The sequence below is a fragment of the Arachis ipaensis genome, chromosome B6 (assembly GCF_059453495.1).
Source record: "Arachis ipaensis isolate K30076 ecotype BB chromosome B6, ASM5945349v1, whole genome shotgun sequence".
Lineage (NCBI taxonomy): Eukaryota > Viridiplantae > Streptophyta > Magnoliopsida > Fabales > Fabaceae > Arachis > Arachis ipaensis.
The window spans coordinates 4,347,879-4,402,521 of record NC_142441.1 but is presented as its reverse complement, the minus strand read 5'-3'; the positions used below and the strand labels follow the sequence as shown (position 1 = coordinate 4,402,521).

Here is a 54,643-nt window from a genome sequence, read left to right as displayed (position 1 = left end):
TAATAAAAAACAAATAATACATAACATGTTATATTTTTATTAATCAAATTATTATAATTTAAATTAATCTTAACAAAATAATTTAAAATTATCATTTTAATCTTATCACGTACATGGCACGGGTTAATACACTTGAAAATTACTGCACGATGAATGTGGTATATAGAGAAGTTTTTGAGAGCCTATAATAAAAAGGTAATAACAAAAAATTTATTACTATCACTAAAAAAAATTTAGAAATTCTAGGAACTAATAATAGATGAATTCTTATTGTACATTAATAGTTTGAGAATATTAAAATTATCATAAAAATTCGTATAATTTTATTCTCTTGACAAACAATTTTATAATTACGTTAATCATATAATTTTATATACAAATATTGATACAATGTTATTTCATGTATATATTTTTTAGGTATCAAATGATAGTATTGAATTGTTATTCAGTAGGTTTAAATTATTTATTGTTTATTACAAAACTTTCTGCTTTAGGATTCTCTATCAATTTGTTCTTCATTTTGAGCTAATTTTGATATTTTTTTACTTCATAGTATACCAATATATAAAACTTTGTTGGTAGATTTAAGTATTACTAGATTATTTATGGTCATATTGAGTATATATGCCTGATTTATTGAAAAAAGTAGATTAAATAACTATTTTATAGTTAATACAATTAATACTATATTAAGAAAAGAAAAACAACGCATACAAGTTATTTTTTTATTAATTAAATTATTATAATTAAAATAAAATTTAACATAACAACTTAAAATTATAATTTCAATCTTATCACGTGCATGGCACGGGTGATTAAACTTGTTAATTAATATAAGCAATTGTAACCATGGATTGAGCAGTATTAAAACAGATACAAATAAATACAAGAGACAATAATAAAGTTTTGGATTTAGCTCAAATGTGTTCTAATGATACAAATTAAAGTTATTAATTAAAAAATTTACTATAAGAAATTGTATAATAAAAATTATAATTAAAATTAGTGTATAAAAAATTGAGAATTTTATATTTAAAAAACTGAGAAAAAACTGATGAAGGGACTAATTTAGTGCACGATATTCAATTTCAGGAACTAAAATGAGTCATTTGATGCAAAGTAAGGGACCAATTTGGTGCATATGTAATGATAACATAGTGGACGACACGTGGACAAATAATATTCGGACATGTGACATAATTTGACACGTGACAAAATAGCATTGTGATACGTGGAATAACCATTCATGTCGCTAACCGACACATCATCATATCGTTACATGTGGCCAAATCATGAGGTGACACGTGTCACAAAAAATCTACGTCATCAATCCATGTCAGCACGTCGTTAAGGAAAACGGGTCAGAGATTAATATGGTAGAATTTTTTCAATCTCAAGGACGTAATTGGAATTTTAGTGCACGACGTGAATCTCAGATACTACTTTGGGGATCTAGTCAAAGGCTCACATATAGTTATTTTTATATAAAATTGATAATTAAAAATTATTAAATAGTAATTTAGTCAAATATATCAAATTATTTAACCATTTTTAACTAACATTTTACATAAAAAATAGTTGTATGTGATATTGTACCATTAATTTATCTTTAAAAATAAGATATTTTAAATTAATTTTTTATCAATTAAATAATGACACATAATATAATTATTTTATGATATATTATTATTTAATTAATAAAAAATCAATTTAATTTTTTCAAAACCAAAGTAATAAACACATGATCTTTTATAAATTATTTTGACTATTAACCAAATATATTTTTTTTATTGTGATAAGAACAAATGTGTGGATGTCCATTTATGACTTAGGCGGTTAATTGAAGGAATTATCTTTCCAAAGATAAATTCATATTAATTAAGAGTTGAAAATAAAGTCCCCTTATGTGTATAAATAGGAGGTTAAGCCTCCGTGAATAATACATCAATAACAAATACTATTATGTCTCTCTTTATATATAACAATAATACTCTTTCTATACATTACTAATATTTCTTCCTCTCTTTTACGTTGCTACATATATTTAAATATATGAATTACCTTTATTATATTGAGTAATTATATTGGTTGATATAATATTAATACTAAGGCTATCTATTTATGTTTCTTTATTTTATATCTATTTCCTCTTCTTTATTTATTTATTCTACAACACGTTATCAGTATGAGACTCTAACAAAATTTTAGAAGACTCCAAGTAACAAATTTTTATTATGTCGAAGTTCTCTCATCTTGAATTTAATGCTCTTGATATATCTGGAAACAATTATTTATCATGGATACTTGATACTAAAATCCATCTTGATTCAATAGATCTTGGAGATACCATTAAAGCTGAAAATAATGTATCCCAGAAGGATAAAGCCAAAGTCATGATTTTCCTTCGGCGTCATCTTGACGTATGATTGAAAAATGAATATCTCACATTAAAAGATCTTGTAGATATGTGGAAAGACCTTGAAGAAATGTACAATCATCAAAAGACGGTGATACTTCCTCAAGCCCAATATGTTAGAGAAAACTTTTTCGACCTTCCATGACTCGAATGTGCTCCTGCAGCAGCAGTATCGAGAAAAAGGATTTAAAAAATATTCTAGGTTAATTTCTTGCCTTCTTGTTGCGGAACGCAACAATGAATTACTTCTAAGGAATCATGAAGCGCGCCCAGCTGGCGCCGTCCCATTTTCTGAAGTAAATGTAGCAAGTTATTACCCCAAAAGAGGTAAATGGTAAGATTTTGGTAATAAGAAAAATTATGGAAGGAAGAATAATTATATTCATAAGAAAGGATCTCATCAGAAGTGGGATAAAGAAAGAAACAATAGGCAAAGTAAATCAATTGAGGATAAAATACTTCCGTTGTGGTGGAAAGGGCCATTGGTCACGTACTCATTATGATGTATCTAATTTCTTTGAGAATGTTGAAGGAAATATTGGCTATTTGATCAATGATAAAATAGTTTAATATGTGTGTTTGTTAAGTATACATATGAATAATTTTACTGTGCATGTACTTTTTCTCATTTTATTATTATTATTATTTATCTTTGAAGAAAATGGTAAGGATATATGAAGATGTATGCCTTGCTGATAGTGCAAGTTCACACACTATTCTCAAAAGTAATATATATTTTACCCATATTGTGCCAAAAGAAGAATATGTTAGTACTATTATTGGCTCGGGTAATGTGATAGAAGGCTCCGGAAGAGCTATAATTGTGTTTTTCGGAGGAACAAAATTCATAATAAATAATGCACTATTGTCTACAAAGTCTCTAAGAAACTTGTTGAGCTTTAAAGATATTCGCCAAAAAGATATCATATTGAGACTATGAATGAGGGACGTCATGAGTACTTATGTATCACAACTCATGATTCAAATAAAAATGTTATATTAGAAAAGTTGCCCTCACTTTCATCTGGGTTATATTATACAAAAATTAGTGCAATTGAATCACATGCCACTGTAAACCAGAAATTTACTAGCCCAAATAAATTCATAACTTGGCACGACCGATTGGGTCATCCGGGAACAACCATGATGAGGAGAATTATTGAAAACTCCCATGGGCATTCACTAAAGAACTAGAAGATTCTTAAATCTAGTGAATTTTGTTGTGCTACATGTTCTTAAGGGAAGTTAATTTTAAGGTCATTATCAGTAAAGATTGGATTTGAGTCCCCTGAATTCCTAGAAAGGATTCAAGGCGATATATGTAGACCTATTCATCCACCATGTGGATCTTTTAGATATTTTATAGTCCTAATGGACGCATCTTTGAGATGGTCACATGTGTGTTTATTATCTTCTCGCAACTTGGCGTTTGCGAGATTACTTGCTCAAATTATTCGATTAAAGGCACAGTTTTCAGAAAATCCAATCAAAGCAATTCATCTTGATAATGCTGGTGAATTTACTTTCCAAGCTTTTGATGCTTATTGTATGGCTAATGGAATAAGTGTTGAACATCTAGTAGCTTATGTTCACATACAAAATGGGTTAGCAGAATCACTTATTAAACGCCTCCAATTAATTGCTAGACCCTTACTTATGAGAACAAATCTCCCAACCTTAGTTTGGAGGCATGCTATTTTACATGCCGTAGCACTTATTCGTTTGAGGCCAACGAGTTACCATCAGTTCTCTCCTATGCAATTAGCTTTTGGCCATCAGCCAAATGTTTCCCATTTAAGAATATTTGGGTATGCCATATATGTTTTCATTGTACCACCTTCTCGCATCAAAATGGGACCCAACAAAATTGGAGATATATGTTGGATATGATTCTCCCTCTATAGTGACATATCTCAAGATACAAACTGGAGATGTATTTAAAGCCTGGTTTGCGGATTGTCATTTTGATGAATCAAAATTTCAAACATTAGGGGGAGTGAATAAACTTCCTGAAAAGGAAATTAATTGGAAAGCATTATTTTTGATGCATTTAGATCCTCGATCATGGCAATGTGAACTAGAAGTTCAAAAGATTATACATTTGCAAAGAATAGCAAATGAATTGCCTGATGCATTTTCTGATACAAAGAGGATAATCAAATCTTATATACCAGTGAAAAATGTCCCAATTCGAATTGATATCCCAGTAGGACAAGTAGCCACTGAAGCAAATTCACGCCAAAAGCGTGATAAGCCTGTCGGTTCCAAAGATAAAAATCCTCAAAAAAGAAAAGAGGTAAATACTATTCCTGTTGAAAAAGACATAGTAAAGACACCTGCAGTTGTCCAAAATTCTGATATAGTTTTAACGCCAGAAGACGTTCAGGTACCTGAAAGTTGTGAAAATGATGAGATCTCAATAAATTATGTTTTTACAGGAGAGAAATGGGACCGAAATAAGACAATTGTCAATGAAATATTTGCATATAATGTGACATTAAATGTCATGCATGAAGGTAAAGGTCTTGAGCCAAGATCAGTCGAAGAATGTCGACAAATAAATGATTGGCCAAAATGGAAAGAAGTCATGAAGGCTGAGTTAGACTCACTTGCAAAACGTGAAGTCTTTGGACCTGTAGTCCGTACACCAGAAGATGTAAAACTTGTTCGATACCGATGGATATTTGTGAGAAAACAAAATGAGAAAAATGAAGTTGTGCACTACAAAGCTCAGCTTGTGGCACAAGGTTTTTCACAAAGGTCCGGTATAGATTATGAAGAAACGTATTCCCCTATAGTGGATGTGATAACATTGCGTTATTTGGTCGGTTTATCTACATATCATAAACTGCATATGCATTTAATGGATGTGGTAACAGCCTATTTATACGGCTCATTAGATCGGGATATCTATATGAAAGTCCCTAAAGGACTAAAGATATCTAAACCATCAAATGAATATTCGCAAGGGTTATACTCAGTCAAATTGCAAAGATCTTTATATGGTCTAAAACAATCTGGACGAACGTGGTATAATTGTCTTACTGAGTATCTGACCAAAAACGGATTTAAGAATGATGATATCTGTCCATATGTTTTCATAAAGAAATCTGCATCTGGATTCATTACAATTGCTGTGTACGTTGATGATTTAAATATCAATGGAACTCCTGAAGAGATTCCAACAATTATTAAAACTCTAAAAGAAGAGTTTGAGATGAAAAATTTTGGAAAGACTAAATTTTGTCTCGACCTGCAGATCGAGCATATAAAAATGGGATCTTTATTCATCAAACAACATACACAGAAAAGATCTTGAAAAGATTTTATATGGATAAGTCACATCCATTAAGTACCCCAATGATTGTAAGATCTTTGGATGTGAAAAATGATCAATTCCGTCCTAAAGAAGAGAATGAAGATATCCTTGGTCTTGAAGTATCATATCTTAGTACCATTGGAGTGCTAATGTATCTTGCTAATAATACACGTCCCGATATATCATTTGCTGTAAATTTACTAGCAAGGTATAATTCTTCTCCAATCAGAAGACATTGGAATGGAATTAAACAAATCTTTCGATATTTTCGAGGAACGGTTGATATGGGATTGTATTATCCATATGAATCCAAGTCACAATTAGTTGACTATGCAGATACTGGATACTTGTCTGATCCACATAAAGAGAGATCTCAAACATGATATCTATTCACATATGATGGTACAACTATATCATGGAGGTCCATGAAACAGAAGATAGCAGCAACATCCTCTAATCATGCCGAAATACTAGCGATTCATGAAACAAGTCGTGGGTGTTTTTGGTTCAAGAGTTTGATCTAATATATTTTGTCATCATGTGGACTAATTGATCATAAGATAGCTCCAACTGTCCTATTTGAAGATAATACAACATGCATTGCTCAATTTAAAGGCGGATACCTCAAAGGTGATAGAATAAAGCATATTTCTCCCAAATTCTTCTTCACTCATGATCTTCAAAATCAAGGGACAATTGATGTCCAACAGATTTGCTCAAGTGATAATCTGGCAGATTTATTTACAAAGTCACTCCCAAAATTCTCTTTTGAAAGATTAGTATATGAGATTGGGATGAGCCGATTTCGAGACATTAAATGATGTCGACAAGAGGAGGAGACTGTACTCTTTTTTCCTTAGTAAGGTTTTTTCTCATTAGATTTTTCTTGACAAGGTTTTTAACGAGGCAGGTCCCATCACAAAGGATAATGTACTCTTTTTCCTTCACTAAAGTTTTTTCCCATTGGGTTTTTCTTTAGTAAGATTTTAACGAGGCATAATCCTAAATGGTCATCCAATGAGAGTGTTGTGATAAGAACAAATGTGTGGATGTCCATTTATGACTTAGGCGGTTAATTGAAGGAATCATCTTTTCAAAGATGAATTCATATTAATTGAGAATTGAAAACGAAGTCCCCTTATGTGTATAAATAGGAGGTTAAGCCTCTGTGAATAATACATCAATAACAAATACTATTCTATCTCTCTTTATATACAACAAAAATACTCTTTCTATACATTATTAATATTTCTTCCTCTCTTTTATATTGCTACATATATTTAAATATATGAATTATCTTTATTATATTGAATAATTATATTGATAGATACAATATTAATACTAAAACTATCTATTTATATTTTTTTATTTTATATCTATTTTCTCTTCCTTATTTATTTATTCTACAACATTTTTGAAGTTGAATGAATAGTGGCATCACTAGTCATTGTTGGTTAGCTATAAACTTCCTATCTAACTTCAATTAGTATTCACTTGATTGCTCCCTTTAACTTGAAACTATACTTCTTTATTGCAATAATACGATAATGCTATCATATATTATAAATATTAATTAAATGGTTTTTTTAAACCAAGCAAATTGAGAGGGAATGCTAAAGGAGATTTGGTGCAATATATAAAATTTAATCAAAGTATGATTGAAAGCACTTTAAATTAAAATATGAAAATAGAATGGTAAGAGAATAATAAAATATTATTTTTTCGTTAATAAAATTATTCATTTTTGTATCTCCAACATGAGAAGAATAAAAAAAAATCAAAGATGTATATAATTAAAATAACTTTTAACCAAAGTGTCTTTTCTTATTCTATTAATTATTGAAACAAAAAAAGTAGGTGAGATATATGTTTTTATTTAATCCTTTTTAGTATATTATTTAATTTAATAATATTTCTTATATCTATTAATTCCACCGACTACCTCTCACTCTCTCGCTCAAAAAAGGAAAAAAAATCCATTTACTCATAAAATAGCATATACACTACACAGACATTTTAGATATACATTTAATCATATTGCTTATAAAATAATCCATCATTAATAATAATCTATCTATATTACATTTATGGCATAGATATTGTCCAAGTTATTAGCACCAATGAAATTTGATGAATGCAACAAGTCAAGATCTATATGCGGTGGACGAGTTGGTAACATCAGATGCTGTCTGCTAAGATTAACATTGACATGGGTCCCTCTCTTTGGGGGACTCGTGTTTTTTTAATGCTGTCATGATTAGATTCCTTTAAACATGGATCAGCTGTTAAATACTTAAATAATTACAATGTTAAGCGAATATTTTTAGGATTTAGTTAATACATGTGCTTAGAATATATAATAAATTTATTATTAGTAAAAAATTTTAAAATTTTTTATAAATATAAAAAAATACATTGTTTTATTTTTTAATAAAAAAATTTTAGTTTATAATTTTAACATGTATTTTTAAGATATAAAAATACAAAATAGATAAACTTATATTTATATGGCTCAATCATCAACCACTCCCATTTCTGTTTATTTATGTACGAATTCGTAACTACAGATGAAAGAAAACACCCTACAAGGGTCATTGTCATTGCTTTATTAATTATTATATCACTAATAAAAGCCTGTTAAATTTTAATTAAATAATGGACGTGGTACGCGATATTATTTTGGTTTTATCCACCTACTTGTGGACACATATATTAAACCCCTGATAAATTAATTAGTTATTTTTATAAAATATATTAAATATAAGATTTTAATGAATTTGTTATGTATGCATTAACAATTTTTTTTTTGTTAATAATAATTTTAACGATTAATAATAATAATAATAATAATAATAATAATAATAATAAGACTGACATATCATGACATGGTGGACTGATTTTTGGAAGAACTTTTTCCTCTAATTTTTTCAAAACAGTGTTTTTTTAATTAGAAAATGTAATTTTGTATTTCAATAAACAATAAAAAATATTTTGAATATTTAATTTACTAAAAATTTCTTAGATTTTGTCTGTTAAGGAAAAAACAACATATCAATAGATGTTACGGATTAGGCTTGGTTTCTTCCTAGGGCTGTGTGTCTTTCTCTCTTGACATATTTTGTAGTTTTCTTTGAACATTATCACCATTCTATTAAAAAAAGGTTTAGAAAAAAAAAAAGAAAAAAGATAAACTAAGCACTTCAAGCCAAAAAGTTTAGAATTTAACACATGAATCACTGCTGTGTAACAACCAACAATAGTCTAATTTGGTAATAAGAAATAGCAAATTTTCTGAAACTCCAAGTGGAAATAATTGCATGATGAATTATCTCCTAAAAATAAAAGGCATAAAGTCCATGTTTGACAAATAAAAAGATCAGATATATATGCAACCTGAGGTGGAAGCACAAACAATGAAAAAGAGCCACTAAGCATAGAACATAGAACCTTATATGGAAAATGCAATAAGAATATGTAGTGCCGCCGACAGGTATATATAATACGGTGATTTTTAGTTAATACTTTCATAAAAAAAAATTATAATTTAATATTTATTAAAAGAATTCAATTATACCATCATGATTAATATTAATTATTTATTCAATTTTAATTTTAAAAATTAAATTATTCAATCATGATAAATAAATTAAAAGAGATTTAAATAAGTCTCAATTATCAGATTTTACTATTTTTTTAACCCGCTGGATTTATTAATTAATTCTAGCCACAAATATTAGATTAAGTGTTTAAGATGAACATCATTCAGTTCGTGTTATTCACGGAAAAAATTATTGTGTAGTGTTGTGATACATGACAAAAAAAAACGATTACATGTTATTTGAATTTGGTGGAGAGATTTTCTAGTTCTACTTCATTAGAATGAGGAATAAGTTATAATTAAATTTTTGATAAATTATATTTATTTTCTTGTTCTGTGTTTTACTTTTGAATTTTTCCTTTGATATGTTTATTTTAGAATTTTTTTTTTGAAACTTATCGATAAATTGGGTGGTTTCAGAAGGAAAAAAAATGGCAAATTAGAGCTTATATGAAAACTCTTGTAATTTGCAAAAATGATTTTATCATAATTAAATGATTTAGTTTTCAAGACTCAAGTTAAATAAATAGTTTTTTTTTTTTCAAAGATAATAGATTATATTTTATTAATTATTAAAAAATGAAATACAAAGATGTCCAAAAGCAGGACATCATAATAAAAGGTGGGGATTTCCCAAAAACACTACACTGAAGGTATTCATCCAACGGTGCGTGGTCGAAAAATGAAGAAAAATCTTAAAGAAGAAAGAATGATAAATCCAATTGAATGCAACTAAGAGCTTGCCTCATGGAGATGACGACCTAAACTGGGAGTTCTTTTGATTTCACAGAGCAACTTGACAGAGCTTGCTAGAATGGCAGACGGCATAGAAGTAGAACCTTCAAAAATCAACTGGTTGCGAGCTTTCCAGCAGTTCCAGCAAATGATGGCAAGTAATTGAGGATTACGGTCAGCATTCTTCAACGGGTTAAGTATCTCTGTTGATGCAGTCCACCATGTCCAAAAGTCGTTAGAACTCTGAGGGGGAAGACAATCACGAAGATAACTCTGAGACCATACGTCTTTAATTCTAGAGCAATCGATCAAACAATGAGTGACTGTTTCCGTTGCTTCATGACAGCAGGGGCATATTGGTGATATAGATGGGATGCGGTGATGAATCTGAGCAAGCACTAGAAGTCAGCCATGGAGAGCTTTCCAGATAAATAGCTTAATTTTGTGAGGCAAGTTCAACTTCCATAGATCAATCCACGGCTTTTTCTGCTACATATAATTAGGGCAAAGCTCCAGAGGCGGATGGTAAAATAAATAGCCAATTCTGTAACCTGAAACTGTATCATATTACTTGGATTTGTTCAATTCCCATTGCAATTTGTCCCTACTTTGCTGAATTTTAACTGACAAAATCCTGTTTGCAACGTCTTGGGGAAATAATTCTTGAATGAGATTCTGATTCCAATTCCTATCTTCAGTAATTAGATCTTTAACTCTTGGAACCAACTCAGAAATAGCCTGTCTATTTGGCATGTCAGAAATCATTAAAGGATACGGAGGAGGCAGCCAAGGATCCTCAAAGGTTCGGATATTCTCACCAGTACCCACAGCCCAATTAAGACCTTTTTTAACAATCTTTCGGCCTTCCAGTATGCTCCTCCATCCCCAAGAAGGTAAGACTCCAATTTCTGCCGTTATAGCATTACCATTGCTAAAGTATTTACCTCTTAGGATTTTGGATAATAAGGAAGTAGGCTGTGTTACAAGTCGCCAAAACTGTTTGCCTAAAAGCACCAGATTTTGGATTCTGAGATCTTTAAATCCAAGGCCTCCTTCTTTTTGTGGGCGAGTCATAGTGTCCCAACTAATCCAAGCCATCCGCCTTTCAGAACCTTTTTGTCCCCACCAGAACTGAGAAAGTAGAGAGTGAATTTTCGAAATTAAACCATCAGGCAACTTGAAGCAAGACAATGTATAAATAGGAATAGCTTCTCCCACTGCCTTAAGCAATACGTGTCTACCACCTGACGAAAGAAGATTGCGCTTCCACCCTTGGATTCTTTTCCGAACATTTTCTTTGATCATACTAAAAGAAGCCTTTTTTTATTTAGAGACTGTAGAAGGCAAACCAAGGTATTTATCCTGAGCCCCAATATGATTAATATTCATAGAGTTAGCCAGTAGTGTACGAGTAGTGGAGGGAGTGTTGTGGCTAAAGAATACAGCAGATTTATTAAGATTTACTCTCTGGCCACTAATGCTTTCATAAGAATTTAATAAATGCAGGATATTTGAACATGCTTCAGGATTAGCCTTACAGAATAAGATGGAATCATCAGCAAATAGGAGGTGGTTGACCTTGGGACATCGCCTATGTATCTGAAGACCCTGAATTAGTCTGTTTTGTTCTGCCTTGTGTAGCAAGAAGGAGAGACCTTCTGCACAGAAAAGAAAAAGATAGGGGGATAGAGGATCTCCTTGTCGAATACCTCTATTTGGTTTGAAGAAACCATAAGGTTGTTCTTCCACAATAACAGAATAAGAAACAGTTGTCACTAATTCTCGAATCCACATGATCCACCGGGAGTCAAAACCAAACTTCTCTAATATAAATCAAAGAAAGTGCCATTCCACCCTATCATATGCCTTACTCATATCTAATTTTAGCGCCATTTCATTTTCAAGACCCCTTTTTTTGTTCTTCAAGTAATGCATACACTTGTGAGCAATTAGGATATTATCAGAGATTAATCTGCCTTTAATAAAAGCACTCTGCGTAGGGCTAATTAGTCTATTCATCATACCCTGAAGCCTATGTACAAATACTTTGGAGATAATCTTGTAAAAGACTGAGGATAGGATTATTGGTCTTACCTGAGTCATATCTTTAGCATCAGAAATCTTGGGAATAAGACAGATCTGAGTGTGGTTAAAACCTTTCAAGATTCTGCCCCAAAAAAGAAGCTCTTAACTGCTCGAAACACATCACCACTAAGTATGTTCCAGAAGCTTTGAAAAAATTTTGCTGTCATACCATCGTCTCCTGGAGCACTTTAAGGATGAATGCTAAATGTTGCGCGTTTCACTTCCTCCATAGTCACTGGTCTTTGAAGCCTACGGTTCATGTGAGCTGTAACCTTAGGTTCAAAATCAGTAAACAGAGGTTCAGGGTTCTCATGACAAGTGGAGAAAAAGATGTCCTTGAAATAAGATTCAGCCACAGAAACAATACCAGCATTTGAAGTAGCCACTTCACCATCACTGCCAGTTAGTTGCCAAATTCTATTCCTTCGGGTTCGATTTCTAAATTTCTGATGGAAGAAAGCTGTATTCTGATCACCAGATTTGAGCCATTTGACTCTAGACTTATCTTTCCAATAAGATTCCTCATTTTGCAATGCTTTTTCAAGTTTGTCCTCTATTTCTGAAATGATGTCGCCTCCATGAATTCCTGCTAAACGAAGTTCCTCTAATTCCGACTGTAGTAAATCAATCTCCACCTTCGAATTAGATCTATGTTCTTGCTGCCATCTGACAATCTTATGCCGACAACGCTTTATTTTTTGAGCTAGGATATACATGGCTGAACCATCAATCTGTTCATGCCAAACCTCTCTAACAATCTACCTTATTTCATCATTGGAACACCATCTTTCTTGGAATTTGAATCGGCGTTTAGATATCTCAGTTCTCGGATTAGAGTCTAAGAGAAGAGGGGCGTGATCCGAGCCTGATTCTGACAGTCTAAGAACTGTTGCATTGGGATAGAGTTGCTGCCAATCAACTCATACCAGGAATCGGTCCAGTCTTTCCTGTATCAACTCATCACCCCTCCGTCTATTTGACCAAGTGAATGGTCTTCCGACCATATCAATATCAATCAGGGAATTATCATCAATAAAACTATTAAAGGTTTCAATAGAAGAAGGAGATTTAGCACCCCCACCTTCTTTCTCCAATTGATTAGAAATGTCATTAAAATCTCCCATTAACACAACCTTACCATCGAACTGTTGGGTGACTGAAGTTAATTCAGCAAATTGAGTCATTCTATGTTGATCATTTGAACTGAGATAAACACCTAGAACACCATAGGGATCATTAGAACCAGCTATCAGAACTGATGCCGCAATGAAAAATCTACCATGCTGTAAAATCTGAACAGTGCAACCATCCCTCCATGCCATTGCCAAACCCCCTGATAATCCATCCGGATCCACAATAAACCATTCCTTGAAACCACAAGATCTTAGTTTTCCTTCAACTTGTCGAGATTGATTTTTTGTTTCACAGATAAAACCAACCTCGGGGGAGTAGGATTTGCATATCCCTTTAAGATTGTGGATTGTCAGGGGGTCTCCCCAAACGCCGACAATTCTATGAGAGCAGTTTCATATTTCTTTAGGTGCCACTTGAAGGCTGACACCCTCCACCATCATAGCAATTATACGAGGGTTTTGAATCTCTGATTTGTTGCTCATAGTGTAGAGAAAATCAGAATTGGTATTCAATGATTCCAAAGAGAAATAAGATATATGGAATGAGTGAATTAGAAAAAGGAATAAATTAAAAGATGAATGAATTGGGAGAGAAAACAAAAATTAGGGAGCTAAGTGGAAAAGAAATTAAGAAAAAAAAAAAGTAGAAGAAGATGGAAAAGAGTTTGACGAAGAAAAGATAAAGAAAGGTGTAACCATGGAGACGGCGCAGTGAAACCCTAGAAGAGCGTCGGGCGCTAGATGAGGAGTACGTACTCCCACGATTAAATTTATCTCAAAGTCTTTTTTAGTTAAATAAATAGTTAGTGTTAATTATAATAACACAATTAAATTCTTTTAATAATTATTAAACAAGTCATAGAGAATAACTTACTTTTTATTTATGAAAAAGTTGGTTAGAAATCATCATATATATTATCGTTGATACAAAGATCATAGAACACAATGGAGATCGCAAATCGCAATTTTTGTGTTGGTAGATGGTTAGGCATAAACATGTGCTTAAAACGTGTTTGGATACTCATTTATTTTATTTATTTATTTTATTTATACAAATCATATAAAACTAAACTAGTTAATGAACCAAATCAATGATTAATTAGGAACTCAGACTAACCTTTGACATAGCAAACCGGTCCACTGTTGTTGATTGAAGGACATGGATCTGGGCTTCGGGCACTTATTTCTTTTTTTATCCGTTGTTGGATGTACAGTATATATAAACTTAATACTAAAATTTAACACTTCCAAGACCAAAAAAAAAAAAAAAAAAAACAAACAAAAAGTTTAACACTTGATAATATATGAAGAATAATCCAGATAGAATTGAAATTATATACTAGTTTAGAAAGTAATGATCTAATTTTGCATTGCAAATGCAAACCACAAAACATTAAAAATTAAGAGTTCTCAGAGTGAAGTTTTTTTTTTTTTAAACAAAAAACTCAACACAACAAGGTAGAACAGTTAGGAAGTACAAAGTAAGAAGAAAAGTCTATAATTCTGTAGTGGAAAGAAAGAAAATAAAATAACATTGATATATATGGACAGTAAAATTATACATCACTGCCTTTCAATCACAAATTTCTGAATGTTACATGTTCTCAATTTGCAGCAAATGCTCCTCAACCAAATCTGCAATGTGCTTTGGATCTTTATCCTTTCGAAGACCCTAAAAATCATGAACTTGATTTGCTATTTGTGTAGAAACCAGAATTAAAATGAATAAAACTGACATTATTCACAGTAGAAGGCCTAAACTCCAAAGGATTATTCCACTGATCAAGTTGTTCTTGTTCATTTGACCATCTCATTTCTACATTATTAACCTCAAGACCATCAATGTGTTCCATCATCATTCCAGCAGTGTTGTGTTTCACTAATTCTTGGCACCCTGGCCTATAGTCCCACAACCCACCTTCATAACTTGTGAACCTTCTATAGGTGACATTCATGTTGATGAATCTCAAATTCCTTAACAACCCTCTCTTTGACCCGGATAAAAAGATGCCATTTTCAGCATTTGCAGTGATGTTAATGAAGAGTATGTTTGAGATTGAACCCTCCTTTGAGGTTGCACTACGAGGACAAGTAGTGACATAGATAGGTTCTGCTCTCCCCCACCATAATGGATCATAGTATCTTGTGCTGATGTTTATGTTTGAGAATACAATGTCGCTTACATTTCCTGCATTAGCCAATTCAAAGAACTTTAGACCCCGTTACAAGGTACGGTACTAAGGTCTTATTATTATCACAAGCTAAGATAATAAGAATAATCATCTTAATCAGGCTCTATGAAACTTTAAGCTTACTAAGGCAAGCTTATTTGAGCTACTAAAATGTTCAATTACAAATTTAGAAGCCCAAAGAGATGTTTATCCTCCCAAACCATCATCCCTAAACATCCTTCTAATTTCAAAACAAGGAAACATCCGATTGTTTTTATGTTTTCAATATAATAAATGCATTTGACTTTTACCATGTTTAGGAACTAACAAGATTATAAGAAGAATGATTACAAGGATATGTCATCACTCTGTTCTTCAATTAAATCGACCTCTGTCATGAAGATTCGACAGAGGTTTTGTTAGTTGTTAAATGCCCAACATATCTCTCATATTATATTTGGGCATGAACTAATCATGTAATGATTTGCACTGGAACACTCAAAATGATATCTGTATGTGTTTGTAATACTTGTGTTGCATTCAACATATTGAAATGAAGAGAAGAAAAAATTCACTAAAACAAAGTAATAATAACAAAGTGATGCAGTTTGTCCAATCGAGAGGAAAGAAGAAACCAGTTATTATTGTTACCTCCATCACGAATCTGGAAGGCAAGTCCTCTATGAGAATCTACAATAGTGATGTTATCAAAGACAAAGTGCTTGAAATCAAACCAACTAGCACTTCCAAGTTTGATTGCAGAGGATTTGGTTCGAATCCAAGAATTGGTGGCAGTGAGGTTGTAAACGGGGCTAGTGGAAGACTTTGGACATATTGCATCATCTCCTGTATCAATGTGGCATCTATTGATTATTGTGTTGTTTGAGTCATCTATGTCAATGCCATCGTTGTTTGGAATATTGAAGTCTCCGTAAATTCCAACATCTTCAATTCTTATGTTGTTACTTCGTACCATGTGCAAGCTGCAGTTTTAGAATAAACTTTTTAGGCCATGGCATTGGCATGGATTGTACTTTTTCAAAGAAATTTAAGGTCACTACTCACATAATAAAAATATCTTCACATGAAGATGATTATTAAGATACTGAATTACTGATACATATTATATTAACTTTAGTCAAATATGTCAAACTTATGTAAGTAATCGCCTAAATTTAAAGTCAAAGTTGAATGAGTAAATGGGGAATGTGGTGGTGTTGTCCGTGGTGGAGACTATCACTGAGAGGCCATATCTACAATCAAACTTACTACCTCAACCCCAGTCCCCACCCAATCAAAGTTCCATTTTCCAAGTAAATATAGGGATTGTAAAATATTTTAGGATAAAAATTGGAGTTCTTAATAAGAAAATAAATCTATTATATTGGAATATAAATATTTATTAAAAATAAATTAAACTACATATATACATATACATAAATATGTATATATACATAAATATATTGGTGGTTGATTTTAGTGGATAAAACTTATCAATTCTCTATGCAAGACACTTACTAATTTTTTTTCCCTAACAAAATTATCAAAAAGTTCCTCTAATCCATGGATTTTGTTCATAAACAGTAAACAATAGCAGAAATACGCACCACCAATAAGCAGGGTGGTTGAGGGAAATGTTGGAAACCCTAACGTGGTTGCAATCAACAAAACCGATCAACCGAGGCCGGCACTCGTCGCCGGAGCACGCTCCTGTCTGGTTCCAGCTCACCATTACGTTCTTCCTCGGATCCTCCCTCACGACGAATTTCCCCGCCTGTCCGTCCACCGCTCCGCCACCTTCGATCCCCACGTTCGATGCGTTCTCCGCCAATATCACGTACCACCGCGACGAGTCCTCCGGGTAGTCCTCCAGCCTAGTTCCTCCAAGCACGGTGGCGCCGGGCTCCACGTTCAGCACTACGCCGGACTTCAGGAACACGGTGGCAGTCAGGTACTTTCCCGGCGCAGGGAAGGTGACGCGACAGGGGCGTCCATCGGGGCAGGCGTCGATGGTGGACTGAATGGCTGTGGTGTCGTAGCTGAGGCCGTCGCCGGAGGCTCCAAAGTCAGTGACGGAGAGGATGATTGGGAGGGGGTTTAGAGGGTGTGACGTGGCAAAAGGTGATTGGATGACGAGGAGAAATGAGATGGTCTGGAAGAGGGAGAAGATTGGTGTCTTCGCCATTTCTGGTCGTATGGGCTCTTTTCAGTTGACTGACCTCAACGGTAATGCTACGGCAAAAGCTCAAGTATTCTTTTAACAAAGAAAAAAATTCATTAAAAAAATTTTAAATTTAATAAAAATCTTTATTTTTCACGTAGTTTCACTCACTGGCTAAATTTTTTAGTTATAGGAGTTTAAAATGTGTTATACTCAATTATAAAGACGGTGTGTTTTTTATGGATATGGAGAAATTTTCTTTTTTTAAATTGAAATTCACAAATCGGAGTCTTAGATTTGTGTAGGTTGAAAATTTTTTTTAAAGGATAAGTAAATCGGTGGGTCAGTTTTGTGAAAAAAAAATTACTATTAGATTTGACTCTCAAATTTGTAGTATCAAAAAAAAAATTCACAAATATAGGAATATGGATATTTATTAAGAATAGATTGTTTATAATGGTAAGATATAATAAATATAGGAATATGAATTTTTGTAGATTACAAATTTAGTTAGATACTATTAATTTCTAATTATTGTCATTAGTCACCAAAAAAATTTTCTAATTATTGTCATTGATAATTTTGCAGTCTAATTTGCATATATTTTTATTATTTGTATATTTTTTTTGTATATTTTATTTTTTTGTTGATTTGAAAATAATAGTTGATTTGGTAAAATTTAAGTGATTAATTCTAAAATTTTGTCAAAATAAGTGATGCTGCCGACATAGCGTTAGTAAAAAAAGAGAAATGGCTTAAAGTAATGTGAATAAACTTATGTATCTACTTTTATATATTAAGAATAGATAGATAGATAGATATCACCACAATCTCAATAATAAAAATAAAAAGTGTCACTCATCACCAAAAAAGTTTTCTGCCGATATTGAGTTAATTGCTCCCCGGGGGAATAAAGTGGTACAAGGGAGTCAAAATGTCAATTGTCAAATGAAATATAATACAAGCTATGGGACAATTGGTTTGGTTAATTTTTTTAGTTATGGAAGTTTAAAATGTATTATGTTCGATTATGAAAAAATGGTGTATTTTTTATGAATATGAAAATAATCTTTTTTTTTTAATTGAAATTTGTAAATTAGAGGCTCAATTTTGTTTTAGAAACAAAATTTAGGATTCGATTTGGAGTAATAGAAAAATCTAAGTCTAATAGAAAAATCTAAGTCTCATATTTGTGTATATTAAAGATTTTTTAAGGGATATTTGTGAAAAAATTATAAATGATAAATCTAACAGATTTATATTTTTTTTAAAAAAAATAATTTAAAACTACAAATCTGAGGAAATCTGATCTTCAGATTTGTTGTATCTACAAAAAAATACATTAAGTATTCACATTACTGAAAAACACCACTTAAATCACAATGCTAAAAATAAAAAATGCAATTGGTTTCCTCATTCAATATTTAATATTTATTCACGATGACAAATGACCAATTAAAAACGAGTAATTTAAATTAGGATAATGTTAGGTAACTAATAATTTTTTTGAACATGAACAATCACCAATAAAATAAAAATACACTACACTTCTAAATTATCCACCTAAATCTTAATATTAGAATAACTATCCGCACACCTAGTGACATCCGATATATCTATTGTTCACCAATATTATTGATTACTTATACTTTTTCTTAAAATTATGCGTGCATAAAACAGCCTTCAAATCTTCTTACGTAATTACGGCAGTATTTTACGAAAAACAGATTCTCTCCATTTTTTTTCAAGGAGTGCTAGGGCCACTAACTTTTGTGATTTGTAGCCATCAAGTATTCATTAATAATATTTTTGATAGTGTTAGATTTCATTCAATGGTGTGGGATTACTCACTTTTCTCTTGATGGTTACATGCTGGCCAGAATTTAATATAGTTGCTCCTCCCTAGACTTTTTCTTTTTTTTTTTCATTTGAAAATATAAAATATAATTTTTTATTATTAATTTTATAAATAAGGCAAAAAAAAATATTGATGGATTAAAAATTGCACTTTATTTCTTTAATTAAAAAAAAATAAGAGGATACATTCCCGCGATGCTTTCCTCATGCTTATGCTTTTATGGATGAAGGCTTGCTACTGGTGATAATTGATGGACCACCGCACAACACGACCAATATATAAGGCTTGCCATACAAAAGAAGCAAGCAAGGACTGGAACTGGAAGTGGTTTAAGACTTTAAGGTCACTTCCCCTCTCTACCAGCGTGTGGGTGAATGAAAAATGAAGAAACAAGCGAGCGACAAGTAAGTACATTAGGAATCTGCATGCCATATTTGGACCACCTTTTAGACATCAATGGCAGTATGCGTGGCCGTGATGAGAGCAAAGGAAGAATAGAACATTTTGAGTTCTAATGGAGCATTTAAGAATTTTTCTATTGCGAGAGGGTTATATCTTCTCGTCATGTTTGTTCTTAAATTAAATTCCAAACAGGAATACTTTTCATATAACAAACACTTTTTAATATACACAAAAGTATAGTTGTTAGAAAAATATTAGTGTAAAAAATAATTGAATTCCAAATGTACCTTCAATAATTTAACCAATAAAATTAGACCTCTAAGCTTTTTTAAACTAAATCACAATGTGCTTTTTCTTTGAAGGTATGCATATATGCTTTATCCTTGTTGTTTTTTCTTCTTCCTTTTCTTTATATCGTTGTTGTTTTTTCTTCTTCCTTTTCTTCCTCTTTTATTATCGTCGTCTTCTTCAACAGCGCCATCATCATTGTTGTCGCCTTCTTCTCTTGTTCTTCTTCAATGTCATCACCTTCTTCTTCAACGTCTTCTTCTTTTAAACTTTTTCTCTTATTTGATTTCTCCTTTTTTTTTTTACACAATTTCTCCTTCTTTTACACTATATACAAAAATTTCTGTCATCTCCAACCAAAAACTCAGAAGTAGTGCAGGAAAAAAAAGTGATAATGTATATGCACGTTTTTTTCCTAAACTTATACTAACTTGATTGAATTTAAATTATAAAAATAGTTATACATGTAACATCACCGAAATTTAACGTTACCCCATCTATTTAGCAATTAAAATGTCGCGTCATTACAACAAATAAATAAATGAAAACCTCAGCAAAATCAAGGGAATCCAAGTACAACGCGAACATTATAGACAAACCTCCCTGTTGCAGCTGCCAGCTGGGATCAGCAAATCAAATAATAAAAAAAAAACCCTCAACCCAAGACATATATGATCAACATGAGAAAAGTTTAAAGACGTTGGAGAAAAAAAAATCACCACAAGTAGTTAAAAATTAGAGTAGATTTTTCAACAAAATTCTAACAAAGAGCCAATCATCTTAGCAGCATTAAATGAAACAAAGCAACTCACTCCTATTAAAGTTCAGTAATTACTAATAGTCCGTTCTATGATTTTACAATCTGAATCAATCAATCAATTGATATAGACTGAATGACCCCTGTAGTTAGTATAGAATATATAGATAGTAATAGAAATTATATTAAGGAATAGCACACCAATTCTTCTTCCTTTCTGGCAGACGAAAATTCTGGTTTCTAACTGCCTCTGATAAATAGAAGACATGGAAACCTTGCTGAATGTTGAACCGCTCAAATCACTGCTAACTGCTAACACTATATTTGATATATACACTACTAGGCTAATAATAGCTAACGGTGCCACAACTTCTGTACGTTCTCAGAGCTCCATCTTCAATTGATTTGACTGCAGAGATGCTGCATCACAATTTAAATTGAAAATAAAATATTATAAATCGTTACATCAAGAAACCAAAACTTAAAATATCTTTCTCCTTTTGTAATAAGAATAAATAAACAGTTCCAATTAAGTTGTTTCCTTCGGGAGGAAACAAGTACAATTGAAGCTAGGTTGTGTGATCTACCTGAATTAGCAGACGAGTCATAACTCAGAAGTGAGTGTTCTGGAGTCATGAAATTATGGTTGGCTTCTTCCCTCCCCCAAAGTGGTTGGTGGAATGCATCAAATTGCCACTGTTGTTGAAAATGCTGTCTGTTACCATTGGCTAGGTTTTCTGGCCACATAACAGGTGAAGCCATGCTAGTTAAGTTGCTGTCCATTACAGATGACCCCTGTAAGTTGCAAAGGAGATTTTATCAGCAAACACTCATTTCAATTCCAGCAACCACCAGGTCAGCCTAATGATGTATGGAAGCTGAAGGGCAACCATATAATTTATTGGCTATACTGCCCCTGCCACTAACAAGGTTACTTTGTGCAAGGGTTAAGTGTTTCGCTTTTTCTTAGTTGTTCTGGCATACCGACATGGCATCCAGCAGAATGTCACAAAGTCACACCAAGTGACTACCATCTTTCGAGATATGATGAAACCCAGTTAATATAGGACAACTTAGAATACTAACATTTTAATCAATCACATTTCAATTAATAATGAATAAACTGCCAATGGCACCAATAGCATCACCCCGTCAGCACATAAGGTACTCTAGAGCCATATATTACCCCTTAAGTGTATGTAGTTAATGAACTAAGCCAAAGATATCAAGCATCTTTAGACTACTCTCCCAGCTAAAATAAGTAGATAAATTACTTCCTATTTATTGAAAACGGAAATATTTAGGAGTAAGATTAGTTTATAGCACTTACATCAGTAGCCAGCAAGCTATCCAGGCTGAAATCAATTCTTGGATTAACAGCTGCTAATTTCATTGATAAGAACTGTAATCAGAAAGAAAATCAATGAGAAAACTGTTCCATCTCCCAATAGAAAGGTTCTTGATCTTGCATATGTTCTTTCACGGTAACAAAAAAACTTAACTTTAGCCTAAATATAGTTAAAATTTTACATAAAATGTCTGCAATGTGACAATCTGACCTCCACTTGACGCTGTAGAGATTGCACGTGGTTGATAATTTCATCCAGAACCAAGGCCGTTCCTGATATCTGCACAGAAAATATTTGTCGTGTCAGCTATCTGAGGTATTTTGTGAAAATTTAACACAATATGAACACACTGCAAAACCAAAGAGTGCCTGCATAATTCAGGCTTCTCCATCATACAAAGACAGTATCATTTATGGAACAAGCTTATGTGCTAATGTGATGGAACATCATAAATAAATTGGCTACAGGAAGATAAATACATGTTAGGGGAAATCTGCAAGCAGATTTTCTTCCCCGTTTCAGAAAGACAAACATATATAGACTATATTCAACTAGCATTTCAATAACATCAGAATATGGATGGCAAATTTCAAGGGATTGATGCAAAAGCCCATCAATCTTTTATCTTTTGCAACATTATTATTGAAAAATCTATTTAAAATCAATAACAAGAACAACAACAAAGCCTTATCCCACTAGGTGGAGTCGGCTACATGAATCAAACAAAGTCATTGTAATCTATCATGTATCATGTCTACAATCCTTTGACCCCAAAGTGAATGACTGACCTGAGTGTCGAACTCATATAACTGAATTTGCAGTGAAAATGTTCAACTGAATGAGCTAATCACTGCCTATAAAATTCTATTTAAAATAATCCTCCAAATTTCGAAATTGGTATATGCTAAAGTGAAAGTGCGGCTTTGAATAAAATCTAAGGAGAATTTAAGATTAAAATTAGTGCCATCCTGTTCACTAAACAAACAAAAGAAATAAGACTGTTAAATGATGAGGTGTTACAAACTTTGGAAGATTATAAACCGTTATTCATGGGTTCAATTATGACTTAATGACCAATATATGAGGTTCGAACCATAAACCATACTTCATTCCGATTGAAGACACCAATACAGCATGAATATACTCCAAAATACTCCCACTTTGTTGATTTTATTACACTGTTATAATTGCATAAAATATTTTTCTTTCTTATTTTTTGTTAGTACTTACTTCATTATATGTTTTAATATCACTTAGCTGCAATTTCGTTAGCAATGTAAAATAAATTATATTTGATGATAACAAGTTAACAACTGTGTTTGTATATCAATGCACATCTTATCCCTCACCTAACCGATACATTACATTACCCTTTTATCTTATATAGGTGCGACTTGATAACACGTTGAAATTGTCCCAAGCTAGTTAGGTTTGTAGTTTGGTATATGCAGTCCAAAATTATGCATTCTCTGGTATTTGCTTACCCCATTTTCGTCATCCCATAAATGATGGATACCGAACTCGCAGACATGACGGTACCATCACCGTCATAATATTAGATTAAATAGTTCACTTGCCAAGGGGACCCATGGCCGTCGAATAGTTCAAGTAGCATGTAGAACCCTACCCACCTCATCTTCCCCACTCCCACTCAGCCACTCCTACTCCGCCCCAATCGCCCGCCATTCTGTCTCTTTAATAAAAGCCCACAAGGCCGAAGAAAGGGAAAAGAGGGGATTGCGTTAATTGTCATGTACGATCCATGACGTATAGGCTTTTTTGTCCTATTAAAAACACCGAATATTATCTCCAAAAAAAAAAAAATACAAGAATTAAGCATATCTTTATGAATTTTAATATTCTTCATGCTAATTGTTTTTACTTTTACATATTTTAAGATTTTAGTTTTCTAATATATTCTAAATAATTTATAAATTAAAATTCCTTGGAGTATTCTTTTTTCACAAAAATTTAGCACTATATTGAACTCTGCACTTACCCGAAACCATTTAATAAAATTGAAAATAGATGGTCAAGATTTGGAATCTCGAGAAAGGCCAAGAGTTGAAAATCCGAAATGACAAAACTAACCTCTGAAAAGATTTGTAAACAGAAAGGAACCTCCCAAAAACCAAAAACCAAAGAAAGAATGAAATTACACAAATGCCATGTTTGACACTCGGTGCCAGTGGACACTTTTCTTGAAGTAAAAGCAATAACTTTATTTTCTTGGTTGAAAAGGTGACAATGACAAAAACCGTTATTTAAAGTTTTAAACCCCGTAACCTAGAGAACATAATAACACTTTCTGGGAGACAAATTAGATAGAAAATGATGGCATAATCCTGAAAAAACGAATAAAGCACAATTAATTAATCCTCGTAAGTGAGGATTTGTTATATATTTCAGATTACGACCACAAGAAACGGAAAACCGACCTTGTTGCAACCGGGGACCAGCTCTTGCAAAAGCTTCATCCGAGCGTTTATCTTCTCTCTCCTTGCCTACAACACAAAAACAAAAAGCAAAATCAATTCGGAAAACTTTGTACTATAAACATGAAAGTGATCGTAATTAATTAAATTATTAAATTAATTAAGTGGTGGTTAATTCTAAATTAAGAGCTTACCCTTTCTGCTAAGCTATGGCTATCTGTGGCTTGACCTCGACGAACTCGAACGTGAACATATGGAAGTTTTTCACCGTCGCCGGAACACTCATCGGCGACGCTCTTGCTCTTCTTCGACGAGCCCTTACCCTGTGAGTTCACATAAACAGCGGTTACTTCATGCTTTAAGCACCAAATTTTGCAAGAATGCAGAAACAGAATCCTAATCTTCGAAGTGGCTGTAAAATTGGGGGGAACTTAGCGTTACCTTCTTCTCTCGCTCCTTCCTCTTCGCGGTCTTCTGATTCTTGGTATCAACAGCGGGATCCGAAACGCAACCCTGCGTGGAGCTGGGGTTCGAGTCGGTTTCCTGCGGCTCATTCTTCACCACGCCGGATACAGCTACTGGAGCCAGGCGCGCCGCATCCTCCGGCGGCGAGTTCTCGCCAGCGAAGACGGAGAACTTGGCGGCGCGTTCTATCAGCGCGGCGTTGGAAGGGAAGGTCAAATTGCCGCCGTAGGAGCAAAGAAGGTAGGGTTTTTGGTTGGTGCTAACATGGCACGGCGGTTCCCGAGCAGCGGCCGGGCAATCAGGAGAATGGAGGAGCTCAACGGCCTGCGTCGGCGGTAGCTCGAGCAGCGCGGTGAATGAGCTGGCGTTTTCCGGCGCGGGCGCGGGCGCCATGATTCCCCGGATTTCTTCGTTGAATTGAATTGACTCTAATACGACGTCGTCGTGAGTGGATCCACGCAGCACTCCTGTGGCTTGCTCCATTGAGCTAAGAAAACCGAATCAAAACACTGTAAAAAGCGTCGAATTCTAGGTCAAATGGACGTTCAGAGTTGACTAATTTGACGAGTTTTGAGGCGTGATGGCTTTGAAGCTAAGCATTCAGTTAAGGAAATGGTGGAATTGAAAAAAATGGGAATGAGTATTGGGGAATGTGTTCATGGAAAAGTTTTTGTTGAGTTTGTTATGTGATTATTGTAAGAGGTGCTTCAATGGCGGTCAATCTCTCTCTCTATCTCCCTTCTTTTATCTTTCTTTCTTTTCTCTCTCTTTGTTTGTTTCTCTGTGTTTCTGTGATTCTTCTGTCTCTGAGATTGCTTCTCAGCCATTTGAAGTACAGCGAAAGCAACGTTGCTACGGTACGGCTACGCTACTCTCTACAATCCCCTCTAAATACAGTATTTATACTGTTGAATCATACGGGTACGGTTTAGGGCATACCGTTGAGGTAAGAAAAATGGAAATTTTGTGGACCACCAGCTAAGAGTGGGTCCCACCATGATCTTAGAATATCGTTTTTTTTTTTCACTTATATCCTGTCTTTAATTTCTTATTATTTCTATTAGAACATAGTTTTTCGGTTAATACTTATTATCTCAATCAAATTCTACCGGAAATTATATCATGTTAAAAAATGTAAACTTAATATGAAATTACGATCGAATTTGAATAAATAGAATTTCAAATACAAATATTTTAGTAGCATTAAAAACTTTTGTAACTTTTTCTGATATAAGTATAACGATCCTCCCCACATATATTTCTTTTTGTGAGTTAGTTTATTTATTAAACCTTCTATGTTGCATATAAATGTAACAAATAATATAGGTATTTATAATGTAACATTAATTCGACTGTTAAGTATGTTTATTTGTGGCTTTTATTTTTTGGTCCTCGTTTAATAATTACGGAGTTTTGATGAGAAATGGGCCTAAGCCCGTTGCTCATTGCACTATTTATTACTATATATGTATTGGCTGGTTGATTTTATTATTCACTCACTTTTTTCTTTTCTTATTATCTATTTATCTTCATTCACTGTTTTATTTAAACTTGCAAATCGTAATTTTGTCTTGCTTGGCTAATGATAATGATATGATATTAATATTGATCAGAAACGTGATTGAAATTATATAGCAGTTTTACTATATTTAGGCTACTATTAGAGGTTTGTCCGAAAAATTCATCCATTTTTATATATTCTAGAAGTTTATGAACTTGCCTAATCTTCTTTCAATTTTTTATTACTTGCAAAAGAGAACGATACAGTTAATGCCAATACTTGCCTAATCAAAAGTTTAAGTGTGTTTTAAATTCAGTACTTAATCGTAATTTTCAGTTAATGCGTCCATAGAATATACATGTGCACGTTGCGTATTACGTATGTGTGGAATTTTCTCTTTTAATCGTGTATTTCATTGGCTTAACACAAGTACTCCCATATACAAGAATATATATATTACATTCAAATAACTTCAATATATAAATTTGAACTCATAATTAGTTAAATTTTTATATATTTTATTTTAGTGTTGAATTATATGTTCGATTCTCATCTTATCTTTCTATTATTTTTATTGGAAAAAAAAAATATTAGTATTCAGTGAAATGATCTTCACATGAATGATGTACCAATAGATGTGTTATGATCCAGAGTAATTTTTTTTGGAGTAAGTTGACTTATAAAAAATATAATCTAAATTATATTTACACAGAATTCTATATATATATAATAAAAACAACTAACTATTGTCTTATTAGGTGTGGTCGGCTACATGAATTAAACGATATTATTGAACTCTATCATGTATATTGTATCATGTTTATAGAGATATCATTTAGAGAGATCATTTACATATAGATCTCGTTTGACCATCTCATAGATGGTCTTTTTCTGTCTTTCACCCCTTATCAATCTTCCATCTCATTCACCCACCTGACTGGGTGCTCTGTCGATCTTCTTCTCACATGTCCAAACTACCTAAGACGCGATTCTATCATCTTTTTCATAATAGGTGCTACTCTAACTCTCTCTCTTATATTTTTGTTCCTTATTCTATCCAATCGCGTATGACCATTCATCCATCTCAACATCTTCATCTTTACCACACTTAACTTATAATCGTGCTCCCTTTTAGCCGCCCAACACTATGTATCATAAAACATAGCCGGTCTGATAGCAGTGCGATAGAATTTACTTTTAAACTTTAAAGGCAAATTTTTGTCACATATAAAACCAGACGCACTCCGTTATTTTGACCAACCTGCTTGGATTCTTATTTACATCTTATTTAACCTCTCCATCATCCTGTATGATGCACCCAAGATACTTAAAACTTTTAACTTTTTGTAAGATGTTTTCTCCGATCTTCATCTTTGTATTAGGGTTTTTCCTTCGGCGGCCGAACTTACATTCCATATATTCTGTCTTGCTACGGCTTATGTGTAGATCATACACTTCTAGATATTTTATCCATAAATCCAACTTCTTATTTAGGTCTTCTCTTGACTTTCCCATAAAGACGATATCATCGACAAAAAATATGCACCATGGCACAGACTCTTGGATATGCTCTGTGAGTACTTTTAAGACTAACGGTAAAAGGTATAGATTTAAGGATGATCCCTGGTGTAATCCTATACCAATAGAAAATTTCTCTGTCACACCATCTTGAGTCTTCACACTAGTTATAACCCCATCATACATGTCTTTAATTGCACGAATATATGCGATCCTTACTTTCTTCATTTTCAAAACCTTCCATAAGGCCTCCATTTACACCCTATTGTATGCTTTTCTAAATCAATAAACACCATATGTAGATCCCTTTTATTACTACGATACCTCTCCATCATCCTCCTTAACAGGTATGTAGCTTTAGTGATGGATCTATCTGGTATAAAACCAAATTAGTTCTCTGTTACTTGTGTCTCTTGTCTCAGCCTCCGTTCTATCACCCTTTTCCATAACCTCATGGTATGACTCATGAATTTGATTCCTCTATAGTTTTCACAACTCTGTACATCTCTCTTATTCTTGTAGATATGTATCAAGGTGCTCTTTCTCCACTCATCTGACATCTTTTTTTTACCTTAAAACCTTATTAAAAAGTTTGGTTAACCAACTCATGCCTTTCTCTCCAAAATCCTTCCAAAATTCAATTGAAATATTATCGGGTCCTACTACTCTACCATTTTTCATCTGCTTTAGAGCCTTTTTACCTCGAATCTTTCGATAGTAGTCGAAGTTTTGATCTTCATCCCTTGTGCATAACCGACCAATGTTCAGAAGAGTCTTCTGTCATTCATTAAATAACTCGTAGAAATAACTCTTCCACATTTCATTAATCTTCTCATCTTGAGGCAAAAGCTTTCCATCTTTATCCTTTATGCACATAACCTGATCCAAGTCTCTCGTTCTTCTTTCACGGCTCTTTGCGATTCTATATATACCTTTTTCTCCTTCTTCGTGCCTAAAGACTGGTAGAGACTCTCATATGCTTTTGTTCTTACTTCACTTACAGCCACTTTTGTGTCATTCTTAGCCGCCTTATATTTTTTCCAATTATTTCTATTGCGGCACAAAGACCACTCTTTAAAACACTCTCTTTTTGCCTTTATCTTTTTTTTGTACTGTCGCATTCCACGACCAAAACTCATTTTCTCTTGGTCATATCCCTCTAAATTCACCAAAATTTTCTTTTACTATTCTTCTAATGAATTCTGCCATTTTCCTTCACATCTCCTTTGCGCTTCCATCACCTTCCCACTTTGCCTATTCTCTTACCCGTCTTAGGAAGCTTCTTTGTTCCTCACATTTCATCCGCCACCACCTTGTCCTTGAGTTTTTTGTATAATGTCTTTTTCTCAACGCAAAAATCCATGATGACCATCCTATGTTGTGTTGTTAAACTCTCTCCCGAAATAATTTTACAATTAATACAAAATTTTTGGTCGACTCTTCTCAATAAGAAGTCGATTTGAGAGCTTGTCATGCCACTCTTATAGTTTATAAGATGTTCGACTCCCTTTTTAAAACATGTATTTGTGATGAGAATGTCAAAAGTTGAGGAAAAGTCCAAAATAGTTTTACCCTTGGTATTGACCATCCCGAAACCATGGCATATATGAATACTTCCATATCTAGTAACTTCTCTTTCAACATGGCCATTTAAATCTCCTCCTCAGAAAATCTTATCTCCCGAAGATATGTCTTGGACCAAACTCTCTAGATCCTCCCAAAATCTTATCTTGTTTTGGACAGAAACATTTTGTCTAGAAACATTAAATTAATGTATTTTGTATCCATTCTAAAAATAAGGACACGGAAATACTAACAAGAAATATAACTGATTTTTTATTTTTATTATTATTCTTGTTAAATTTTTATAATTATATTTTTTATTATTATATTTTTCTTCCCAATTTTTTGAATAAAAAAATAAACATAAAATAAACTTTCATAATTTGTTCTAGTTTATCATCAAACAAAATATAAGAACATTAATCTTTGTATCTCTGCCTTTTATATCTTATTCTCATGTCCTATTACCAAACACAGCCTTAATTACATTTTTGCGCAGGTATTGACAGCGAAAACTAGAGCAAAATATTTGGTCAATTTTGCTATTGTTGTCAACAAAAATAGGATTGCTTTTCCACAATCCCTAACAGCGAAATGAGAAGCAATTTTTGAGTTAAACCGTAAAATGGTCATTGAGATTGGCGTTGAGAACTAAAATCGTTCCTAAGATTTCAATTGCACTAATTACGTCTCTGAAATTGACAAAAATGCACCACGTTAGCCCCTGACCCATTTTTCATTAACGACGTGATGACATGACTTGATGACATAGGTTGTTGGTGACACGTGTCACTCCATGATTTAGCCACGTATAATGATATGATGATGTGTTGATCAGTGACACGTGGCATACTGACGTAGATGATTGTGCCACGTGTCATCTATTATGTCATTATCGTAGATGCACCAAATTAGTCTATCGCTTTATATTAATTGACTCATTTTAGTCCATAAAATTGAATGTCGTATACCAAACTAGTCCCTTCACTAGTTTTTTCTCCTTTTTTCTATAAATTCAAAATTCTCAATATCTTTAAATCCATTAATTTCAGTTCTATTTTTTTACATATTATTTAAATATAAGTGAAGGATATTTATTTCAGTAAATATTTTTTAAATTATTTATTTTGATAATTATTATATTTAATTTATTTATTAAAATAAAAAATTCCAAATTTTAATGTCTATCATCTACAGTTAAAAATTAATACTAATATACATATTAGCCGTATATATTTCTATTAATTTAAAAAAATAGCAAAAAGTTAATTTTTATAACTAGAAATTAAAAAAAAAAAATACACAATACTAACACGCTTGTTTAGATGGCCTTCAACATGTTTATCTTTATTCAGTTTATTAAGGGCAATTTACACAAATAAAATAAATGAACGAAATTTTTACACAAATACAACATTAGCAATTTCCAGACGCAAATGCAACAAACGCAATTGTATGTAATATGCTACATCCTGTAGTAGAACCCAATTGCATGTAATCTGCTACGGCTATCGCAGATTACGTTGAGGATAACAATACTCATAAGAGCAATGCTAGGGGCCAACAACATTTGTGATTGGTAGCCATCAACTAGCCATCAATGATGATTTGATGGTGTGAGATTGGTGTGAGATTTCATCCAATGGCTCACCTTTCTCTGCTGGTTACATGCTGGCCAAAATGCAATAAAATTGCTGGCCCCCTAGACTTTTCCTACTCATAAACCGCTACACCCTGTAGCGGTTTATGACCAAATTGTGTGTGTGCATAATTCGCTACACCCTGTAGCGGATTATGAGTAGAGTGGTTGATTGTATATACCGCGTGAGGCTGTAGCGGAAATTAGTTGAAGTAAATTTGGAAAGAAAGTTAGAGAGAGAAAGTAGAGAGAAGAGAGAGAAAATTCTTGAGCATTTGAAGAATGGAGGATGAACGACGGTTGTACCGGTTCGACGGCGTTGCCCACGTAGCCGGAACCATCGATGAAGAGGTAAGTGTCACTGTTTTCTTTCAATATTTTAATAACTGTATATTTTATTCAATATTAAAGAAGTAGTTTATTAATTAGAAAAATAGAAACTTAGTTTAGCTTTTGGTTTGAAAATAAAAATTTGAAATTTAAACTTTGACATTTAACATTTAATAGTAAAGGTAGGGAAGTAGGATTGTAAGTTGTGGATGGTAAATTAGTAATTTTAAAACCCAAGTAGCTTAAGAATAGAAACATAAGCTATAATTTCGTGATGTCATTGTTAGAAATTAAGCCGGTGTTCTTTATTTCTGAATATGCAGCCAACCTGATGTATTTATAGCGTCCGTAGGCAACAGAATATGCCGTTACATGATAGGATCATACCTTACTTGGAGAGGGCTGGGTTGTACCACCTGGCTAGGCTGAACGCGCATTGGATCTGGTTGGATGAACCGCAGCGCATTTATCGAGAGGTGGCGGCCTGAGACCCACACTTTTCATATGCCGTTCGGAGAGTGTACTATCACGCTCCAGGATGTGGCATACCAGCTCGAGCTGCCCGTGGATGGCTAGGCTCTTTTCAGGTGCATGACAGACTTTCACCTGCATCGAGGGGGCCAGACCGGCATGGGAGTGGTTCGATGACTTATTTGGTGAGCTTCCGCCACCGGATGAGAGGAAGTTATACACAGTCCATTTCACATGGTTCCATGAGCGGTTCAGGGTGTTACCAGCTGATGCTTCGAAGGAGACTGTGCGCATATATGCACGTTCGTATATTATGATGCTTCTGTCGACACAGCTGTTCATGGACAATAGTGTCAATCGGGTCCACCTTCGCTGATTGCCTTTTGTGGTGAGACTTGATGACATGGGCAGCTATAGTTGGGGCGCCGCTGCGTTGGCGTGGCTGTACCGATGCATGTGCAGGGTGGCAAACAGAAACGTCACCAACTTGGCTGGACCCCTATAGTTGCAGCAGTCATGGATCTTTTGGCAGTTTCCCACACTGAGGCCGCAGGGTTTTGACGCTTTCTCTTTTCCATTGGCATCCAGGTATAATTTACATCACGTATTCTTTTAAGTTCATAACGTTCTATATATAAAATTACATACTTACGTGCTATTTCTGCAACTCAGATAGGCCACATATTTGCCCACTTCTGATGGAAAAGAGCAACAGATTGCCAGACGTGAGATTATGCACACACACAGGGTGTAACGGATTATGCACACACACAATTTGATCATAAACCGCTACAGAGTGTAGCGATTTATAAGTATTGTTATCCTCAACATAATCCGCGATAGCCTGTAGCGGATTACGTATAATTGGGTTTCGCTACAGAATATAACAGATTACATACAATTACGTTTATTACATTTACGTCTAGAATTTGTCAATATTGTATTTGCGTAAAATTTTCTTCAATCATTTTATTTCTATAAATTACCCGTTTATTAATATTCTTACTGTGTAGCATTTTCTTCCATTTCTCTTTTCTTCTCTTCCCCAATGTCCCACAATGAACACTCAAAATTTCACAAATGAAATGATTTGGAAAACGCCGGCAAAAAATGTGTTATGTATAGGCGCGATTCCTCGATTTTTGCTGATAAAAAACGCAAACAATGAAATTTCTCTACTTGATTTTCGCTGGCAATAACGAAACAAATGATTTTTTTTTTTAATTTTCATTGTCAGAAAGCGAAAATAAAAAAGATTATTCTGCCCTATTTTTACTATAAAGACCTTTATTTACTGGTTTTGCTTTTTCAACCGGTGAAAATGTAACTAAATATTTAAAACAGTAAAATTATATATTTCGATTTATTTAAATAATTAATTAATTTATTTCATTTAAATAAAAAAAACCGAAAAATAGGATGGTTAATGAAAAAAGAAAAAGTATATAGAATCAAGAGGTTACCAGTCAAAAACTAAACAAAATCATATTAATTTATATTAATAATTAATTTTAAATTTTTTAAATTTAATATTTAAAAAATTTAAAATTGATTAAGTAAACCTAATTAAAACCTATAAAAATCTTTCTCTTCTCTCTTATATTAACCTACTCACCTCCAACAATCACACACACAGACCTCTCTCTCTCACCGTCAGGCCCTCTCCGCCTCCCCACCACGACCCACTCCTCTTCTATCACCGACATCTGGCTCGTCGGATTCGACACCATCGACAAAAATCGCTTCCCTTTTGTGAACCAGATGTGTTACCGGAGCCACAAAAACTTATCTTTACTGAAACATGGTTGTCCATTCCATGGCTATGTCCTCAAATTGAAAATCTCTGTTTCATGGAGCACTTTGATCAGTGCCTACGGTGTTCATGGATGTGGTGACCAAGCATTGTAACTTTTTCATGAAATGCAAGAGAGAGGAGTGAAGTCAGACGCAATTACCTTACTCGCCGTATTATCTGCTTGTAATCATGCCAGTTTTTTAACTGAGGCGCAATTGGTATTCAAACAAGCGAGTGCAGATTGTAAAATTCAATTAACCTTAGAGCACTATGCATGCCTAATTGATCTTCTTGAAAAGAAATATAAAAAAAATATTCATTTAATATGAAAAAAAAAAACATTCAAATACTTAATAAAAGAAATATCCAGTTATATTTTAGTAAAAATAATTAAATATTTATAAAATTAAAAAAAAATGAAATTCTTAAAGAAATAGAGACATTCACATTTGCAATACAAAAAAATTCGAAAAATATATAAAAGAACATCCATTTAATAAGAAAAAGAAATATTCTAATGCCAATGAGTAATAGCTCAAATGACATAATCTCCTCCTACTCAATTAAGAGGTTACGGATTCGAGTCTCCTATTTTTGGTAAAAAAAAAAAAACATTCTAATACTTGGTAGAAAAAATATCCATATATATGTTAACTCGTAGAAATTTTAAATTCACCCAAAAATGTTTAGCTGATTTTTAGTTAATACTCTCTTAATTTCTTAGCATTGTTGATGAAAAAAATGAATAGCATAGAATGTGAGTTGGCGAAAGCCCCATATAGGCCCATAGAGTGGGGACCGAATTGAAGCCAACGCCCGACACAGTTTTTAATCGTTGAAGATGACCCGTCCTTGTCTTGCATTTATATCATATCATATAATATTACAATATATAACACATTATTATGTTACTATCTTATTCCTATTTTATCATCATCATTATTTGATCCCTTGTTATGATTTAAGCATCTTCTCTTAATCTAACCCTTTACATTTAGAAATGATTGCGTTTTTATGCGAAATTATTTGAACATGTTAATTGGTGAAACGAGACACGTGTCATGCATATAGAGCAGCACTGTATGTGTTGAGCATCTATCTCATGCAGTACAGTGGAGCAGCATCATTCACAAAAATGAATAAAAGTTTCACCAAAAGCTTAATGTTTGGATCCTTTAAACTTTTACCTCAATATGGAATATTTCATTGACCTTACACCATGTCACCATCTCTGATTTCAAATTATTATTATTATTTTTCTTAGTTTTATATGATGACATTCCTTTAATTTGTGAAATTTCATTGAGGAAAGAAATTAAAGAGGGTGATACAACAATCTCTCAGCAATAATTTAAGTCAAATTAGTTAAACATAATGCATATGATAACTAAAGGTGTTTAACAAGTTGAAGGTTTATAGTTTCCATTCATTGCATTTGGATTATGTGCTAATGATGGCTCAATTAATTCGAGGCAGAAACTGAAGGTGCAGAAAATGTGCGGCTATATGTACATTATATATATATATATATATATATATATATATATATATATATATATATATAGGTGATTAATATTTAATAATTGCTGCAACAAATATAATAAAATGAAGAGCAGCTAGCTATAGCTAGCTAGGGAAACAACCTCAGACCTGTTTTTCTGAGTCTCAAGTACTATGGAGTGTGGACACACAAATTAAAAAGATGATACCAAATCAGAAAAATCCTTGAATTATTAGTCACTCATTACTATATAAGAAAATTTTCAAGTGTACTGTTATACCGGTGTTTCAGTTATTTTTAACGGTTGATCTTAATTATAAAAAATATATATAATATATATAATTAAGATCAACGGTTAAAAATCACTGATACACCGGTATGACAGTACACTTAAAAATCTTCTTATAATATATATATATATATAATAAGAATGACATATTTTATTTTAAGTCTAATTATTTTGTTTTTTTATAATTTTATCAAATTTTTAGTTAAATTTTTGTAATTTAGAAGTTTGTAATTAAACTCATGCATGTATTAGATCAAAATTTTTAGTTAAATCATTATTAATTTTTTAAAAACTAAAATATTCTTAAAATATTCGTTTTTGTATCTGATGTAAGATAATAAATTATATAATATTCAAGAAATAAATATTATTATAATATTATTGTATTTTTTATCTAAAAAATAAAAACTAGTAAAAATTTAATTAAATAAAAATTTAATAATAAATTTTTAAATTATAAGACTAAATTTAAAATTTAATAAAATATAAAGACTGACAAAATAATTAAATATTATTTTAATAATATATTTTTCAAACGGTACTTTTAACTCACTTAACCCTAACCACATTCAATAATTCAGGTAGATAGTGCCGCATACAATTAACATCACATGAACCCTATAATATAATAGCAATATAATTTACCATTAAATGTTAACTAATTTAAGCCAACGAGTAATAACTCAAATGGCATAATCTCTTCATACTCAATTAAGAGGTTACGGATTTGAGTCTCCTATTTTTAATAAAAAAAAAATTAATTAATTTAATCTAATTGACTGTTCAATTGTGATGATTATTATTAATTTATTATGGTAGAATTCACCTTATTATTATTATTATTATTAAAAAGATGTAATTACAGGATTTTCAATTTTTATAACTGATCAGTCATTTACTTTCTTTTTTTATTAGTTACAAAGGTATTAGGCTATTAGCTGCTATTAAGTAGAAATGCAGAATGAGTAATAAGATATGGTAGGTTAATAATTGAAGCAAATGGTCCCAGAAAAAAAAAAAAGCATAATAACTTTGAAACAATTTATTATACCGCCGTAACTCGAGTTAAAGTCATTGGCAGACATAAGTAAGGCCAAATTTAAGAGGTGAGATTAGGATCTAGGGTTGTATTTCAAATTTCAGAAATAGTTGATAATAAAAAAGAATTAATCAAAATAATCAGAATTTTTTATTTAATATTTATTTAATATTTATTAATATAATTAATAAATATTAAATAAAAAAATATTGATTAATTTTTTTATTTTTTTAACATTATCATTCAAACTTAATATTATAAAATTTATAATAAAAATATTTAATAACAAAAATTAATTAATTTAAAATAAACAAAATTTATTCAATAATTAATAAATATTAAATAAAATAAATTTTAATAATTTTTGTATATCTCTAATATTACCGAATTTGTAAATGATGACAATACTAACTCTCATCTATAAATCCTTTGACCCCTATTCTTGTCAAAAGACACCTCTTTGATAGACATAACATAGGTTACGGTCTTTAGCTGTACACTAATATTAATGTTAATAATGTATTTGCCTTTGGCATTTAATTAAAGGGTAATACTAGGTAGACAAAAAAAAAAAAAAAAAGAAATAATCAAAATTTATTTTATTTAGTATTAATTAATTATTAAAAAAGTATATGAATTAAGAGGTGATCAGTCAAAAAATAAACAACTTAACTAATTTATAATTATATTTAATTAATTTTATTTGTTTTTAATTTATAATATTTGATATTAATTACTTCTCACCCCAAATTAAAATTCTGAATGATACGTGAGAGAAAAAGGGCGAAGATCACATAACTTCTAACAATCCCGATTCTTAGTATATAAAAAAATTTATAAAATATATAAAAAAACATCCATTTAGTATGAAAAAGAAATATTTTAATACATAGTAGAAGAAACATCCTAATGCCTAGCATAAGCACCATCGTAGATGTTTTGGATTCACCCCGAGACATTTGGCTGGTTTTTGGCTAGTACCCTCTTAATTTCCTAGCATTGTTGTTAATTATCGCAATAATTAATAAATGTTAAATAAGACAAGTTATGGCTGTTTTTGACTGATTTTCTTTAACATTTCCGTTAATTAAAATATTATTATCACAATCATGCAAAATTGCACCGCAATTTTTCTTTACTTTATGTACATTGTATATTGTACTTAAATGTGTACTCTTTAAGATGCACCAACCAAAAGATAAATATAAGTCTTTAATCAAAGTTAACAATAAATGAAATAAATTATACATAAAAATGTAAACTTGTTTAATATGATTAATTTCTCATGATATTGATAGGGGCAGGACAATATCACATATAGGTCTGGTTATTAATTACTATTATGTGAAAACAGAAGGCGGTAGATGTTTATTATTCAGAAAGAAATGCAGAAAAGGTAAGTTTAATAAGTTGGCAATGAATCAGTGAAATTAATGGTGATGAACCTTTTATTTGTGTGGCTCCAGATAAAAGGTCTACGTAGAACATTACTATTCATATATCACATAGCAGCACTAAGAATTATGTGGTCCAAAGGCCTAAAAATAGTTAAAACCATTATTATTTAATGTTATTAATTATTATTATTGATGAGAGAACGAAGAAGAGCATTCCCCACTTATTATTATTATTAAGTTACTATTGAGTGTCACAACTCACAAGTAGCAAGTAGCAACTACTTGTCCTATAGAGCTATGATCATGACCTAACCATGAAACCATGTTTGTACATATGCTTTCTTCGCACTTCAACGTTACTAAATACTACTTCAACTCTCTTTCAATCTCTCCCCAAACACAAATTTGCACTCTTGAAAGATTTCATAGGAAAAAAACTATACACTTCGCATTATTTTTAACACTTTAAACATATATGTCAAATAAGGGCTAATGTTTTTTATATAAAAAAATATTACTGTTTTTTTTTTTTTTTTTGAAAATGAGATTATTTGATGTAATTACGGGTAGATGGATTTTGCTCCTAAAAGGTCCCAGAACCATCTAAAAGGTTCTAGAAGATTATGGAAGGTCATAGAATATTCTAGAAGAGTGTGGCTGTATATAGGAGTATGAAGAGTAGTATGAATTATGAAAGAATCTAAAAATATTCAGAAAGTTGTAGTAGGATAAATATTTGTAATGAAGGTTCTAGATAATTAACCTGAACTATTGATTAGATTTAATCCTAACCATCCATTAAATACGAAGTGAGAGTTAGTGTGAGTCATGTGTGAATCATTTGTAACAAACACTTAGAGAAATTTAGCTTAGAAGAAATAGTTACGTACTTCTAAATGTGAAGTTAAGATAATTATCTCTCGTATAATAATTGGAACACTAATTTGTAGTACTGAGCATACTTGATTACTTGCAAGAATTTTGATACTCAAATCGGTAATAATTGAATAGATATAAGAATTAAGGGTAAATATTATATATTGGATATATGTTAAGCATTTTATTTATAGTTTGCATTGGAGGGTGAATTTGAAGAAAAATCGAATAAATTCGTGCAGAATATATGCACAATTTTTATGTAAATATGATTAAGACTAAGTCTTGTATAAACGGACATATTTCTCTTGAGGAGTTCTTAGATCAACTACATCTTTCGATATAATTTAAGAGTTGAACCGTAAAATTATGTAATGTTGATTTTTAAAAGTTTGAAATTTCATGACTTGAGTTCTTTATGTTATAAACTTTTACTAACCAATTATATGTGATTAGGAAGTTAATGTTTTTATAAGCCATCAACATATTGGTGAATAAAGGAACGAGTCAAAGAAACTAGTTGTGTGTCTTGGTGCCTAAAATATGAAATACAATGTATAAAGTTTAGACTTTGGTGGATAACAAATCAAATTAGAAAAAGGAGGTGGTTTTAATTTGGTTATGTACCGCCACTATATGCCATATAATAATGGTAGTGAGTTAGCGACTCATAAATCCCAATTGGGCTTTTCCTCTGCATAATTCTAAGGAAGAAGAAGCCCATCTTAATTTAATCAATTAAGCAAAGGGCCTAATACTAGTTGTGGACCCAAGTTTTGTGCCATAATTTTTATGCATTACTCATAAGTCATATCTCTTTATTGGGTAAATTGTTTGGCCAACCGCGGAGAGCTCTTCCACCACCACGAGTATCACAAAACACCGCGGGACATGCCACCCGGACCAACTTTATCGGGAAGACTTTCGATGCTTTACCTTGAATATCCCTTAAAACCTTAAGATGTCAAGTTAATGAGTCTCTCATTTTATAAACTCCTCACTCTTCCTTGCTTTCTTTGATGTGGGACTAACTTTAACACTCCTCAGACTTGCAACACTAACATAAATTACATTCTTAAAGTTATAGTCCAGAGATGATGTATGGTTCTTCTAAGAAAAATAAAAGTATACATTAATTTTTCTTCTCAATTTTTCGTTCTTTTATTTTTTATTGTCTATCCAAATAAAATTTGAGTTTTTGAATTGAGAGAGAGAAGCAGAGATTGTACTTGAAGGTGTGGTTGGAATCAAACAGTGAAATGACAAATGGGAAAGGGTAGCCCCCTCTTTTTATGGAGTTATTATCCAACTGTGTAAAGCGACTACTATTATCACTAGTCTATTCAATCCATAGCTACCCTAATTTCTATCTCTCTCTCTTACACATTATTGTTCACCTTCAAAGCTTCTAATTCAGAACTTGATCTTCCCCATATCTATCTATATTTTATAATTTGCAGAGATAGTCAGCTACAATAATTCAAAGTATATTATATTGATTGAAAGTTCAAATTTATTTCATAGAGGTGAAAGAATCTGGTGGAGCAACTAGCACCCAGTCCTCAATGCAACATCTTTTTAGCCTTTCCTTTTAAAGAAACAAACAACAACAAAAAATATTTAGTTTGCTCAATGGAGTCACTAAAATAAAAATAATTTGTCACTTTATATATATTCCGTACAACACTGCTTGTTAAATCATACGTGACGTCATCAACCCGACAATCTTGTTTAGCTGTTACCAGTTTGTGTCTCATAATAATTTAACGAAATGTCTATCCATGCTTATATTTGAACATTTATTATTGTTATCTTCTTTTTTTTTTTAAATGAGAATTTTAACAAAAACAAAAAATTGACAATCTCATTAATGTTAAAGTTATATGTCAAATATAATGTAAGAAGTAAGATTCTTTCATATAGCATTGTTCATAATTTAATGCCTGACCAATTTGCTCATTCTGATGTTAATGCTCTTCCACGTGTAAGTTTGTTATGCTACTAAAGTCTTATCGAAAATAAACTAGGTAGCACACAAGATATTTATAAGCATATATTTGTTTTAGATTTTTATCGAGAGAATAAACCAAACTCTCAACGACTTGCTTCAATTCAATCATAGTGAAAACAAAAATAGTCTAAACACAAATTTTGAAATTGAGTTGCGAAAATAATTATTATTTAATACGAGGATAAAAACAAAATACTCCTATTTAGAAACAAAGCTGAAAGAGAAATTAGGAGAGGGATGAGCAGGAAAAAATAACACGAAAATGAAATGAATGTTTTTCTTTTTTTATTGGTCTTTAGTTCTTAACCAACATCTTAATGTCTAGAGAATGTCCTATTATGTGGGCCTATGGAGTATTTAGCCCACGTGACTTGTGGCCCACAAGCCCAACCTATCAAGCTTAAGTTTGTTTTGGTACCTATCCATCTTCAAGGGCCCGCATCCAAAATCATTTGAAATAATGCATATATAAAAAATTTAATTAGAGAATTAACTATTCTTTTTAATTGTCACAAAAGTCAATTGTTTTTAAATTATTCTTTTATTAAATTTTAAATTCTAAAATTTAGAACTAAATCCTCCAAAATTGAAATTTAAGAAAATTACAATAAAAAATTAACTAGCATTGACTAATTAAAAATTAATTTTCTATATTTATTTAATGTGAATATATAATATACTTTTACCATAAAAAATTCAATACTCTTTTAAATTATTTTGACTGTTAAAAAAATATCTACTATATATAATATAAATTAAAAAATATTCAGTGCATAATTTTTTTTAAAAATACCCTTCGTTATATATAAAAAAATTTATTTTCTATATTTTAAAACTTAAAACTGAAACATCTTAATTAGCGTATAAAATATTTATCCTGTTGATTAATTTTACAATTATATTTCACATCTTTAATAAATAAAATAATTTATTAATGAACATGATATTACCTACTAATAACTAGTATATATAATTGGATTAATTTCACTCCATAATAAAAAAAACATAATTATTTGCCACTGAATGAAATGTCTCAATAAAACATTTTCTTATTGAATATGCATTGAAAAAAAAAATCATTTTTTATGTTATTGCTTTGATGGAGTAAAGTATGGGGTTCACATTTTCATATTTTCCCTGCCGTATGAATTTCATTAAGAGGAAGTATAGGAAGTCAATAGAATATTTGTACAATGTGTACAATGGAGGTTTAGGGATGTCCGATTCAGTATTAGAGATATAACCATTAGTGTTACATTTTTCTATTAGCTTAAACTTTTGGGATGAATGGTTTTATGACATAGTAATGTTTATTTTTTAATTCATAGCCTATTATACACATTGTACAAATATTCTATTAGCTCTCTAACGGGATTTTTTCATTAATGAGGGTGACATGAAAGTTGAAACATAAGTGAAGATATGCATAATAAAAGCCCTTGGTATGTAAAAGAAGTGAAACGAAGAATGACTAGCCAATACAAAGAGCTACATTTGTTGGAGCTTCCTTTGGTTAAGTAAGACAAACATGAAACACCAAACACCACCGATGTGAGTGGTGTGACGTGATTTTCTATTTTGGGTAAAGGAGTTATCAAACTTAGCTGCTTCTTATTTGTCTGCATTCTGGAGTAACAGAATTTCCTTCTAAGAATCTTCAATCTTTTCTGGGTTTACTTCAAATCCAAATGGTATCTTCAATCATGGGTTCAAGTAAATTTAACTTAGACTCATGAACAATAATATATGAGTACTAGTACCTTGTATTAGAGAGTGAATAATCAGTCACCTATATAAAATACATATTCGAAATACAAAATACACGTTTAAAATGAATTAAAAAACACATGAATTTATACACAAATATATAATAACTGATTTAGTAGTTAATTTTTAGTAACTCAGTAACATTTTTACAAGACCATACACAATATGAGAATTGGGAGGACCCACAAAGAAAAAGCATTGAGACATGAAAAGGACTCAGCATTGTGCTTAACTTGAATGGGCAATTGTGTAGGGTAGAACACATGAAGAGGGAAAAACGTTCCCATCATAAATAACTTGTTCACAAGGCATTGGAGGAAGGGGGGAAATGGGCACTGATGATTGATGAATGCTTTGAAAATGGACCCAATCATAAATTTGTGTGTCTTTTAGTTGTGAGGGTAAGTTGACAAGATAAACGAAAAAGTAATAAAAAGAAAGACACACTGTTTTGAAGCTGCCTACAGTATGTCGGGTTTGGCAAGAGATGCTTATTGCACTTTAGTCATTTTCATGGATCACACCCTATCCACAATCTCTTTTTACCTTTTTGGGCCCCAGATATATCTTTCAATCAATGCTTTTTTTACTTTTCCCCATTTCAACGAATATTCCTCACAATTTTTATAGTGCAATACTTAGGGTAAATATTATTAGGCCTTTCTACCCACAACCCTTTTCTATATTAAAATTATGGCATTCAACAACCTTGTATTTTATGACTGACACTAATCTCTATCATAAACATAAATAACTTTCTCTCTAAATTGTTTAAATTATCAACCAAACGACTTGCTGTTAGTTGATCATGGACTTGCAACCTGGTTTTTACAACAAAAAAGGACTAACAAGAAATCAAAGTATGTGGGCCTCCAATCTCCATAGAAGGAGGAGTACAAGTCCCACTAGTCTCATCCGAAACTGAGTCCAGAGTCCATATAGATCTTGGACTCCACTGTAACAAATCTATCTCAGGCCCAAAATTACTTGAATTAGATTTAGCCCATGTTGACCCAAAAGTTGTATCCAGAACAAAACATGATCAGCTCTGACCAAAAACAAAGAAAAGGACATGATCAGTTGATCACCAACCAAACAAGGCTGTGGTTGTTTTAGATAATAGATTTGGATAAAGAAGAAAAAGGCTTAGTGTCTCCCATAACATTGGTAGGGAGTTCTCTGAGAAAAGGGATTTTTTCATAGACTTCAAAATCCTCTTGACTTTCAGAATTTCTCCAAAAAGGAAGATTTCACAAACTCTCATCAATTTAGTTTATCCATTTGATCCTTAAATTGATGGTTATTTTATAGTAATACTATGAAGGACCATATTGAGTATTTACTTTAAATCTACACAAGGTTAAGGTGTTTTATAACAAGTTATAACATCTATAAAAAGTACTATTCAGATCACCAATTCAAGCCTACTTTGAACAGTCAAACAATACCTACCACTCAAATAACTTCTGAATCATTTTCTATTATTGCTAACCATATTAATTCATCTAATAAGCTATTTCAAGGGAAAACACCTTTAAAGCTGTCAAAACAACTACCTCAGTTGGCTCAAATTAGTGACAGATTTCTATTTCCATGATCTTTGATTATGATTTCTAAATCCAATTACAACATATCCAATTACAGTTTCCCATAAAAAAGAGACTTCCTTCCCAGAAGACGGGGAAAAACAAAAAATCTCAGAGCAACTTACACATTGGTGGTCATACAGCACAAGTGTGGGTTTGCGTAGGTTTTGTGTGTCATTCATCTTCAAGATCAAAATAGTAGACAAGTAGTAGTACAAGCCTGCAAAAGGAAAGTTCAAAGAGAAGTTGGCCTTTAGGTTCATTGAGATTTTGATGTATAACTAGCCATGGCAGCAAATGCAGCATACATGAATAATCATACAATATTGCACATGCCAAAAGCCAGGTCCATCTAATTTTCCTATTGAAAGGAGATCTTTAAGCAGCACCACAAGACAAAATGGATGCTTTCTATTGCATTTGAAAAAGCAAGGTGGCAAGTGAATGCTTGCTTTCTATTGCATTTCAAAATTTCATAGTCTAGAGTGCTTCATCAAAAGACGAATTAGAGCAACCTTCACCAACCCCTTCCTAAAAGAGAAGGTTTGGTCATGAAAGAATTTAGTATGACAACAAACAACCAAGTTCAAATCAGCTAGGGATATATGAAGCTAATACAAGAACTTAGCCATAACTCCTATTTTTTTTTAATAAATAAATAAATAACTAAAATCTAGAATACAGGAGTAGGATACACTAAGAAGCAAAGGTCAGGGAGGAGGTTGGCAGGAAGAAAATAATTTGTGAGTTCAAATGACACAGGCAAATATATCTTGCCCTATTTGCTGGGTAATGTATCTACTTAGAGAATTTAATTGGCTAAGGAGACACAACTTGGCGGGTTTGCAGAACATTTCTAATACATAATTCGGTACATGAATAATGGCACTTGAACAGAAAATTTTTAAGTTAAACCTAACTACAGTTAATCAACAAAAGGTGTTGACTGTGACCTCTGTAATCCTGTTGAAGCATATGCAAGTGTAAAGATAGTGAATAGGGTGGTTAAAGGTGAGTGATGTCAAAGTCTTCATGAAATAACACATAACAAAGTGAACTACCCAACACAAAAGCATTAGCAGGTTCCATTTCAACTGTGTGATGCCAGGCTATTTTTTACTCGACCAATTGTTAGAGTTCCTATGTGGATTGCTAGTTATGTCAAATTCCTCAATTTTAGAACTATTATACTAAAGTTCTTCCTGCAGCATAAATCCTAAAAGAAGACCTATTTTTTTTTAAAAAAAATAGACATAAGTTTAAGTGGTATGACTGTAAGAGTCAAAAAACAATAATGGGTATATGGTAGTTTAAGGGCATGACAAACCTGAAGATAGTTATAATCAGGACTGATAAGTAGAAAGCAAGTTTGACAATCCGAAATTTCTTCTCAGCTTTAAGCACCCTAAAAACTTCAGTAACATCAAGAAGATGCTGCCGTTTCATAAACCTGAGTCATAGAAACAGAGTAACCATGAACTAGTTAGAGGAAACACAAGTTCATAAGCCAAAAGCCTTTATGGAAGTACCAGGTCAATGCACAGGTAGTTCATTAAATCAACTTCGTTTCTGTTAATGGTAATTTGTGAGATCTACATGGCCATGAAATACAATCACATTGATTATAGACAGATAATAGAAGTAAAAAAAAAAAAAAAATTGAAACATAAAACTTGCTTTGACAAATGTGCTATAAGTTCATCTTATTCACAAAATCAATAAGCAATTTATAGCAATTAAAAAACTTCAGAACAGTGATGCCAAGTAATTGGATGATAAATCTCAATATAGCTTCCACCTAAGTTGTTTGGAAAAGCAATACATCAGCTTAAATGACTCTCACAAAACACCTTGTCTGACAATAAGTTTCAATAAAGTTATACAAATCCAATAGCAACAAAGAGGGGACAAAATAGTAGGTTAAGGTGGATTTCCATACAGAGGGAAACCACTACTCCACATACTCACACCATTCTCAACCTCCGAAAATTGATAATCAACACCACAACTATCTGCTCACTGATGTAAGTCCCAAAAATCTTAGCTCAAGCAAGATCACTGTGTGTGTTTGGTACCATTTTTGTAAATGTTTTTTCTAGGTGATATTAATTATGGCAGAACTGATATAATTAGAATTTTATGTTAACGTAAAGTGATTTACATTAGGTAGTTCCTATAGAAAGCAATTCTGATAGAAAGTAAAAAAATTTTCACTTCTCCCAAATCAAGCGGAGAACCATTCCAAACTAAAGGCAAGAATTATAACAGTAAAGATAATTTTTCTCCTCTGAAATCAATTTCTATCTACCCTAAATGTGCTCCAAAACACACTTGCCCTTTGGTCACTACAAGCCTAACCCACCCTCTACCCCAAACTGGGTTCAAATGTCAGATCTTATGCCTCCATTCAATCCATACACACATAAAGAGGGAAAACTTGACTTCCCTGATTAGCACATTGTAAGGCAAAATCTACATTAGGAAACAAAATAATCAACAACATATAAGGCAGTTAATATAACTAAAACAGCAGACTAATCAGTTTGGGGTTGTAAAGACATGTATGTACTCACAGATTGGCATGATAGCAAGCAAGAGGAAGTGTGAGCAAAAACATGATCCAATGACCTGTGAGGAGGCAAAGAGCACAGAGTAATCCCTGCCCAATAAACTCGGGAACCACGAAGTAATTGACTCGAGACGAGGCATCAAAAGGGTTCATATAGTCATCTTCCAAGTCCGATAATATCAAAACCTTGGACACCCCACCATAAAAAGAACAATTTTTCAGATTCATGGAAGCTAAGAAAGTAGAGAATTGGGAAAGAAAATAAAAATAAAGAAGAACCCCACCTGGTAGAAAGAAGAGGCAAAAAAGGCAATGTTGAGAGGGAAACAAAGAAGCAGCCAGAAGAGCAATTCCCAACCCATTAAAACGGAGGAATCAGAGACGTGGCGCAGAGTTTTCGGAGAAAGAGTGTGTTTTTCACAAGTTGGCAAGTTTTTGAGAGTTTAGAATCAGTGATATGCTTGGACTTTGGACATGGGAGAGTTGGTGAAGACTCTGTTCATTGCAATTACTTTTTTGAGTATGATGATGGTTGATCAAGGTGCCGGACAAACCACCATTGACAATAAAAACAGCTCAACCTTTTATATTAATTATTATTAATTACAAAATTATTTTACACAGTCAATTATTTATAGCATAGATAATATATAATATATTTTAGGGTTTGGCAACTTTTTAAATTTTTATGAAATAAATACATTAGAAATTCAACTTTGTTAACCAACTCTGCATTTTTATTGGTTCAGTACACATAGAGTTTGTTTGGGTGAGTTTTAAAAAGAGGAGTGCTACACATACAAGTCTTTTTGACTTACAAGTTTTACAAGTTATTAGGCCTTTTAATGCGTTATTCAACGTTTTCTATTTTCAAAGCGCTACACTCAGAACGGTTCTTCTTCTTCTTCTTCCTCTTCTTCTTCTTCTTCTTCCTCCTCTTCCTCTTCCTCTTCGTTTTTTCTTTTTCGATTTTCATAGTTTCTGAAATCAAGCTTTGAAATCGTTTTGAAGAAGAAGAAGAAGCAGAAGATGAGGAAAAAGAGAAAGAGTTCTGAATTATGCAACGAATTTTGGGTTTATTTCTTTAAATCCTTTGGGTGTATTTTTCGTAATCCTTTGGGTGTATTTCTGTAATCCTTTTGAAGATAATGGAACTTTAGAAATACACACAAACGATTACAGAAGTACACCCAAAATGATTACAGAAATACACCCAAACGGTTACAGGAATTTACCCAAACGATTATAGAAATACACCCAAAGGATTACAGAAAATACACCCAAAGGATTTAAAGAAATACACCCAAAATTTGTTAAAATACATCTTATGCATAATTTAGAACTCTTTCTCTTTCTCCTCCTCATCTTCTACTGCTTCTTCTTTTTCAAAAACGATTTCACTATGAAAAATCGAAAAAAAAAGATAAAACAGAGAGAAAGAACGTAAATGAAGAAGAAGAGGAAGACGACGAAGAAGAACGTGCAGAAACGAAAGAAAAGGAGAAGAAGAAGAGTAAGAGGAAGAAGAATGTGCAGTAAGAAGAAGAAGAAGAAGAAGGAGAAAGAGAAGGCAAGAAACAAAAGAAAAGAAGAAGGAGAAGACGAAGAGGAAGAAAGAATGGTTCGAAGCGTGTTTTGAGCGTTAGTTTTAATTGAACTTGTAAGGCTTACAAGCCTTAATCGCTTGTATGCCAAGAATTACTCTTTTAAAAAAAAGATATTTTTTCGAGTTATTTTTTTTAAAAGATTTTATAGAGAAGTAAAAGTAATTTTATGTTTGGATATCTCATGTAAAAAAGTCTTTTTATCTATCAATTATGTTTGGATATAACAATATAAAAGTATTTTTTTGTTTATTTATTACATGAAAAACATCTTTTTTTAAGGAAAAAAAATATTTTAAAAAAAGATGTAAATTACAACTTCTCAAAAAGATCTTTTTTTGATTTTACTAGTGCTTTTAATTTTACTACTAGAAATTTGCTAAACATGTTAAAAAATAAAAAAAGAGATATTTTTTAATAAAATAATGGCACCCAAACATACACATAATATAATGATAAAAAATAATATATTTTATGTTAAAAAAATATATTGTTAACATATTTTACAAAAATTAAGTTGTACATTTAAAATAAAGTCTTCAAATATGTATGAGACTTTTATAAGTGATAGAAAAGTTCAAAGTTCAAACACAACCAAAATTTATTATTATTTTTTCAATATTTTTATTTAATTTTATATTTATATAATTATAAATTTACCGAATAAATATTATTTTTTATTTTTAATTATTTATTTAAAAAATAAAATATTCTTCTACAATTTAAAATTTTTAATTAATTTTATTTTTTGGAATATTTAAAAATATTCTAAATAGTTTTGAAACATTTTAGAAGGTCTTGAAAATATTCTAGAAAGTTTTAGAAGATTATGGAAGATTATAGAGTAATCTAAAAGATGTATATAAAAGTATGACTAGTACGCAGGGGTGTTTGCAGTGCGGTTTGGATCGATTTTGAGTCAAAAACTTATCTGATCCACTAATTTTACTTGCGGTGCGGTTTGGATTGGATGCTTTAAAAAAAATTCAATTCGATCCGATCCGATCCAATTTTAAGCGGTTTGGATTGGATTGGATTTGCGGTTTCATAAATTAAAAAAGCTAAATACATATAACAAGTCTCAACATCAAATTTTAAATAATCAACAATATCTTAAAAAGCCAATGATAACATAATGATAGAAATAAAATTATAAGTTAGTTAAAATAAATAAATAAATAATTTTTTGAACATAAAATATTTATTAAATAATAATAATATATGAATAATATAAAAATGTATAAAAAATTGAACATGTTATACATAAGTATAATATTATAGCACATTGTGCGATTTGAATTGGATTGGATGAGTTATGGAAAGTAGATTCGAAATTCGATCCGATCTAGCAATTTGTAAAAAATAGAATCCAATCAAATCTAAATTAGTGCAATTTTAATCAGTTTTCAGTTTGAATTAAATTGGATGAGCGATTTAATTTGAATTTGAACACTCGTAACTAATAGTATAAAATAATCTATTTAAAAAGTATAATAGAATAGATATTTGTGTAAAATATTGTAAATAATTAATCTAGACCGTTTTATTATTCATTAAAAAATAGAAGACTATCAATAAAGGTATGAGTTAGAAATTGAGTGTGCATTTGTAATAAACACCTAGAGTAAATTTTGGAGTGTGTCCAAAACTGTTGGTTTAGCCCACCTCGGTCTCCGTGAGTGGCGTGCAAACTGCGAAGCGCGGAGTCGTAAGTCTGAGCCACTCAGTAGCACCCTCCTTCCTTTTTCCCGCAAAATATCCCAATCCTCTTTCTTCGCTTCTCTTCTGTTTTCTCCCTCCATCGAACCTCTCATTTCTGTTCGTCACTGTAAAATCCTCCAAGCGTAACCACTCTCTCCCAAAGACCGCAGCTCAATGGCGGAGGAAGAAGTTGTTGCATCTTCTGCCAGCCCTCTTACCTCCGATTGCAAACGCAAGTTCGAAGATCTCGATTCTGAGCCTACCGAATCTAATGCCAAATCCAACCCTGACGATAACAACGCCGATGCCGCGGTTTCCGACGACGGCGACAACAAGCGCCCTCGCCTTGGCGACGACCTAGGTACTTTATTCCTCTCTTTATCTCGCGCCTCACACATTTTTCATACAGTGATGCCAACTTCGACTTTGCATCTGTTTAATTGATGATGTAATTATCATTTCAGCTAAATTATCCTTTAAAAAATTGTTGATTTTGTTAATGATGTGGCGAAGAACATGTTTCTGTGTTTTTAACAGCTAGTGCAAATGGGCATCAGGAGGAGCAGTCTCTCAAGCCTGCGGAAGAAACAGTGGAAAGAGTTACAGAGGATGGTGAACCTGCTGAGCCCTAGAATGATTCAGAGACGAGTGCAAATGAACAAGGTTCTGGTGAAGTTGCCGAGCCAGCTGAGTCCCGGGATGAGCCATCTGAGGGCCAGGAGGTGCCTGCTGAGGATGCACATGAAAAGGCAGAGGAACCTCCTAAAGAAACTGAAGAACCGGCTAAGGACTCAGCCGAGCAAGACCTACCACGGGGATACGGAACCGGAGAAAAACATTGTAGTTCGGGCAAAATTCAATCAGCAAAATTTATATCCATAAATACAGCAATCAACAACAATAGTACTTACATTGTAGTTCGGACAACCCAGGAACGGTCTCATTGGATTAGAATCCGTCCCTGACCACCGCAGCACCGGTCTCGACCCGTAGGCACACCATTCTGGCAAACGAGTTTCTCTGTTTCTGTTCATTCTCCTCATGATACTTCCAAACGATCGTGGGTTGTTCGAGCTCCCAGCTGCATTGCTCGTGCTAGCCATAATCTTCGGGCTTCAGATAGGGAGAACAGAAGAACACAACACCGATGAGGAGATAGTAGAGTGAACAATGTGGCCTTCAAAAAAGGGGATTAGGGTTTTAACTTCACCTGAGGGACCAAATTGAGTCGGAAGGGTTTACTCTGCCACATCAGCTAGCCGTTGTGAGTCCTACGTGTCACCAACGCTGCCAGCTAAGCTTTTCGGTTGCGCCACGTGTGCTGAAATTGCCGGAAGGACCACTTTGAGTCTCAGAGTGCAAGTTCAGAGATGACTCTGAGGAACTTTTAAATTCAGGGACTACTATGAGGTTCGAGTACAATTTTAGGGACTACATTGAGGCTTATCTCGTTTATAATGCTACACCTTAATTCTCTCATTTTTAGCGGGAAATCATCCTAGGTCTCTCCTGTTGAAGTTTTTTTTTAATTTATTTTTCGGGTTTAGTGATTGCTTAAACCGAAGTCTCAACTTGTGTTTTTCTTTGGAGGTTTGGGGGAACTTCTCTCTTAGGTATCTCTCTTTCTTTCTCTTTCTCAATTCTATTCTCGTGTTAATTGCATTGTTGATGCATTTTTTTTTGTTTAGTAATTATTCAGACCAAAGTCTCAACCCGTTTTCTTTCTTTGGATTTTTGGGTGAACTCTTTGTTAGTTATCTCTCTTTGTGTTTAAACAAGTAACTTGATTAATATATTTTATATTCAATTATATTTTGTAATTCCATTATCCATTTTTTTTATTTTTCGTAAAGCAACTCTATATTTTAATTATTAAGAGCAATGATGTGTCATTAATGCAGAGATGACCGTTCAGACTTCAAATAGTAATCGTACTTCAAATAGTAATCGTGCAAAGTATGTGGTCATCGGTTTGATCACCATTGTGCATGTCGGAAATATATTTGAGTTGAGGAACATGCGCGGGCTACAGTTGACCCTTTGTTTTATAGATGACATGAATTATCACAAGTCGTTGTGATGATTCATATCGTCTACAAAATATAGAGCCAACTGTAGGTCACGCATATTTCTCAATTCAGATATGATGTTTCTGACATGTGCAATGGTGGTCAAACCGATAATCACATACTTTGCGGTGTTGTCGTCTGGGGTCTGAACGGTGCCATTTTTATCTGAGTTACCGTATACGGAAAAAAAATGGATGAAAAAGGAAAAGAGATTTCTTTTCAAATTAAGAAGTGATACATTGCTTTGCTCCTAATAATTAAAATATAGAGTTGTTATACTTATAAAAGTAAAAAAATAAAGAGAAAAAATGGATAATGGGGTTAAAAATGTAATTGAATATAAAAAATATTAATTTACTTGTTTAAATAAGACGAGGGAGATAAAACCGTGATTTCACCCAAAAATTTAGAAAAAAGAAGACGAGTTGAGGCTTCGGTCTGAGCCATCACTAAACAGAAAAAAGAATGCATCAACAAAAGACGAGACTTCGGTCTAAGCAATTACTAAACAGAAAAAAGAATGCAATTAACACGAAAATAGAAATAAGAGAGATACCTAAAGATGAGACATTGTTCAAATTTGTCCCTAAAAGATTTTTTTAACCAAATTGGTCCTTCAAAGATTACGGATTAATCATATCTGTCCTTTCATCGGCTTCATTAACAATTTTTATCAACGATTGATGACGTAGAATATTAACTGATAGCATACATGATACTTAACATGTCCAATTGCACGGTGATCAAATATGCTTATAAAAATATATTAATTTAGTAGTTAGGTCATATTGGGAATATAATTTATGTAATTGAGAAGAAGAGACTAAATTAATAGATTTTGATGAATATATATAGTTAACGTCCAATTAAAAATATCAAGTATTATGTATCATGACAATGGCATGTTAGATTGAATTTGTTTGTTATGTATGTGATTTTAATTGATTGTGTATGCTGATTTTTTCGTTATTCTTTTTCATCTATGTCTGCTTAATTTTATAATTAGTTTTTGTATCTGAATGTCGCTTGGCTAATTCTTTTTCCCACATTGCCCAAATTCTCCCCATTTACTATTGCTACTCTAGCCATAGAAATTAGCTCATTTGTCCATTAAAGAAAGTTGTGGCCTTTGTTCTTTTTTTTTTTTAAGTAAAAAAGCTCAACATAAAAAGGTGGAGTAAAAGAAAAGAAATAAAAACTCATAACACTAAAAATAACAATTTCTAGCCATGTCTGGCATTGCCATCGACAACCATAGGATTCACCACCAATTCACTCATCGTAACTTGTAAACGATATGTTAATAATGTCCACCACACTTGAACCTTGATTTTTGAAGATTCTATCATTTCTTTCTAGCCAAATTGTCCAGATGACTGCAGAAAAGCTAACCAACCACCATTTTCGTTCCATCTTTCTTGCTAATATATCTGTCCAACTTCCATAGTGTTGCTTGAGCGTACCTGTAATAGTCCATATCCTTTCAAGAGCGAACAACCAAGGCCAAGCACACCACACCGGTCAAATGAGCTCACAACCAATGAACAAGTGAAATGCAGTTTCAACATACTTATGACATAAAACACATATGTTATCATTCTGGCCAATAACACCTAATCTACACAGTCTCTCCCTTGTATTCACCCTATCAACCAGTGCAAACTAAGTAAACAACTCAATTCTTGGTGGGGACGAATCCTCTCCAAATAGTATTAGTGAAGCTATAGCTTGTGACATTCGCCGGAAGTACCTCTGCCTGCAATACTTGCACAAAGGAGTAAGTAGAATAAACACCTTTTTCTTGTTTATCAAATTTCCAAACCACTATGTCCTCTTTCTCCATTGTCAGTTTATTGATTGTAGAACCGCATGAAGCTGGTTTACTAGTTCCAGCTCCCATTGAAATAACTCTCGTCGCCACTAGAAATTCCAAATCCACTTTAACCCATCCCAGAACCCACAATCCCCTATGACAGATCCTTGAAGATTTGAAACCGAGAAAAGTCTTGGAAAAGTAACTTTTCGAGCACCACAAGGTAACCAGCTATCTTCCCAGAAGCGGATTATCCTGCCATCCCCTAGTTTTCCAAGCCTCTGATCATCCTCTGTCACTTGTGGCTCATTGATTTGTAGTTGACAAATATCCTTCTAAGGACCCCCTCTTGTAGGTACAGACTGATCACAAATTATCTCAGAAGGATTCATGTTATTACAGGAATATACAATTTTCTTCCAAAGCGGACAA

At 32.5% G+C, this 54,643-nt stretch overlaps 3 protein-coding genes and 1 long non-coding RNA gene across 6 annotated transcripts; 1 reads left to right on the top strand and 3 right to left on the bottom strand.

The window, feature by feature from the left end:
- Positions 1-14,795: 14,795 nt before the first annotated feature.
- LOC107645447 (Pectin lyase-like superfamily protein) lies at positions 14,796-18,589 on the bottom strand. Its single transcript, XM_016349470.3, has 4 exons — positions 18,477-18,589; positions 17,065-17,788; positions 16,109-16,440; positions 14,796-15,474 (listed from the first exon to the last, which is right to left on the bottom strand). Exons 2-4 carry the CDS (start codon positions 17,640-17,642, stop codon positions 14,966-14,968), a joined length of 1,419 nt encoding a protein of 472 aa, XP_016204956.1. The 5' UTR covers positions 17,643-17,788; positions 18,477-18,589; the 3' UTR covers positions 14,796-14,965.
- A 2,302-nt stretch (positions 18,590-20,891) lies between these two features.
- Positions 20,892-26,097, bottom strand: LOC107645446 (transcription factor bHLH48). The gene is made up of 7 exons (XM_088490283.1): positions 25,149-26,097; positions 24,902-25,030; positions 24,711-24,776; positions 22,483-22,551; positions 22,254-22,325; positions 21,511-21,718; positions 20,892-21,343 (listed from the first exon to the last, which is right to left on the bottom strand). Exons 1-7 carry the CDS (start codon positions 25,653-25,655, stop codon positions 21,306-21,308), a joined length of 1,089 nt encoding a protein of 362 aa, XP_088346409.1. The 5' UTR covers positions 25,656-26,097; the 3' UTR covers positions 20,892-21,305.
- Positions 26,098-42,676: 16,579 nt separating this feature from the next.
- Positions 42,677-47,582, bottom strand: LOC107646276 (protein cornichon homolog 1). 3 transcript variants are annotated; one of them, XM_088492092.1, is made up of 5 exons: positions 47,309-47,562; positions 47,029-47,210; positions 45,783-45,905; positions 44,581-44,675; positions 42,677-42,797 (listed from the first exon to the last, which is right to left on the bottom strand). In XM_088492092.1, exons 1-4 carry the CDS (start codon positions 47,384-47,386, stop codon positions 44,630-44,632), a joined length of 429 nt encoding a protein of 142 aa, XP_088348218.1. In that variant the 5' UTR covers positions 47,387-47,562; the 3' UTR covers positions 42,677-42,797; positions 44,581-44,629. The 3 variants fall into 3 exon arrangements, with proteins under 3 accessions (XP_088348218.1, XP_088348217.1, XP_088348216.1); XM_088492091.1 differs by lacking the exon at positions 42,677-42,797 and adding an exon at positions 43,611-43,917 and having other exon boundaries at positions 47,309-47,582; XM_088492090.1 differs by lacking the exon at positions 42,677-42,797 and having other exon boundaries at positions 44,464-44,675; positions 47,309-47,582.
- A 2,684-nt stretch (positions 47,583-50,266) lies between these two features.
- LOC148554450 (uncharacterized) lies at positions 50,267-51,888 on the top strand. The gene is made up of 2 exons (XR_015885774.1): positions 50,267-50,690; positions 50,867-51,888. It is a non-coding gene; the product is annotated as an uncharacterized LOC148554450 (long non-coding RNA).
- The last annotated feature ends 2,755 nt before the right edge of the window (positions 51,889-54,643 follow it).

Excerpts from the sequence above, each read along its gene's own strand:
- LOC107645447 (XM_016349470.3), bottom strand. The coding sequence starts at position 17,642 with ATGGCGAAGACACCAATCTTCTCCCTCTTCCAGACCATCTCATTTCTC. Across the intron at positions 16,441-17,064 it reads AACCACCCTGCTTATTGGTG|CTTGCACATGGTACGAAGTA; the intron begins GTGCGTATTTCT and ends CTAAAACTGCAG. Across the intron at positions 15,475-16,108 it reads CTTCCAGATTCGTGATGGAG|GAAATGTAAGCGACATTGTA; the intron begins GTAACAATAATA and ends TGGCTAATGCAG.
- LOC107645446 (XM_088490283.1), bottom strand. The coding sequence starts at position 25,655 with ATGGAGCAAGCCACAGGAGTGCTGCGTGGATCCACTCACGACGACGTC. Across the intron at positions 21,719-22,253 it reads ATAGCTTGCTGGCTACTGAT|GGGTCATCTGTAATGGACAG; the intron begins GTAAGTGCTATA and ends TGCAACTTACAG. Across the intron at positions 21,344-21,510 it reads TGACTCGTCTGCTAATTCAG|CATCTCTGCAGTCAAATCAA; the intron begins GTAGATCACACA and ends ATTGTGATGCAG.
- LOC107646276 (XM_088492091.1), bottom strand. The coding sequence starts at position 47,386 with ATGGGTTGGGAATTGCTCTTCTGGCTGCTTCTTTGTTTCCCTCTCAAC. Across the intron at positions 45,906-47,028 it reads GCTTGCTATCATGCCAATCT|GTTTATGAAACGGCAGCATC; the intron begins GTGAGTACATAC and ends TCTATGACTCAG. Across the intron at positions 44,676-45,782 it reads CTGATTATAACTATCTTCAG|GCTTGTACTACTACTTGTCT; the intron begins GTTTGTCATGCC and ends TTCCTTTTGCAG.